General features: G+C 42.8%; 1 protein-coding gene across 2 annotated transcripts; it reads left to right on the plus strand.

The window, feature by feature from the left end:
- Positions 1 to 17,147: 17,147 nt before the first annotated feature.
- On the plus strand, positions 17,148 to 40,382 carry LOC139265132 (uncharacterized). Of its 2 annotated transcripts, none has more exons than XM_070882040.1 (7): positions 17,148 to 17,345; positions 24,909 to 27,366; positions 30,060 to 30,210; positions 33,577 to 33,723; positions 37,354 to 37,496; positions 38,488 to 38,530; positions 39,539 to 40,382. In XM_070882040.1, the coding sequence occupies exons 2-7, from the start codon at positions 24,919 to 24,921 to the stop codon at positions 39,748 to 39,750; spliced, it is 3,144 nt and encodes a 1,047-aa protein (XP_070738141.1). In that variant the 5' UTR covers positions 17,148 to 17,345; positions 24,909 to 24,918; the 3' UTR covers positions 39,751 to 40,382. The 2 variants fall into 2 exon arrangements, with proteins under 2 accessions (XP_070738141.1, XP_070738142.1); XM_070882041.1 differs by lacking the exon at positions 17,148 to 17,345 and adding an exon at positions 17,703 to 17,728.
- The last annotated feature ends 31,707 nt before the right edge of the window (positions 40,383 to 72,089 follow it).

Genomic DNA, 72,089 nt, shown 5'->3' on the forward strand with positions numbered 1-72,089 from the left:
TATATGTTTCGATAAGATCACCTCTCTTTCTTCTGAATTCCAATGAGTAGAGGCCCAACCTACTCAACCTTTCCTCATAAGTCAACCCTCATCCCCGGAATCAACCTTTCTCTGAACTTTCTCTGAACTGCCTCCAAAGCAAGTATATCCTTTCGTAAATATGGAAACCAAAACTGTTATGTATGCAGCCCTAGGCAACCTGTATCATAAAGGAGCTAAGGTCACACTTACTCATTGTCTGCAGTACTCAGTTGCATTACTTTATTATGGGCTTAACAACTGGTGACGAGATGACGAACAATCGCGCGAAAATGCAGAGAACTGTTGGTATCCTGGAGAAATTCTCAGAAGGGGACGATTAGGAGGCCTTCGTGGAGCGACTCGACCAATACTTCGTGGCCAATGAGCATGAAGGGGACGAGAACGCTGTCAAACAAAGGGCGATTCTCCTCACCGTCTGTGGGACAACAACCGATGGCCTCTTGAAGAATCTTTTGGCTCCGGTGAAACCAACAACCAAATCATATGAAGAACTGTGTACGCTAGTGTGGGAGCACCTAAATCCAAAGGAAAGCATTCTGATGGCAAGGTATCGATTCTATACCTGTCAACGGTCTGAAGGCCAGGAAGTGGCGAGCTACGTTGCCGAACGAAGGCACCTTGCAAGACATTCCGAATTTGATGGATTCCTTGAGCATATGCTAAGAGATTTCTTTGTGCTTGGCATTGGCCATGAGGTTATCCTTCGCAAACTATTTGACTGTTGAAACACCGAATCTGAGCAAAGCCATAACGATAGCCCAGGCATTTATGTCCACCAGCGATAACACCAAACAAATTTTGCAGCATAAAGAGGTTACGGCAAGTACTGTACACAAAGTAATGTCGTTTTCAGGCAGGAATGCATATGGCAGAACATACACGCCTGCAGCTGCACGACCTCAGATGACCCAGAGTCCGCCATCAAACGTCAAGCGAGGCAGTTAACACCTTGTTGGCGCTGCGGAGGTGATCATCGAGCCATCAATGCTGCTTCAAAAACTATGTGTGCAAAGGCTGTGGAACAATGTGACACCTCCAGCGAATGTGCAGACGACCTGCAAACCCTGCAAACCACCATATTGCAGAGGAGGATCGATCCATGGCGGATCAAGCCGAACCGAGGAGGCAGAAGTGTACGGGGTGCACACCTTCACCACGAAATGTCCACCGATCATGTTAAAAGTCGAGCTGGATGAAATTCCGGTATCCAAGGAATTGGACATGGGTGCAAGTCAGTCTATCATGAGCAAAAAGGCCTTCGAGAGGCTGTGGTGCAACAAGGCACACAGGCGCAAGTTTAGCCCCATTCATACCAAGCTAAGAACTTACACTAATGAGCTGATCCCTGTTATTGGCAACGCAGCAGTACAAGTATCCTATGATGGAGCAGTGCACGAACTCCCACTATGTATTGTACCAGGAGATGGCCCCACACTGTTCGGCAGAAGCTGGCTAGGAAAAATCCGCTGGATCTGGGATGACATCTGAACGCTTTCGTCCATCGACGATGCCTCATGTGCCCAGGTTCTGAGCAAGTTCCCGTCATTGTTTGAGCCAGGCATCGGAAGTTTCTCGGGGGCAAAGGTGCAGATCCACTTGGTTCCCGGTACACGACCCATCCACCACAAGGCACGGGCGGTGTCATACATCATGCGAGAGAAAGTGGAGCTAGACAGGCTGCAGCGAGAAGGCATCATCGCGCCGGTGGAGTTCAACGAGTGGACCAGTCCGATTGTTCCGGTTCTCAAAGGCGATGGTACGGTCAGAATTTGTAGGGACTATAAAGTAACGATTAACCGTTTTTCACTACAGGACCAGTAACCGCTACCCAAGGCAGACGACCTATTTGTGACCCTGGCTGGAGGAAAGACGTTCACCAAGGTGGACCTGACCTCGGCCTACATGACGCAGGAGCTGGTGGAATCTTCGAAAGGCCTCAGCTGCATCGACACGCACAAAGGTCTGTTCATCTACAATAGATGTCCATTTGGGATTCGATTGGCCGCGGCAATTTTCCAAAGGAACATGGAGAGCCTGCTAAAGTCAGTTCCGCGCACCGTGGTTTACAGGACGAAATACTGGTCACAGGTTGGGACATCATCGAACACTTGAAGAACATGGAAGAGGTGCTAAGTTGGTTAGATCGCGTGGGACTCAGGTTGAAACGCTCGAAGTGTGTTTTTCCTGGCACCAAAGGTTGAATTCTTAGGGAGAAGAATCGCGGCAGACAGCATCAGACCCACCGACGCCAAGACGGAGGCCATCAAGAATGCGCCGAGACCACAGAACGAGACCACGGAGCTGCGGTCGTTCCTGGGACTCCTCAACTATTTTGGTAATTTCCTACCCGGGTTAAGCACCTTGCTAGAACCCCTACATGAGCTGCTATGCAAGGAAGACAACTAGGCATGGGGGAAATCACAAGAGGCTGCTTTTGAGAAAGCCAGAAATCTGTTATGGTCCAACAAACTGCTTGTTCTGTATGACCCATGTAAATGTTTAGTGCTAGCTTGCGATGCATCTTCGTATGGGGTTGGGTGTGTGTTACAACAAGCAAACGAATCAGGAACATTGCAACCGGTCGCCTATACATCCAGGAGTTTGTCCAAGGCCGAAAAGGCCTATAGCAGGATTGAAAAAGAAGTACTGGCATGCGTTTATGGAGTGAAAAATATGCACCAGTATCTGTTTGGTCTGAAGTTTGAGTTAGAAACTGACCATAAGCCGCTCATATTGCTATTCTCAGAGAGCAAAAGGATTAATACCAATGCCTCTGCCCACATCCAAAGATGGGCATTCACGCTGTCTGCATATAACTATGTAATCCGCCACAGACCAGGCACAGAGAACTGCGCTGATGCTCTCAGTCGACTACCATTGCCCACCACCGGGGTAGAAATGGCACAGCCTGCAGACTTGCTCTTGCTGATGGATGCATTTGAAAACGAAAAGTCCCCCGTTACAGCCCTCCAGATTAGGACCTGGACCAGCCAGGATTCTTTACTGTCCCTTGTAAAAAACTGTGTCCTCCATGGGAGCTGGTTCAGCGTCCTAGCGGAGATGCATGAAGACATCAAGCCATTCCAGTGGCGCAAAGACGAAATGTCCATACAGGCGGACTGTCTTTTGTGGGGCAATCATTTGTTTTTGCCTAAGAAAGGCAGGGAAACGTTCATACATGACCTACACAGTACCCACCCAGGCATAGTAATGATGAAAGCCATAGCCAGATCCCATGTGTGGTGGCCCGGCATCGACTCAGATTTGGAGTCATACGTGCGCCAGTGCAACACTTGCTCTCAACTGAGCAATGCACCCAGGGAGGCACCACTAAGTTTGTGGTCATGGCCCTCCAAACCGTGGTCTAGGATCCCGTTGATTTTGCGGGCCTGTTTCTAGGCAAAATGTTTTTGGTTGTTGTGGATGCTTATTCAAAATGGATTAAATGTATAATAATGTCTGTAAGCACGTCCACTGCCACCATCGAAAGCCTACGAGCCATGTTCGTCACGCACGGCCTGCCTGATGTCCTTGTCAGCGACAATGGGCTGTGCTTCACCAGTGCTGAATTCAAGGAATTCATGACCCGCAATGGAATCAAGCACGTCACATCTACCCTGTTCAAGCCCGCATCCAACGGCCAGGCAGAACGGGCAGTCGAAACCATCAAGCAAAGCTTGAAACGTGTGTCGGAAGGCTCCCTGCAGACCTGCCTGTCCCGGGTCCTGCTCAGCCACCGCACCAGACCCCACTTGCTCACCGGGGTTCCCCCAGCCGAGCTGCTCATGAAAAGGGCGCTCAAAACAAGGCTCTCTCTTGTCCACCCTGATCTCCATTATCACGTCGAGGGTAGGCAGCTTCAACAAAGCATGTACCATGATTGCACAAACTTGTCACGCGATATTGAAGTCAATGACCCTGTATTTGTACTCAGCTATGGACATGTTCCCAAATGGTTTGCTGGCACCGTCATAGCCAAAGAAGGGAACAGGGTGTTTCAGGTCAAACTTGCTAATGGACTAACTTGCAGAAAACATTTGGACCAAACCAAACTGCGATTCACAGACAGCCATGAACAACCCGAAGAGGACACCACCAGCTTCGACCCTCCAACACATACGCAAGTGGCAATCGATATCACGGTCGACCACGAAGCTGAACTCACCATCCCCAGCAGCCCGGCAAGGCCAGCTGCCCAGCTGCCCAGCGAAGAACAAACCAACTCACCCACAACAGCATTTGTACCAAGACGATCGACAAGGGAGTGAAAACCCCCAGATCGTCTCACCCTGTAAATAAGTGTACTATTGACTTTGGGAGGGAGCGATGTTATGTATGCAACCCTAGGCAACCTGTATCATACCCCTACCAGAGGGCATACCTGTTGGAGTCCCAGCATCCCTTGGGAGCACTGTATATAAGCAGGCCTCCCATGCTGTACCAACACTCGAGTTTAATTAAAGGAGCTAAGGTCACACTTACTCATTGTCTACAGTACTCAGTTGCATTACTTTATTATGAGCTTAACAAAAACTGCACGTAGTATTCCAGGTGTGGCCTCACCAATACCTTGTATAGCTGTAGTAAGATTTCCTTGATTTTATACTGCATCCTATTTGCAATAAAGGCCAAGATACCATTGGCCTTCCTGATCACTTGCTGTACCTGCATACTAACCTTTTATGTTTCATGCACAAGTGCCCCCAGGTCCCGCTGTACTGCGGCACTTTGCAATCTTTCTCCATTTAAATAATAACTTGCTCTTTGTGATTTTTTTCTGCCAAAGTGCATGACCTCACACTTCCCAACATTATACTCCATCTGCCAAATTTTTGCCCACTCACTTAGCCTGTCTATGTCCTTTTGCAGATTTTTTTGTGTCCTCATCACACATTGCTTTTCCTCCCATCTTTGTATTGTCAGCAAACTTGGCTACGTTACACTCAGTCCCTTCTTCCAAGTCGTTAATATAGATTGTAAATAGTTGGGGCCCGAGCACTGATCCCTGCGGCACCCCACTAGTTACTGGTTGCCAACCAGAGAATGAACCATTTATCTCGAAACTTTGTTCTCTGTTAGTTAGCCAATCCTCTATCCATGCTAATATATTACCCCCAACCCTGTGAATTTTTATCTTTTGCAGTAACCTTTTATGTGACACCTTGTCAAATGCCTTCTGAAAGTCAAAATCCACCACATCCACTGCTTCCCCTTTATCCACCCAGTTTGTTACATCCTCAAAGAACTCCAGCAAATTTGTCAAATATAACTTCCCCTTCATAAATCTCTGCTGACTCTGCCTGACCGAATTTTGCTTTTCCAAATGTCCTGCTATTGCTTCTTTAATAATGGATTCCAACATTTTCCCAACCACAGATGTTTGGCTAACTGGTCTATAGTTTTCTGCTTTTGTCTGCCTCCTTTTTTAAATTGGGGCATTACATTTGCAGTTTTCCAATCTGCTGGGACCTCCCCAGAATCCAGGGAATTTTGGTAAATTACAACCAATGCATCCAAATCCTTGCTGCTACTTCTCTTAAGACCCTAGGATGCAAGCCATCAGGTCCAGGGGATTTATCTGTCTTTTGGCCCATTATCTTACTGAGCACCACCTCCTTAGTGATTGTGATTGTGTTAAGTTGCTCCCCCCCATAGCCCCTAGACTATCCACTGTCGGAATATTGTTAGTGTCCTCTACCGTAAAGATACAAAATATTTATTCAGAGTTTCTGCCATCTCCATGTTCCCCATTACTAGTTCCCCGGTTTCGACCTCTAAGGGACCAATATTTACTTTAGCCACCCTTTCCCTTTTATATACCGATAGAAACTCTTGCTATCTGGTTTTATATTTTGCGCTAGTTTACTTTCATAGTCTATCTTCCCTTTCTTAATCATTTTTTTAGTTGTTCTTTGCTGGCTTTTAAAAGCTTCCTAATCTTCTGTCCTCCTACTAGTTTTGGCCACTTTGTATGCCCTTGTTTTTAATTGGTTACCATCCTTTATTTCTTTAGTTAGCCACGGATGGTTATATTTTCGCTTATACCCTTTCCTCCTCACTGGAATATATTTTTCTTGAGAGTTGTGAAATATCTCCTTTTAAATGTACACCACTGTTCATCAACCATCCTACACTTTAATCTATTTTCCCAGTCCACTTTACCCAACTCTGCCCTCATACCTTCATAGTCTCCTTTATTTAAGCATGGTCTTCCCAATATTTAATTGGAGGCAGTTTCAGCTCATCCAGGACTGGATGCCGGAGAAGCAGTCTCCCAGCACAGAGGCAGTGGAGGAGTTGGGGAAGATGGTTGTGAAGTAGACCTGGATGTCATCAGCGCACATGTGGAACCTGATGTTGCGTTTTTGGATGATATCGCCGAGAGGCAGTATGAAGATATAAATAGAACGGCGGGGGGTCGGGGTGCAGGGGGTGGTGGTGGTGGTGGTGATGGTGGGGGTGGGGTGGGGGGGGGTGGCAGGGATGACAATAAAACCGAAACCTGGCATCACCGAACCACTGCTTGTATATAGCTATTTACAAAATATAGATTGAACCTGTGCATTACAATATAAATGCATCTTAGAACTTTATACAAACGAAAACTGTAAGTATAAAATATAGCTGTGGTATCTCTTAGCATCCTGCCCTTTGAGTTTGTGCCACGGTGAGCGGCTATAGCCGAATACCGAGGCCATGCATCTCTTCTACGGTAACCTTCATGTTTGGATGTCCCTGGAGATGGAGCACGCGGTGTACGCCGTTGTACGCTTGAGGCCTTCTGTGACCAGTGGGCACCGGAGGGACTGGAGTGCTGCATCATCATCATAGGCAGTCCCTCGGGTTCGAGGATGACTTGCTTCCTGTTGTGGGCAAACACACCACTCAAAGTCACTTCTAGTCCACGATACGAGAATTCTTTAATACAAGCATGCAGGGGAGAGCATGCGGCATCCCAAAATGAAGTCCAGAAGTCTCTCAACTTTACAGAGTCGTGGCAATGTATTTATACATAATCAAGCAAACACGAAACTTGACAGTTGACAAGCTAAGAGCTGACGCAATTAGCAACCGAACAACTGTCAATTGTTCATCACGTAAGCGCTCAGCAAATGTATTCTGTTATCTCAACTATCTTCTGTTTGCCCATTGTCTCTAACAGGATTTCATCTTTACCCATTGTCTGTGTAACAAGGTATCATGAAATGTCTTTATATCAACTGTTACGTATTAACTGCTGACACTATAGAAACATAGAAATTTACAGCGCAGATGGAGGCAATTTCAGCCCATCATGTCCACGTCAGCCGACGAAGAGCTTCACGGTCCTTGGTCAGCAGCCCTAAAGGTTACATATAAACCTATGAACAATGACGGAAAGACAAAGAGCACCCAGCCCAAGCAGTCCACCTCACATAACTGCGACACCCCTTATACTGAAACATTCTACACTCCACCCCAACCGGAGCCATGTGATCTCCTGGGAGAGGCAAAACCCAGATAAAAACCCAGACCAATTTAGGGAGAAAATAATCTGGGAAAATTCCTCTCTGACCCATCCAGGTGATCGAAACTAGTTCAGGAGATCATCCTAGTCGTATTCTATTCCCTGCAGTACTTACCCTTATATCTGCGCCGTCCAACAAAAGGTCATCCAGTTTAATCCCACTTACCAGCTCTAGGTCCATAACCCTGCAGGTTACTGCACTTTAAGTGCCCATCCAACCATCTCTTAAAATGGTAAGGGTTTCTGCATCCACCACTCTTCCAAGCAGCGAATTGCAGATTCCCACAACCTCTGCGTAAAGAAGTCTCCCTCAAATCCCCTCTAAACCTTCCACCAACCACCATAAAACTATGCCCCCTCATAATAGACCCCTCCACCAATGGAAATAGGCCCTTAATATCCACTATGTCCAGGCCCCTCAATATTTTGTACACCTCAATAAGGTCTCCTCTCAACCTCCTCTGTTCCAATGATAACAAACCCAGCCTATCCAATCTGTCCTCATAACTAAGATTCTCCATTCCAGGCAGCATCCTAGTATATCTCCTCTGCACCCTCTCCAGTGCAATCACATCCTTCCTATAATACGGCAACCAGAACTGCACGCAGTAGTCCAGCTGTGGCCTAACCAATGTATTATACAATTTAAGCATAACTTCCCTGCTCTTATATTCTATGCTTCTGTCTGTTTTGGCATGTTATGTAACATAGCTGCAGTGTTTCAAAACAACAAGGGGATGCAAGACGACTGGAGACCAGGCTCTGCCGCTTGTGCCAATACATACACACAAACCCAAACATACTCCTACTGTCCTCTTTCCTTCCTCCTTCCCACAGGACCTCGCTCTACATGGAATTCATAGTGCACAATGTGAGCCTCACGACCTCACAGCTATTGGCCAGTGCTGCGCCTTCCCTTGGTCCTAATCCAATTGTTCACAGTATTTTTGTCTAAAGTTGTTTTGTCTTTATTTTCATAACTTGAATATTGTCAATTATATGTGATTCCCCAAATGAGGGCATGTGCTGGTAATGTGTTTGTCTATCACTGGCAGTAGACCAGGAATGGGGGAACAGACATTGTTGAATTTCTCATGAAGTACATGACTTTATTCAGCCCAGGTTATGTCGACTGGGCAGAGTTTAGTAAAGGATGGGTTAAAAATCCTCTAACAAAATAGCTAAGTGATAGTCAAAAGAGGTTTAACATACAAAAGCCTCATTGACTGTAAGCTCTGCTATCCTTACTGCTACAGTACATGTAGGCCAATGAAATGCCTTCGGGACAACTTCCAGAGTACAAAGAAGACACTACTATAGTTTTTTGAAGAGCTATCCACTTAGCCCCACTTGCTTCTCTTTTCCTCATACTCTTTAAAATCTCTTTCTCATGCATTAAACCACTTTCCTTTTAAAAGTTACTACGAGTTACTATGGATTTTGTTTCCACCTTTCATGTCCTAACAACAATCTATAAAAATGTAATTCTCCCAATCTTTCCTTTTGGCAATGATCATAAACTTTTGTTCTCGAGTTGGCAACTCACTGACCAGTGAAAAGAGTTTTCCTTAAATCATCTACTCATTGGAATTCAGAAGAATGAGAGGTGATCTTATCGAAACTTATAAGGTTATGATGGGGCTTGACAAGGTGGATGCAGAGAGGATGTTTCATAGAAACATAGAAACATAGAAAATAGGTGCAGGAGTAGGCCATTCGGCCCTTCGAGCCTGCACCACCATTCAATAAGATCATGGCTGAACGTTCATCTCCGTACCCCTTTCCTGCTTTCTCTCCATATCCCTTGATCCATTTAGCCATAAGGGCCATATTGAGCTCCCTCTTGAATACATCCAATAAATTGGCATCAATAACTCTCTCTAGTAGGGAATTCCAACTCTCTAAGTGAAGAAGTTTCTCCTCATCTCAGTCCTAAATGGCTTACGCCTTATCCTTAGACTGTATTCCCTGGTTCAGGACTTCCCCAACATCAAAGAACATTCTTCCTGCATCTAACCTGTCCAGTCCCGTCAGAATTTTACATGTTTCTATGAGATCCCCTCTCATCCTTCTCAACTCCAGTGAATGCAGGCCCAGTCGATCCAGTCTCTCCTCATATGTCAGTCCTGCCTTTCCGGGAATCAGTCTGGTGAACTTTTGCTACATTCCCTCAATAGCAAAAACGTCCTTCCTAAGGTTAGGAGACCAAAACTGAACACAATATTCGAGGTGAGGCCTCACTAAGGCCCTGTACAACTGCAGTAAAATCTCCAATGTGAGCAGTATTCCGAATAAGGTGGACGAATTAACTGCGCAGATAGCAGTTAACGGGTATAATGTAATTTATCACGGAGACATGGCTCCAGGGTGACCAAGGCTGGGAACTCAACATCCAGGGGTATTCAACATTCAGGAAGGATAGACAGAAAGGAAAAGGAGGCGGGGTAGCATTGCTGGTTAAAGAGGAAATTAATGCAATAGTAAGAAAGGACATGAGCTTGGATGATGTGGAATCGGTATGGGTGGAGCTACGGAACACCAAGGGGCAGAAAACGCTAGTGGGAGTTGTGTACAGACCACCAAACAGTAGTAGTGAGGTTGGGGACAGCATCAAACAAGAAATTAGGGATGCATGCAATAAAGGTACAGCATGCCTATCATGGGTGACTTTAATCTATATATTGATTGGGCTAACCAAACTGGTAGCAATGCGGTGGAGGAGGATTTCCTGGAGTCTATTAGGGATGGTTTTCTAGACCAATATGTCGAGGAACCAAGTAGGGAGCTGGCCATCCTAGACTGGGTGATGTGTAATGAGAAAGGACTAATTAGCAGTCTTGTTGTGCGAAGCCCCTTGGGGAAGAGTGACCATAACATGGTAGAATTCTTTATTAAGATGGAGAGTGACACAGTTAATTCAGAAACTAGGATCCTGAACTTAAGGAAAGGTAACTTCGATGGTTTGGGGCGTGAATTGGCTAGAATAGACTGGCAAATGATACTTAAAGGGTTGACGGTGGATAGACAGTGGCAAACATTTAAAGATCACATGGATGAACTTCAGCAATTGTACATCCCCGTCTGGTGTAAAAATAAAGTGGAGAAGGTGGCTCAACCGTGGCTAACAAGGGAAATTAAGGATAGTGTTAAATCCAAGGAAGAGGCATATGAATTGGCCGGAAAAAGCAACAAACCTGCGGACTGGGTGAAATTTAGAATTCAGCAGAGGAGGACAAAGTGTTTAATTAAGAGGGGGAAAATAGATTACGAGAAGAAGCTTGCCAGGAACATAAAAACTGACTGCAAAAGCTTCTATAGATCTGTGAAGAGAAAAAGATTAGTGAAGACAAACGTAGGTCCCTTGCAGTCGGATTCAGGTGAATTTATAATGGGGAACAAAGAAATGGCAGACCAATTGAACAAATGCTTTGGTTCTGTCTTCACGAAGGAAGACACAAATAACCTTCTGAAAGTACTAGCGGACCGAGTGTCTAGTGAGAAGGAAGAACTGAAGGATATCCTAATTAGGCGGGAAATTGTGTTCGGGAAATTGATGGGATTGAAGACCGATAAATCCCCGGGGCCTGATAGTCTGCATCCCAGAGTACTTAAGGAAGTGGCCCTAGAAATAATGGATGCATTGGTGATCATTTACTAACAGTCTATCGACTCAGGAACAGTTCCTATGGATCGGAGGGTAGCTAATGTAACACCACTTTTTAAAAAGGGAGGGCAAGAGAAAGCGTGTAATTATAGACTGGTTAGCCTGACGTGAGTAGTGGGGAAAATGTTGGAATCAATTATTAAGGATGAAATAGCAGCGCATTTGGAAAGCAGTGACAGGATCGGTCCAAGTCAGCATGGATTTATGAAGGGGAAACCATGCTTGACAAATCTTCTGGAATTTTTTGAGGATGTAACTAGTAGAGTGGACAAGGGAGAACAAGTGGATGTGGTGGATTTGGACTTTCAAAAGGCTTTTGACAAGGTCCCACACAAGAGATTGGTGTGCAAAATCAAAGCACTTGGTATTGGGGGTAATATACTGACGTGGTTAGAGAACTGGTTGGCAGACAGGAAGCAGAGAGTCGGGATAAACGGGTCCTTTTCAAAATGGCAGGCAGTGACTAGTGGAGTGTCGCAGGGCTCAGTGCTGGGACCCCAGCTCTTTACAACATACATCAATAATTTGGATGAAGGAATTGAGTGTAATATCTCCAAGTTTGCAGATGACACTAAACTGGGTGGTGGTGTGAGCTGTGAGGGGGACGCTAAGAGGCTGCAGGGTGACTTAGACAGGTAAGGTGAGTGAGCAAATGCATGGCAGATGCAATATAATGTGGATAAATGTGAGATTATCCACTTTGGGGGCAGAAGTGCGAAGACAGAATATTATCTGAATGGCGGCAGATTACGAAAAGGGGAGGTGCTATGAGACCTGGGAGTCATGGTTCATCAGTCATTGAAGGTTGGCATACTGGTACAGCAGACGGTGAAGGCGGCAAATGGTATGTTGGGTTCATAGCTAGGGGATTTGAGTATAGGAGCAAGGAGGCCTTACTGCAGTTGTACAGGGCCTTGGTGAGGCCTTACCTGGAATATTGTGTTCAGTTTTGGTCTCCTAATCTGAGGAAGGACATTCTTGCTATTGAGGGAGTGCAGCGAAGGTTCACCAGACTGATTCCCGGGATGGCATGACTGACATATGAGGAGAGACTGGATCAACTGGGCCTTTATACATTGGAGTTTAGAAGAATGAGAGGTGATCTCATAGAAACATATAAGATTCTGATGGGACGGGACAGTTTAGATGCGTGTAGAATGTTTCCGATGTTGGGGAAGTCCAGAATCGGGGACTCAGTCTTAGGATAACGGGTAGGCCATTTAGGACTGAGATGAGGAGAAACTTCTTCACTCAGGGAGTCGTTAACCTGTGGAATTCCCTGCCGCAGAGTGTTGTTGATGCCAGTTCATTGGATATATTCAAGAGGGAGTTAGATATGGCCCTTACGGCTAAGGGGATCAAGGGGTATGGAGAGAAAGCAGGAAAGGGATACTGAGGGAGTGATCAGCCATGATCTTATTGAATGGTGGTGCAGGCTCAAAAGGGCCGAATGCCCTACTCCTACACCTATTTTCTATGTTTCCCTACTCCTATACTCAAATCCTCTAGCTATGAAGGCCAACATACCATTTGCCTTCTTCACCGCCTGCTGTACCTGCATGCCAACTTTCAATGACTGATGTACCATGACACCCAGGTCTCGCTGCACCTCCCCTTTTCCTAATCTGCTGCCATTCAGATAATATTCTGCCTTCGTGTTTTTGCCACCAAAGTGGATAACCTCACATTTATCCACATTATACTGCATCTGCCATGCATTTTCCCACTCACCTAACCTGTCCAAGTCACCCTGCAGCCTCTTAGCGTCCTCCTCACAGCTTAGTGTCATCTGCAAACTTGGAGATAATACGCTCAATTCCTTCATCTAAATCATCTAAATCTAATCCACTGATGGGGGAGACTCGAACTGAAGGACATGATCTTAGAATAAGGGGCCGCCCATATAAAACAGAGATGAGGAGAAATTTCTTCACTCAGAGGGTTGTAAATCTGTGGAATTCGCTGCCTCAGAGAGCTGTGGAAGCTGGGACATTGAATAAATTTAAGACAGAAACAGACAGTTTCTTAAACAATAAGGGGATAAGGGGTTATGGAGCGCCGCCAGGGAAGTGGAGTTGAGTCCATGATCAGATCAACCATGCTCTTATTGAATGGCAGAGCAGGCTTGAGGGGCCATATGGCCTACTCCTGTTCCTATTTCTTATGTTCTTATAGAAACATAGAAAATAGGTGCAGGAGTCGGCCATTCGACCCTTCAAGCCTGCACCACCATTCAATAAGATCATGGCTGATCACTCCCTCAGTACCCCTTTCCTGCTTTCTCTCCATACCCCTTGATCCCTTTAGCCGTAAGGGCCATATCTAACTCCCCCTTGAATATATCCAATGAACTGGCATCAACAACTCTCGTGGTCGGGAATTCCATAGGTTAACAACTCTCTGGGTGAAGAAGTTTTTCCTCATCTCAGTCCTAAATGGCCTACCCCTTATCCTAAGACTGTGTTCCCTGGTTCTGGACTTCCCCAACATTGGGAACAATCTACCCGCATCTAACCTGTCCCGTCCCATCAGAATCTTATATGTTTCTATGAGACTCCTCTCATCCTTCTAAACTCCAATGTATAAAGGCCCAGTTGATCCAGTCTCTCCTCATATGTCAGTCCGGCCATCCCGGGAATCAGTCTGGCGAACCTTCGTTGCACTACCTCAATAGCAAGAACGTCCTTCCTCAGATTAGGAGACCAAAGTTGAACACAATATTCCAGGTGAGGCCTCACTAAGGCCCTGTACAACTGCAGTAAGACCTCCCTGCTCCTATACTCAAATCCCCTAGCTATGAAGGCCAACATGCCATTTGCCTTCTTTACCGCCTGCTGCAACTGTATGCCAACTTTCAATGACTGATGTACTATGACACCCAGGTCTCGTTGCACCTCCCCTTTTCCTAATCTGCCACTATTCAGATAATATTCTGTCTTCGCGTTTTTGCCCCCAAAGTGGATAACCTCACATTTATCCACATTATACTGCATCTGCCATGCATTTGCCCACTCACCTAACCTGTCTAAGTCACCCTGCAGCCTCTTAGCGTCCCCCTCAAGCTCACACCACCACCCAGTTTAGTGTCATCTGCAAACTTGGAGATATTACACTCAATTTCTTCATCCAAATCATTGATGTATATTGTAAAGAGCTGGGGTCCCAGCACTGAGCCCTGCGACACTCCACTAGTCACTGCCTGCCATTCTGAAAAGGACCCATTTATGCCGACTCTCTGCTTCCTGTCTGCCAACCAGTTCTCTAACCACGTCAGTATATTACTCCCAATACCATGTGCTTTGATTTTGCACACCAATCTCTTGTGTGGGACCTTGTCAAAAGCATTTGAAAGTCCAAATACACCACATCCACTGGTTCTCCCTTGTCCACTCTACTAGTTACATCCTCAAAAAATTCCAGAAGATTTGTCAAGCATGGTTTCCCCTTCATAAATCCATGCTGACTTGGACCGATCCTGTCACTGCTTTCCAATTGCGCTGCTATTTCATCCTTAATAATTGATTCCAACATTTTCCCCACCACTGATGTCAGGCTAACTGGTCTATAATCACCCGCTTTCTCTCTCCCTCCCTTTTTAAAAAGTGGTGTTACATTAGCTACCCTCCAGTCCATCGGAACTAATCCAGAGTCGATAGACTGTTGGAAAATGATCAGCAATGCATCCACTATTTCTAGGGCCACTTCCTTAAGTACTCTGGGATGCAGACTATCAGGCCTGGGGGATTTATTGGCCTTCAATCCCATCAATTTCCCTAACACAATTTCCTGCCTAATAAGGATATCCTTCAGTTTCTCCTTCTCACTAGACCCTCGATCCCCTAGTACTTTCGGAAGGTTATTTGTGTCTTCCTTTGTGATGACAGAACCAAAGTATTTGTTCAATTGGTCTGCCATTTCTTTGTTCCCCATTATAAATTCATCTGAATCCGACTGCAAGGGACCTACGTTTGTCTTCACTAATCTTTTTCTCTTCACAGATCTATAGAAGCTTTTGTAGTCAGTTTTTATGTTCTCTGCAAGCTTCTTCTCGTACTCTATTTTCCGCCTCTTAATTAAACCCATTGTCCTCCTCAGCTGAATTCTAAATTTCTCCCAGTCCTCAGGTTTGCTGCTTTTTCTGCCCAATTTATATGCCTCTTCCTTGGATTTAACACTATCCTTAATTTCCCTTGTTAGCCACGGTTGAGCCACCTTCTCCATTTTATTTTTACTTCAGACAGGGATGTACAATTGCTGAAGTTCATCCATGTGATTTTGAAATGTTTACCATTGCCTATCCACCGTCAACCCTTTAAGTATCATTTGCCAGTCTACTCTAGCTAATTCACGCCTCAAACCATCGAAGTTACCTTTCCTTAAGTTCAGGACCCTAGTTTCTGAATTAACTGTGTCACTCTCCATCCTAATAAAGAATTCTACCATGTTATGGTCACTCTTCCCCAAGGTGGCTCATACAACAAGATTGCTAATTAGTCCTTTCTCATTACACATCACCCAGTCTAGAATTACCAGCTCCTTGGTTGGTTCCTCGACATATTGTTCTTATATCTCCCAATTTTGAACACAACTAATCTTCTGATTAAAAAGAGACCCACTTTCTCCTCATAACTAAAGCTTCTCATTCCTGGGATCATATTAGTGAATCTTTTCTGCACCCTTTCCACAGATTTGATGGTCTTAATCTCCTTACTAAAGTAAGGCACCCAAAACCAGACAATTTTTTTAACTGTCGCCTAACCAATGATTTGTATATATTTAGCATTACCTCTTCGCTTTTGTATTCTATAATACCAAAGATTCTATGTTTTCTTTTTAAATCAATCAGTTTGTTCTCCCACTACTTTAAGATGTGGTTCCGAACCTCTCCAAGTTTCCCGCCTTTTCTACTCCTTTTTAAAAAATTTTACCATTCAGAGTATGTAGTACATTGAATTGTTCCTTGAATTGGAGGCAGCGCGAGCCTGGAGCAGTTGGAGGGAGATTTAAACATCAGCGTCTCCCTGACAACGGAGGCAGCTCGAGCCTGCAGCTCTTACAGGTCCTGTCAAGAGGACAATATGAGAAATAAAAAGTAAGAAAATTACAAAGATGGAGGACAGTGATTGCTTCTTGCATATTAATTGAATCACTGGACAGGGAATGAACCTGAACGACAGCTAATAATTGATTTAATTTGCTTCAATCACTGATTTTCTCATTTTAACTTAATTTATAGTTATGGTATATATTATTTAATTTTGTTTAATTATAATTAATCTTTATTATACTGATTTTACTAGTGTATACTCTTTATTGTATTATTTACAATGTAATTTGAATTTCTTTTTTTAAAGTTTTTTTCGCCTGTGTCTATCTGTGTGCACATTTTGGCTGCCACTTTGGACCCAAGCCTTTAACCTCTTTTTACACCTCCTTCTCCCACTTTTTCTCTCTTTCCCTCAATGGTCAATATGTAACATTTTGTAAAATTGTTCTGAAGCGCCTTGGGATGTTTTACTACGTTAAAGGTGCTATATAAATGAAACTATATTATTATCATAATTAATCAAATAAATCACCTCACATTTCTCCACATTAAATGTATCCATCAGCCTTCTGTCCCGTTGACTACCAATGTTCTCCTGAAGTTGCTTCACAGTTACATCATGCTCTCTATTATTGGATCATCACTCACCCCCAGAATCATATTTTAATTTGAATGATTCGCTTTCCTTTAAGTTTTATTTATATTAAGTTACAGTTAATTGGGTGTGTCGCTTTAAGAAGGGGGCGCTTGCTGCCTTTTTAATTGGCGGTGGCAATAGCTGTCAATCATCCTTAGTTACCCAATAGGAATACAGACACCATCCCAGAATTTGAAGATGAGCAAGCTGCAATTGGACAAAGTTGCGGCTATGCCTGTTTAAACGCTCAGCCCGCAATGTGGAGCTTGTAATGCGGATCCGGCAGATGTGAAAGGACGGTTCCTGTATTGTTTGTTGCGTGAAGTCCGGAAGAAAGACGGACGCTGAATAACTGCATCTAGCCATTTATAAGGGCCGGGCGGACGTTCCGAAAACTCCGCAGCAACTTACTGGAAACGCCAGGGAGCAGCTCCGGCGGCAATAAAAGGTGAGTTGGTTTTTATTGATGAACAAACCACACTCAGCCATGGAGCTGGGGCTGGGTGTTGGGCGAGGAAGCAGCGGGCGCTTGGTTGCTCGGGGGGGGGGGAATTGTTATCACCGGGGGCTCGGGGCATTTCATCCAAAACAGTCTGGAGCCGGCAACTGGGAGTTTCAGGAAGCGCAGGCAATCTGGATTCCCATTGGATTTAGACACCAGCAATCGGAATGCAGCATTCCTCCAGCTGCTGAGAGCAGCACTGATGTGTGGATAATAGGGGCTAGGCTTGGCAGATGTACCCGACCAATGGGGAGTGAGACGGTGTTTTAAATGTTCTGAGTGCCAGATAAGTCACAATTACACTGGCAACGATTTACTCTTAATTCATGGTAACTTCATTCACTTGATCTGATTTTGTTCATCAAATGATTGTCATTTACATTGTGTTTTTTGTCTTGCGGAGTAGGAGCACAAGGCAGTGTAGAGAGGGGTGTGTCATGCGAATCAGTTGGTAAAGTCACACAGCACATGTACATTTTGAGGAGTGAGCAAAAATCTCGAGCTATGACAATGAACCAAAGCTGTGCGCTGATCCTAGACCAGCGAATCACAGAATGGTTACAGTACAGGAGGCCATTCAGCCCATTGATCCTGTGCTGGCTCTCCAAGAGCACATCAGATAGTCCCACTGTAGCCCTGCATTTTTTTTCCCTTGAGGTACTTATCCAATTCCCTTTTTGGAAAGCCACGATTGAATCTGCCTCCACCACCCTTTCAGGCAGTGCATTCCAGATCCTAACCAGTTGCTGTGTTTAATCACCTTAAATCTGTGTCCTCTGCTTCTTGATTCTGACAATGTGAACAGTTTCTCTCTCTCTCTCTCTCTCTCTCCTCTGTCTAGACTCATGATTTTTGAACACTCAAATCTCCTCTCCACCTTCTCTGTTCTCAGAACAATCCCAGCTTCTCCAGTCTATCTACATAACTGAAGTCTCATTCCTGCAAATCTTTCTACACCCTCTCTAAGGCCTTCACATCCTTCCTAAAAGTGCCATGGGCAGAATTGGACACAATACTCCTGTTGGGGCAAAACCAGTGTTTTTAAAAAAAGTTTTTCATAATTTTATAGAATCATTGAATTTCCTTGCTTTTGTACACACTGCCTCTAAAGCCCAGAATCCCATATGCTTTTGAACTGCTTTTTCAACTTGCCCTGCAATGGTTTGTGCACCCCTTTAGAATTGCACCCTTTAGTTTATATTGCTTCTCCTTGTTCTTCCTATGAAAATGTTTCACTTTGCACTTGTGTTTAAATTTTGTCTGCCCATTCCAACAGCCTGTCTGTCCTCCTTGAAGTCTATCACTATCGTCCTCACTGTTCACTATGAATTCCAAGTTTTGTCATCTGCAAATTTGAAATTATGCCTTGCACACCCAAGTCATTAAGAGATATTAAGAAAAGCAAGGTTGCAGTACCAACCCCTGGGGAACACCACTATACCTTCTTTCAGTCTGAAATACAACTGTTCACCACTACAGTTTCCTGTCACTTAGCCAATTTCATATCCATGCTGCCACTATCCCTTATTCCATGGGCTTCAACTTTGCTGACAAGCCTATTATGTGGCACTTTAACACCTTTTTTTGGAAGTCCATGTACACCACATTCCCTCATCAACCCCCTCTGTTAACTCAGTTAAACACTATTTGCCTTTTACAAATCTGTGCTGGCTTTCCTCAATTAATCTGCATTTGTCCCAGATTATTATTTCTAAAAACTTTCCCATTACTGGGGTTAATCTGACTGGCCTGTAATTGCTGGATCCTTGCATCCTTTTATGAACAAACATGTAACATTTGCATTTCTCCAATCCTCTGCCACCACCCCTATATATAAGGAGGATTGGAAGATTATGGCACATACCTCTGCAATTTCCATCCTTAACTCCCTCAACATTCCTAGGATGCATCCCATTTGGTCCTGGTGACTTACTTACTTTAAGTACAGCTAGCCTTTCTAGTATCTCCTCTATCAATTTTTATCCCATCCAGTATCTCCACTATCTCTTCTCTCTTTGGCTTTGGCAGCATCTTCTTCCTTGAAGACAGATGCAAAGTACTCATTTAATCCTCAGACATGCCCTCTGCCTCTGTTGGTCTCCTCCTTTTGGTCCCTAATTGTCCCACCCCTCCTCTTGCTACCTGTTTACTATTTATATGCTGATAGACTTTTTTGGATTCCTGTTTTATGTTGCTGCCAGTCTATTCTCATACACTCTTTGCCCCTCATTTCCTTTTTCACTTCCCCTCTGAACTTTCTCTTTGGCCTGATTCTTTCTTGTATTCTTAACCTGATATCTGTCATATGCCCCTTTTTCTGGTTCAGTTTACTCTTTCTTTCTTCATCCAGGGACCTCTGGCTTTGGTTGTCCTATTTTTCCCCCCTCGTACCTCGACTGTACCAAACTATCTCCTCTGGCATTGTTTGATTATTGTTTTGCCTGTCTATCTTGGATTCCTGTTTACCCAGACCAGTTCTCCAATTTTAACTCTAGCATGCTCCCTGTCCTTTTCCAAAGCAAATTGAAACCTTATGATACTACTGATATGCTCAGAATAAAGGATGAAACTGAGTACTGTGAGCCATGAGGCAAATGTGACCTTAGCTCCTTTTTTAATAAGACTCGAGTGCAGGTACCGTGTGGGTGGCCTGCTTATATACAGTGCTCCCAAGGGATGCTGGGATCCCTTGGGACTCCAATAGGTAGGCCCTCTGGTGGTGTGATACAGGTTGTCAAGGGTTAAATACATGACAACTGTGATCAATGCTCCCCTACTGAAATTTGCTCCACTTGACCCACCTCATTCCCCAGAACCATATCCAACAATGGCTCTTTCCTCATTTGGGCTGGAAACTTACTGATGAAAAAAGTTCTCCTGGACACACTTCAAAAATTCATCCCCCTCTGCCCTTTACACTTACTATCCCAGTCTATATAGTAGGATAATTGAAGTATCCCATTATCACTACTCTATTCTTGCACTCCTTATTTCCCTTCAAATTTGCTCCCCTATATCCTTCCCACTAGTTGGCAGCCTATATAATACACCTAGTAGTGTAATGGCACCTGTATTGGTTAATTCTAACAAAGTAGATTCTGTCCTTGACCCCACCAGGACATCAGCACTAACATTCTCCTTGACCAATACTGCCACACCACCTCCTTCCTTTTCTTTTCTTCCCTACCTTTCTTGAACAACTTGTATCCAGGAATACTTAATACCCAATCCTGCCCCCTTTTGAGCCAGTTCACCATTATTGCCATGACATCATATTCCCATGTGGCTATTTTTTACCTGCAGTTCACCAAACTTATTTTCCACATTTTGTGTATTTACACACGTGCACTGTAAACATATCTTAGACCACCTTGTGTTTAGTCTGATCCCACCTAATACTGTACTATTTCTTACTCTAGTTTTATGTCTCTCCCAATCCTTTTTGCAGCTTGTCTCCTTTCTAATGCTACATTCTGGTACCCTTCTCTTTCCACCCCCACCCCCTGCCAAATTAGTTGAAACCCTCCCCAACAGCATTAGCAAATCCACCGTGAGGATATTGGTCCCGGCTCTTGTTGAGGTGCAACCTGTCTGGCCTGTACAAGTCCCACATCTCTCAGAACAGATCCTAATGTCCCAGGAATCTAAAGCTCCTCTCTCCAGTCACTCATTCATCTGCTCCATCCTTCTACTTCTATCATCACTAGCTTGTGGCACCAGGAGTGATCTGGAGATTGCCACCTTTTTAATCTCGTTCCTATCCCTTTTTTTATTTGAGAATTAAAAAAAAAAATCTGCCTGCAGGACCTCAACCCTCTTTCCACCTATGTTGATACCGATACAGACCATGACATCTGGCTGTTCATCTCTCCTTTCCCCACCCCCCCTCCCCTCAGACTGTTCTGCAGCTGCTCAGTGACATCCCTAACCCTGGCACCAGGGAGGCAACATAGTATGTAATGAGAATGGTGTCAGTTTCATGGTTAAATCCTTTTCCTTCCCCTACTAATGAGTGATAGACTTAAAGACAGAGACAGGCTGTGGAATGGTGGACACATGGCAGATGCAATTTAATGCAGAAAAGTGCAATGATTCATTTTGGTTTGCACCCAGGAGTAATCTGGAAATATATATTGACATGGTAGCATAGTGGTTGTTATTGGACTAGTCATTCAGAGGCCTGGTCTAATGATCTAGAGATGAGTTCAAATCCCATCATGGCAGCTGGGGCATTTACATTCAAAGAATTAAATAAATCTGGAATTAAAAAAAAAAAATAGTATCAGTAATAAAACTGTTGGATTGTTTTAAAAATCCATCTGGTTTACTAGTGTCTTTTTTTTTAAGGAAATGAAACCTATCCTTGCCTGGTCTGGCTTGTGTGACTCCAGACTTGTAGCAATGTGGTTGACTCTTAACTGCTCTCTGAAATGACCCAACAAGCCAGTCAGTTATACACAACCGCTACAAAAAAAACAATAAAACTGGACGGACCACCTGGCATTGACCTAAGCACTGGTTGCGGACACAACAACCACACACAGCCCATTCGCCCCTCCTCACTAACATCTGGGGATTTGTGCCAAATTTGGGTGAGCTGTCCCACGGACTAGTCTGTGCAACAGCCTGACTGTCTTATTCACAGAATCATACCTTTCAGCCAATGTCCCAGACACCTCCATCGCCATCCCTGTGTATGTGCTGTCCCACCGACAGGGCAGACCCACCAGAGGTGGCGTCGGTGGTATACAGTTGGGAGGGAGTGACCCTGGAAGTCTTCAACATTGACTTGATACCGCATGAAATTTCATGGCTTCAAGTAAAGCCTAGGCAAGGTAACCTCCTGCTGATTTCCACCCACCAATCTCCCTCAGCTGATGAATTAATATTCCCTGTTGAACACCAGTTGGAAGAAGCACTAGGTAGCAAAGGCACAGAATATACTCTGGGTGGGGGACATCAATGTCCAGCACGAAGAGTGGCTCGGTAGCACCGCTACTGGCTGAGCCCTGAAGGACATAGCTGCCAGACTGGACCTGTAGAAAGTGGTGCGCGAACCAACACAAGGGGAAAACCTATTTGACCTCGTCCTCCCCAATCTACCTGTTGCAGATGCATCTGCCAATGACTATCGGTAGCAGTGATCACTGCACAGTCCTTGTGGAGACAAAGTTCTGTCTTCACACTGAGGACAGCCTCCATTGTGTTGTATGGCACTACCACCATGTTAAAGGGGAGATTTTGATCAGATCTGGCAGCTCCAAACTGGGCATCCATGAGATGCTGTGAGCAATCAGCAGAACTGTATTCCACCACAATCTGTAACCTCATGGCCTGGCATATCCCTCACTCTACCATTACCATCAAGCCAGGGGACCAACCCTGGTTCAATGAATTTTTTAAAAAAATCTGGAGACTTTTTGAGGTCCTGTTTAATTTTTCCTAGTTCCTTAAAATCTGCCTGCAGGACCTTATCCCTCTTTTTCTATTTATGTGCAACTGATATGCACCACAACCTCTGGCTGTTCACCATCTTTCCTCTTCTTTCTCTCCCCCTGTACAGTGGAGCCACTTGGTGCCATGGCCTGGACTTGGCTCTGGCTGTACTCCTCCACAGGAACCATTGCCCTTCCCTGTATTCACCTGCTTAGAGAGGCACTCTGGACTCCTGCAGTTCCTGCCTGGTCCTCTGTCTCTAGTGGTTACACATTCTCCCTCTACCTGCACACTCTTGTGCTGCAGGGTGACAACTTCCTGAAACGTGCTATCCAAATAGTTCTCAGCCAACTGGATGCACTGCAGTGACACCATCTGCTCAAGTTCTGAAACCAGGAGCTTGAGCTCCTCCAGCTGATGACATTTCCTGCACATGTGGTTGTCCAGAACATGGGGAAGCATCCTGGTGTTCTCGTGGCACAGGCCTGAGGTTCCCTGCCATGCCTCTTTAATGGACTATTAACTAACTTAACAGAAATAAACTCTAAGCTTGCCAGCTAATCACCAATTTCATTTTTCTTTTCGGCTCCTTCTGTTGTACTGACATTACGTAACTTGCTCCCTCCGGGCTATCTCTGGCTGCTGCTTTCGCTTCAGCACTGCTTAGAAGCATTCTATTTAGGATCACCTTTGTGCAGACCAAAGTCACTTGATTACATGCTACAGAAGTCTGGCAGCCATGCAAAAAGCTGTCTTTACTAAACTACCACAATTTTCACTTAATTACTTGTAAAATTCAATACTTTATCTACTCTGTTGTCTGCATTCTGCAAGGGTATATCAAAAATAATCTGAGCTGGGTAGCTTAAATCAATTGTGTTTTGCAGTGCCCCAAACTGGCCACCTCTGACTTGGCTGTTTAAGCATTTTCAGGATGAAAATGGTTGAGGACTTGGGACAAAGCTGTTCCTTTTTGTGTAGAAGGAGCCTGATTGTAATATGAGATCAGTGCTGAAGGATCTTCAGTTGAGATTAGTTTAGTGTTTCTGAATGTTAAATCATGGTAATTGAATTAATCAATCAGAGAGCCTGCATCACTTTTAATCATCCTTCCCAACTGAGTCTCCAGTTTGAACAAACCATCTCTGAATAGAGCTTCTAAATGGCTCTTGAATGAAATTGATTAAGTTGACAGATCAGATTTTCTTGTTTGAAATCACACACTACTCTTGGATGTTTAGTATATCTCGTGTGACCTTGTACACTATGGAGGAGTTTCTCCTATTCTGCTTAATTGTTTGTTACTGGTTTTACTGTTATTTCTTTGCCTTTTCAACTCTTCTATCTATCTCCTGTCTTTTTGTCCTCTTTCAGATTGTGGATGAAGCTAACTCCTTGAAGGTTGCTTTTGGGATGGTTGTTTGTGGGGAAACATGTTTGTTTTTGGCTTCTTTGCCATCACATTTTTTTAACTTTGAACTCTTCACCTTTTCACTAACCCTGCTCTTCCTACCTTTTCTCCTTTTTGAATTGATCACATCATCCCTATTCCTTCTCTGCCTGTTATTCATCAGCTACCTGCCTCTTCTCTGCTTCTGCACCCCCCCCCCACCCAGCAAGGAGGGATTACTTTTGACTCTAGGCCCACCTCATCCTCGAACTGCTTTCCATCTTTCCTCTTTCCTAACTAATGCCCTCTGAAATTGTTTGCTTTCACAATTCAACTTTATAAAAACCAAATTAGAATGAAGGAAGACTCTCTCTCCTGGTTTATCCTGTCTTGTAGCTGTTGGAAATGATTATCTTACATCAACAAACACAAATCTAATAACTAGATGGCTTAAATTCAATTTTTGTAAACCAATATGTACAACAATGGCATGTTCTTTATCAATACACTTATTTCCTCAAGGAAATGTATTAAATGCTTGAGTAATACTTGTTCTGTGGTCTCAAAAGCCTGAATATACAGTTTAATTTAAAAAAAATTATTGCTGATCAGCTAATGTGCTTTTTCTTTTTCCCTTCCTGCCCCCCCCCCCCCAACTGCTGCAAAATGTCACCATTACCCAGACGGAGTTTAATGAAGTCCTCACTGCCTGTACTCAAGCGACGAACTTCCACAACTGCTAAGGAGGATAGCAAAGAAGCATTGCAATGTAGACTTCCACTGCCGAACAGAAAAAGTGTTCTTCAAGGTTGCTCAAAAAAGCCATCAACTGAATTGCAGAAACCGACTGTTGGGACCAAAGACTTGAAAACTTTTGAGAAACAAGTGCCAAGAGCACCAAGTGCCTTAACTGTCAAAAATAGGCGATTCAGCACAGGCTCATTCAGTCTGAATTCTAATCGAAAGATGGATGCCAAACTCAAAATGGCTGCATTCCCAAAAAAAAGTCCACTAAATACAACATACAGTCTTTCACGTTCTGATGGTAAAAGCACAGGGCAGATTATTCTAAACACAAAGGGTTTAGATGTGGTAATGGTACAACGGTACTTGCCCAACATTGGTGGTGTTGACACTATACCTGAGCAATTGGCCCACTTCCCACTTCACCTTGTGGAACCCAGTAACTTGTCTCCTCTGCTCACCAGTTTTGTTCCAGAAGAATGTTTCAGTATAGCTTCTGAGTTAAGTTCTGAAAGAAAGACAAGTACAGTTGGTGCAATAAATCCAGTTTACATGACCAATGTTTCCCTCATAAATGACAAACCTATACCACCTGACTGTTCAGACACCTCTCCAGCAAAATCTCTGCAATTTGGCTGTACTTCAAAATTGCAAGAAAATGGTTTAAAAGATAGCAGTTGTCAACTAATCCCCACAGAAGCTGCAAGAAAAACTAAAGACTCCTCTGTTGGTGCTGAGATGAATAATAACTATATTGAGAGTGGAACTTTGCCCTATTTCCCTTTAGGAAATTTGCTCCAGCTAAATGAAACCATGATGCTGAGTGACCATGATGAGCACAAAGATGATGCACCAAAACATGAAGCCTATTCTAGAAATATCCCCACTGGATCCAATTGCAATTTGCCTCTATGTGCAGTAGATTCCATCCACTTGGATGGAGCCATAGTGTTGAGTGGTGCATCAAATATGCCATCTTTATGCACAAAGAATGATGACTCTTGCAGAAGTGCCATGCCAGTGAAGACTTTGTCTAATTGCAAGTTGCCTCTATCTAAGAGAGACTTGCTCTTGTGTGAAGGAGCCATGTTAAGCGATAACAAAATTGTTGTTCCAAAGCACAAAGACAGTTTTGGAAATGAGCACCACGAGGCATCTGCTTTGTTTGATTGTATGCCATCTCCATTTACAAAAGAGGTCTTCCAGTTAAATGAAACCATAACTGTGAGAGGTGACAATGCAACATTTGATGCATCAAAGCATGAAAGCAGTGTTGGAAATAACCTCCAGGCATTCACCTTATCCAATTGTAAGTTGTCTCTCTCTACAGGAGATATTGTGCAGATCAATGGAATGCTAACTTTGGATGGCCATAGAAATGCCAGCTTTGATATATCTAAGCATGAAGGCAGTCTTAGAAATGATACCAGCAAAGCGACTGCCTTGTCCAGCTGCAAGTTGTCTTTGTCTACAGGAGATGTAATGCAGTTAAACAGGACCAGGATTGTGACTGACTGTAAAGATGCTACATTTGATGCATTAAAGCATGAAGACCATTTGGAAAATGACCTCCACAAAACAACCAACTTGCCTGATTGCAAGTTGTGTCAATCTTCAGGAGGCTCGAATGAAATCCTCCTACTGAGTACCAAAAATCTTAAACTTGTGAGAAAATGTGAAAAAAGGCTAAGTGAAGTAAAGCAAGGCAGTGATGGTGATCTCAGCTATTCTGCAGAACTACATAAAGGAGCTCCAGCTGTGGTTAAAGATTTGCCTTTGACAGAACCTTCACACAACCAGCAACAAAATGTGTGCGAGAGTGCAGATTTGGTTCAGGATCCATTGGGTTCCGAATGGGCTCCGTTCTGCATGTCTACTCCATTATCAGTTGCATTGAAATGGAGTTATCTGCCATTTGACCATACCTTCCAGACCTCTTCCTCCACCCTTGAGGATGACACTCATGAGTGCCCACATGAACGAGTTGAGACCAAAGATGACTCCAGAAGCTCTGGCACTAATGCAACTGGAACTAAATCCTGCAGTGGAAAAATGGTAAATGCACCAAGACTTAAAGAGGGATTGCAGCAAACCAAAATATCTATTTCCCATCTCAATGGAGCCAGAAGTAAAGTAATTAATTTAAAGCCCAAGTCTGAAGAACATAAATGTGGAGCTGAAAAGAACTCTCTACCTCTTCCTGCTAGAACCTTGAGACCAGATTCTTCCTCTGTGGGAAGAGGAGGAAGACCTCCAGCACACCCATCTAGTTTTTCAAAGCTGTGCCTTCCAAAGCCTAGTCTGGTCTCGGGAAGGCCTTCTAGTCGCTTCGGAACTGGGCAAATTACAGGCAATAATGAGCAGCTTCCATCGTGCCAGACTGGAGTCAATAGCAAAGTAAGTGAATTTTGATAACTGTTCACCCATCGTTGCTTCATTGAGGTGGATTACTTGTGTAGTGGCTGGTATTGGGTACGTACAATGTTTCACTCAATGCAAGGTTGTTTGATAACCTGTGAGCCAGGACTGATGTTGGTTTTCCCTTTGCAAAATTTCCACAGGAAAAAATAAAGATTATTTTGTTTCTTATCCTCATTGGATTTGGAAGTGCTGGTGATTCAATTGCAGCTGAAAGTACTGCAAGTTACTGAGACTTGGGGCAAGACATTATCAGTAGTCTTGATGATTTACTATCCTGTTTGGGATTAACCTGGCAGGAGGGAATTTATCAATGGTATGTGTGTGCCCCCCCCTGCCGGCCCCGGTGTCTCTCGCTCCTGCCTAATGTTTACCAGAATTTTTTCATTTCTGATTTCCAAATTTGGCATATTTTGGTGTTTTCTCATTGCTTATTAATGTAAATCTTTATCATGGGTCATTTATGGCGTGACAAGGTCTTTAGAAATTGCAGATCACTCCTGAAATCACCCCCTTCCCTTCCCATGACACCTTTCTGTGCAAGTGCAGGAGATGCAACACCTGCCCTTTAACCTCCTCCCTTCCCACTGTCCAGGGCCCCATATGCTCCCAGGTGAAACAGCAATTTATTTGTACTTGTAATTTAGTATACTGTGTTCACTTTTCACTATGCAGTCTGCTCTACATTGGGGTGACCGCTTTGCAAAATACCTACGTTCAGTCTGTATGCTTGACTCTGAGCTGGTCACCTGACACTTTAATTTTCTGATCTCTCCTTCCTTGCCCTCTTATTATTCCCATGAAGCTCAACACCAGCTTGGAACAGCACTTCATCTTTTGTTTAGGCACTTTACAGCCTTCTGGACTCTAGTCCAACAATTTCAAACCATCAACTTTGCCCCTATTTTTTTATTCTCTTTTGCACGGCATAAGAACGAGAGGAGTAGGCCATTTGACCCCTCAAGCCTGCTCTGCCATTTAATAAGATCATGGCTGATCTGATCATGGACTCTGCTCCAATTCCCTGCCCGCTCCCCATAACCCTTTTCCCTTATTGCTCAAAATTCTGTCTTGAATGTATTCAATGACCCAGCCTCCACAGCTCTCTGGGGCAGAGAATTCCATAGTTACAACTGAGGAAATTCCTCCTCATCTCTGTTGTAAATGGGTGGTCCTTTATTCTGAGACTATGTCCCCTAGTTTTAGTTTCCCAGAGTGGAAATATTCTCTCTACATCCACCTTGGTGAGCCCTCATTATTTTGGGACAATCTCCTCTCATTCTTAACTCTAATGTGTATAGGCCCAACCTACTCAATCTATATCTTAAGTCAGCTCCCTCATCTCTGGAATCAACCTAGTGAACCTTCTCTGAACAGCCTCCAATGCAAGTATATCCTTCCTTCAATACGGCGACCAAACCTGTACACTGTACGTTGGGTATGACTGCACCAATACTCTATACTATTGTAGCAGGACTTGCCTGCTTTTATTCCCCCTTGCAATAAAGGTCAAGATTCCATTTGCCTTTCTGATTACTTGCTGTACCTGTATACTAACTTTTTGTGTTTCATGCACCAGGACCCCTAGGTTTCTCTGTACTGCAGTACTTCATAATTTAAATGGAGAAAAATTGCAATTTGCTTTTCTATTTTCTGTCAGTTGATAACCTCACTTCCCCACATTATACTCCATCTGCCAATTGTTTTGCCCACTCACTTGGCCTGTCTATATCCCTTTACAGATTTTTTGGCAGCTGTTGATGATTCTATCTCCATTTACACCCTATCTTGACTCATTGTTTTGTTTCTTAACTTGTCTCATTACCATCTCCTTTTACCTTGCACCATCATCCCTTAAATAGGCTGGAATTTCCAATGGCTTACCACCCAGTTTCTGGGCAGTATTGGCCATTGTGGGCAGTAATCAGGTGAGTGAAAATTTCCTTACCTGAGTTATGCCAGTGGTTGAGGTACCGCTGGGGAGCAGACCGCCAGTGTGCACTGTACTCGGATTGTCCTGGCTTGATGGTTTTTAACTAATTATGTTGTGATTTAGTTTTGAAGTGTCTTTGGAATGTTTTGGGTTTTTTGTTGCTGTTTTTCTGGAATTATTTTGTTTTTCTGGTGTTGGGCCTTGGTGTAAATTTTTATTGATTTTATTTTTCGCCCATTTTGTTAACTAACTGCCCAGTCAATCCTAAATTGCACATTTTTGCCCAGAATGGGGTGCAAGGCCCATATGTTACGCTCGGTGGATTTTTTTTATTTTTTGGGTTAAGCTTTTGCTGGCGATAATCTTCCCAGTCTTAGCAGTCCTTTGGGCAGCGATCGGATGCTGGAAGGCTGACGAGATTAAGGGCTAGAATTTCCTATCATAGACATACCGTTTTGTTCTTTCCTCCCCTCCCTTTCTCTGCCCCTACACTTGCTTAAAAAACGGTTACATCTCTAACTTTTTGCAGTTTTGACGAAGGGTCATCAGCCTGAAACATTAATTCTTTCTCTCTCCACAGATGCTGCCTGACCTGCTCAGTATTGTTTTTATTTCAGATTTTCAGTATCCACCTATATATCCTGATAAAATCTGACCGGACCTCCGGACAGTATCCCTGTTCACTAAAGTGATACTCGAATAGAGAAATCTTCAGGTTACAAATACTGTTCTCTTTCAGATGCCTCCTAAAGCAGAACCTCATCAACCTTTGACTAAAGTGATCACAAAGATACCTGGAATAAAGAGGAGGTCTCCACAGACACCATCACTTCCTCCTCCACCTCGAACAAAAACAGCAGAGTCCAAACAAGTTGAACTCTTTAATTTAGGTAAATACAATAGCTGCAAATATTGTGTTCATGCATCATTGCCTGATAAATTAGGGAAGGATGGCAAAAAACTGCCAAGCTGCTTTAACACTTCATACTGTGACTCTTCGTTCTTTGCTACTCATTGTACCTGGAGTGTGCAGCAATATGGATTTTCAGCAATGCCCATTAATGCAGGACTAAATGTCTAAATATAAATGTCAGCTATTTAGTCCTGTACAAGAATGATGTGCTTTATTTTTAAAATTGCATTTTAAATTAATTTGAATCCCATGTTAACCAAATAAAAATTAAACTAAAGCATGCAAAGTAATATTCCTTGATCAAGACTAGTGCATAATTGTGTGTGTGTGTGTGTGTGTGCTGATACGTTAGACTTTAAAATTTGGTAATGTGTTCAAAATAATTAGAATATTTATAAGCCATTTGGCCCATTAGTACATCCATCCAGAAATTCTGAAGTTTTACCCCCCCGCCCCACACCCCCATTGCCCTGCTGTCGCAAATCCAATTATTTCAAAGATTCCAAGACCTTGTCGCCAATATTTTATCTGGGAGTCCAAAGAATAACCCCCTGATATTGGTCCTAAATTTACTTTTTGCTTTTTAATCTGTCGTCTTTATCATACATTTGCAATTTAATTCAAAGTAATTTTCCAGACATTTCCATATATTTACTATCTTGAATATCATCGCCTCTAAAATACATCCTGTTGGGATGAAGAAACTGAAGCTTTACAACCCTATCAAGTCTGGTCTGTAGCACAGGGGACCAGCCTCTTGCCTCTATTTCTGCAATGCCTTCAGTGCTTGACTGTCTTGTGTCTTGAGTATGACTGGAACTGGGTGTGGTCGACAGTTTGATGATGATTTTCCTCTGACTTGTTTGAAGCTTTGTTGAACTTACGAAGATAATGAGATCTCCTTCAATGTCCTCTGCTAATTGCTTGAATTAAAAATAAAGCATTGCTGTTCCAATAATTATCCCACTAAATTTCTATTTTACCTTTCTTCCTCTAGATTCTATAGAACTTTAGAATGCACAGTGAAATTGTGACCAGATAGGGCATATTCTCTGATCATGTGCACAAAGTTGAGGTCTGTCATGCAGTTGGAAGGGGGAATAGAAAATTCTTACTAGAACCCCACAAATGGTCATCTGCTTTGCTATACAAGACTACAAGACACATTGGGCTGGAAGTTGTGGTGGGTAATGACTGCAAAGCGACAGCCCTCGCCATTATTACCCCTTGGAAGCTGACCGCAACTTCAGGATGTATCGCATACACATCCTGACGTGGAAATCCTGAAGTTGCGTTCAGTCATTCCCTGCTCCGACGCTGACTGCACTGTGGCCCTCACCGCCCCCACCCAGCCATCAGTGAAACTGATACACTTGGGCTTTTCCCACAGTAATATCACTGTTCAATACCCCATTAAATGTTGGACCTTGTTGGATTAGGCGTAACTAAGGTTTTAACAGCGTATGGACTGCTAAACCTGTTCTGGTCCTGAAAAAATAGTTCTAATTTTGTGGATGGCAAATTTCTTATGATAAATTACAATTTATTTTTAAGAACCTTAAATTTTTTTTTAATTTTAGGTTTTACCATGCAAGCCTGACTTTGTTTTGCTCTCTAACATTTTTAAAGTTGGATAAAAGTAGGTTCTCATTTCCTGCTACCCTGTCTAAGAATTTTGCAATGTGATTGGTTGCTTAGACAGCTTGTTGACATCACAGCAGGTCGCATTCGGGGATCCCCACTGTACTGCACTGAAATCACTTGTGTCAAAAGGCAGACTTCTATGCACAGGGATTGGAAGAGCTCTGTGGGCAGCTTTCTTTTGCCAGCAACAAATGCCTTTACTTTGCTGCTGATTAATTCCAGGCCAAAATGTTAACTTTCTCACTTCCTCCCTCCCCCCCCCCCCCCCCCACCCCCCCAATCTACTGCCCCCTTAACATTGGTGTCATCTTCTGATTACAAGCAAATGTTCTTCAAAGAAGGAATTAGTTAATAATTTGTGTTAATCATTTTTGAAGCACTTTTTTTTCCAGACTAGTGATGGAGATTTACTTATGAAGATTTACTTTCATAAGAACCTAAGCAATAGGAGTAGGCCATTTGGCCCCTCAAGCCTGCTGTGCCATTCAATAAGATCATGGCTGATCTGATCTTGACAACTCTACTTCCCTGCCCGCTCCCCATAATCCTTGACTTCCTTGTCATTCAAAAATCTGTATCTCTACCTTTTTTAAAATATATTTAATGACCCAGCCTCCACCACTCTTTGGGGCAGAGAATTCCACTGATTTATAACTCTGAAATTCCTTCTCATCTGTTTTAAATGGCCAACCCCTTATTCTGAAACTATGCCCTCTAGTTCCAGATTCCCCCACACGGGCTTCTAAATACAGACTGGTTAATCCATGCATCCTCTTTGCTTTTTGTATAGAAATTGATTGATTGGGAAGCAATTTGAGCTATTTTCTAGTTGAATGTATCCTTAAGTATGAGTCACTATCCTCCTGTCTGGGTTTAAGCACTTCTTGGAGCTCCCTATGCTGCCTGTTTCTTTAAAAATATCCTGGAGCATTGGCTTGCAGTCTTGTGCAATGATTCTATCCTATTTTATTTGTGGGGAGGGGAGCAGGAAAACCAACAGTTTTTGTCATAGATGCTTGATTTAACCCTCCATCTAGTCTTTGCCTCCTTTGGTATATTTTATGCTGCTTTTGTGACTTTTTGTTTCTATGCAAGTTTGCAGGCTTAGTTTGGTTATATGCCAGCTCTCTTTCTGGTAAATAAGTGATCTACACCATCTGGTGTTGGTTTTATATATGATACCGAGATCATTAAGTCCCATTTCTGATCTCTTTTAACCTGTGAACTTTGTTTTAGCATTTAATTTAGCCCAATTAACTAGCATTGAAGATAACTGACAAAAACTTCACAAACTGGCTGTCCTGCAATATCTGACCATGTGAACAGCCCTAATGTGAAGTGAAAGAGTCTAATCCAAATGTTGATGGCACCATATTCATGGATTTCTAAGGTGTCTAGTGCATGATCTGAGAGGGAATTGAATTTTCACATTAAATGATTGATTCTGGTTAATTTTAAGATCCATGGTCCATTTTTAAAATTGTCATGTTTGAATTTTCAGCCCGTTTCCCCAGTAGTTGGTAATGCCCCCCTCCATTCAGACATTCTATTCCCATTGGCAAACATGCACTTTTCTTTCTCAAACCTTCCCAGTTTATACTAGGATGATTCTTGCTCTTATTTCCAATTTAGTTAAGCTGGAAAAGCAAAGCCTGTGGCTACATCTAGTTTTATTGCTTAAAATTTATTTTGCACACAGGTGTGGGTGGTCCTCCAAGTGTCACCAAACATGCCCACAAATCTTTAGCTTTGGCCTCCAACAACCTTGTGACTGGCATAAAACGCCCAAGCAGTGCAATGGAACGGAAGAGACTATGTTCATCCCCGAAGAGATCCAAAGAAGTTGGTATGGTTTTTAAAAAAAAACACACTTTTTTTTTTTCTGTCTGAACTTGCAATTTGACCACTGCTTTATTTTAAGGGAAAGATACCTGTTGGATTAAGTACCAATACCCAAACCATAAATGGATCATTTGCTCCACATTTAGTTCCACAGCTGTTAAAATGGATGTACTATGAGAAGTTTAAATATTGTCAAATTTGTTTTGGAAAAGTGGGACTTCTTGCTGAGCATTCATCCAATCTGTTTGGGCATGATTTATTTCCAGCACACTTGTATTCTCGTGTATATTCAAAATTCTCATGTTTGCCTTTATTACAAATGAGCTGCAAATCAAATGAGGAAGTGGAGTATATGTCCATCAAAAGGACCACTGTGATTACCGGGATCAGTCAAACACAATTGCATATTCCATAACCAAACTTGCTGCATTGAGTGGTTTTACATGAAAGCTTGTTTTGTGATGTCTGGGCAATAGTTTGAGCTGATCCTCCAGCTGCCTATTTTCCATTTGTAGTATAACTATTGAATCTGCATGGTCACCAATTGCATGGTCTGTGCAAGTGAGTGCACTGACTTATTTGGGGGCAACTTGCAGTTTAATAATAAAAAAAAAAAAAAAATTCTGGAACTGTAAGTGTCTGTGCATGTAGTGTCAGCGATCTCATTTATTGTAATACACTGTCAATTGGTTGTCTCTCTCTCTCTCTCTCTCTCCTCGTTTTTGCATTAATTGAAGGGTGAAGGTTTTCCTGCTGCTTGGGGGATTTTTTTTTTTTAATATACTGGGTGTGGTTACAGACCCAGAGGTCCATGATTGGCTTTGAATCTTTTTGTGGGGCCTTGTTTCCTGTTCAAGTTGGTGGCTTTTCCAGTTTGGTTTTATGGTTGAACCTGTGCTTAGTGGCCAGTTTATCAATTGGTTTGTCTCCACTGTATAGAAACATAGAAACATAGAAAATAGGTGCAGGTGCAGGCCATTCAGCCCTTCTAGCCTGCACCGCCATTCAATGAGTTCATGGCTGAACATGAAACTTCAGTACCCCCTTCCTGCTTTCTCGCCATACCCCTTGATCCCCTGAGTAGTAAGGACTTCATCTAACTCCCTTTTGAATATATTTAGTGAATTGGCCTCAACTACTTTCTGTGGTAGAGAATTCCACAGGTTCACCACTCTGGGTGAAGAAGTTTCTCCTCATCTCAGTCCTAAATGGCTTACCCCTTATCCTTAGACTGTGACCCCTGGTTCTGGACTTCCCCAACATTGGGTACATTCTTCCTGCATCCAACCTGTCCAAACCCGTCAGAATTTTAAAAGTTTCTATGAGGTCCCCTCTCACTCTTCTGAACTCCAGTGAATACAAGCCCAGTTGATCCAGTCTTTCTTGATAGGTCAGTCCCACCATCCTGGGAATCAGTCTGGTGAATCTTCGCTGCACTTCCTCAAGTTAGGAGACAAAAACTGTACACAATACTCCAGGTGTGGCCTCACCAAGGCCCTATACAACTGTAGCAACACCTCCCTGCCCCTGTACTCAAATCCTCTCGCTATGAAGGCCAACATGCCATTTGCTTTCTTAACCGCCTGCTGTACCTGCATGCCAACCTTCAATGACTGATGTACCATGACACCCAGGTCTCGTTGCACCTCCCCTTTTCCTAATCTGTCACCATTCAGATAATAGTCTGTCTCTCTGTTTTTACCACCAAAGTGGATAACCTCACATTTATCCACATTATACTTCATCTGCCATTCATTTGCCCACTCACCTAACCTATCCAAGTCACTCTGCAGCCTCATAGCATCCTCCTCGCAGCTCTCACTGCCACCCAACTTAGTGTCATCCGCAAATTTGGAGATACTACATTTAATCCCCTCGTCTAAATCATTAATGTACAATGTAAACAGCTGGGGCCCCAGCACAGAACCTTGTGGTACCCCACTAGTCACTGCCTGCCATTCTGAAAAGTCCCCATTTACTCCTACTCTTTGCTTCCTGTCTGCCAACTAGTTCTCAATCCATGTCAGCACACTACCCCCAATCCCATGTGCTTTAACTTTGCACATTAATCTCCTGTGTGGGACCTTGTCGAAAGCCTTCTGAAAGTCCAAATATACCACATCAACTGGTTCTCCTTTGTCCACTTTACTGGAAATATCCTCAAAAAATTCCAGAAGATTTGTCAAGCATGATCTCCCTTTCACAAATCCATGCTGACTTGGACCTATCATGTCACCATTTTCCAAATGTGCTGCTATGACATCCTTAATAATTGATTCCATCATTTTACCCACTACTGAAGTCAGGCTGACTGGTCTATAATTCCCTGCTTTCTCTCTCCCTCCTTTTTTTTAAAAAGTGGGGTTACATTGGCTACCCTTCACTCGATAGGAACTGATCCAGAGTCAATGGAATGTTGGAAAATGACTGTCAATACATCTGCTATTTCCAAGGCCACCTCAAGTACTCTGGGATGCAGTCCATCAGGCCCTGGGGATTTATCGGCCTTCAATCCAATCAATTTCCCCAACACAATTTCCCGACTAATAAAGATTTCGCTCAGTTCCTCCTCCTTACTAGACCCTCTGACCCCTTTTTGTATCCGGAAGGTTGTTTGTGTCCTCCTTAGTGAATACTGAACCAAAGTACTTGTTCAATTGGTCTGCCATTTCTTTGTTCCCTGTTATGATGTCCCCTGATTCTGACTGCAGGGGACCTACGTTTGTCTTTACTAACCTTTTTCTCTTTACATATCTATAGAAACTTTTGCAATCTGCCTTAATGTTCCCTGCAAGCTTCTTCTTGTACTCTATTTTCCCTGCCCTAATCAAACCCTTTGTCCCCCTCTACTGAGTTCTAAATTTCTCCGTCCCCAGGTTCGCTGCTATTTCTGGCCAATTTGTATGCCACTTCCTTGGCTTTAATACTATCCCTGATTTCCCTAGATAGCCACGGTTGAGCCACCTTCCCTTTTTTATTTTTACGCCAGACAGGAATGTACAATTGTTGTAATTCATCCATGCGGTCTCTAAATGTCTGCCATTGCCCATCCACAGTCAACCCCTTAAGTATCATTAGCCAATCTATCTTAGCCAATTCATGCCTCATACCTTCAAAGTTACCCTTCTTTAAGTTCTGGACCATGGTCTCTGAATTAACTGTTTCATTCTCCATCCTAATGCAGAATTCCACCATATTATGGTCACTCTTCCCCAAGGGGCCTCGCACAATGAGATTGTTAATTAATCCTCTCGCATTACACAACACCCAGTCTAAGATGGCCTCCCCCCTAGTTGGTTCCTTGACATATTGGTCTAGAAAACCATCCCTTATGCACTCCAGGAAATCCTTCTCCACCGTATTGCTTCCAGTTTGGCTAGCCCAATCTATGTGCATATTAAAGTCACCTTATGTGCATATTAAAGTATCTTAGATCAGGGTGAAGATTTTTTTTGCATTGTCAGGGACTGTTTTTCTAGGGACTGTAATTAAAAACTTGGGGTGGGTGGGCAAAGTTTATATAAAAAATGATTCCCATGGCACTTCATGCTCTTGTATTGAATATTATGCCCTACTTTTTGTTTACTCCACTAAAATGCCATCTGTTGCAGCCTACTAGTTTATTTTGTTGCAGGAGGGGGTACTGCCAAATTGCCAAAGAAAAGTGGAACAAAACCAGCATTGCCACTGGGATCCAAGCCGAAGGGGCCACTGGGATTGAAGCTGAAGATGGAAGTGAAGGGAGAAAGTCCAACTTCAGAACCAAAAGTTAATCGGGTATGAAACTCATTGTTCACTCGTTTGATTGCTTTTTACCCACAGCCAGCAACCACATAAAACTAAAACTGATGGATTGGGACATATGGCTGGAAAACCATTTTTCTCTAGGCCTTGATGATTAAATACTACAATACCAATTTTATTTTTTTTAAAAAAGCATCCCCTCTTAACCTAATCCCATTCAGTCCTTGTTTATTTGAAGTAACTAGTCTATCTTGACTCCATTATGTTGCACAGTGGATTGGTCATGGCCAATGTTCCCTGAAGCTGTGTGGCCGCAGTGCCCTGGAGGTTCCAGAGCCGGTTTGCCAGTTTTAAATGGAAACACGCTTGTGTGAAATTTTGAATAGTCCATGTGGCTCGCCCTAAAAATTGGAGGGAACATTGTTCATGGCTACTTTGTGCAGGCACTTACTCTTGTGCACATTCAAAAGGCAAGGAAAACTTGCATTTATAGAGCACCTTTCACAACCTTGATGTCCCAAAGCACTTTACAGCCAATGGCACACTAAGTGCAGTCGCAGTTGCAATGTAGGAAATGAGGCAGGCAATTTGCACACAGCAAGCTCCTGCAAACAGCAATGTGATAATGACTAGATCATTTGTCTTTAAGGAAATTGTGATTTAAGTTAAATTTGACCTTTTTTTAATGTAAAAGACCCTTAAATCTCACCTGATGCTTCATTATCTACTTGTTCTCTTCCTATTTAACTATCTTCCCACCACCCAATCCTTACTTCTGCCTCAAAGATTAACATCTGGGCAGATAAACCAGACCCTATTGGTTGGGTAGCATGTGATGGTTCTCATTGCTAATGGCATCTTTTCTGTGTCCCTTTCCAAGAATCATCTGCAAGATTATTTTGTTGGCTCCCTAATTTCCAGTAACATTTCTACACACTAAATTTAATGAAGTTTGTTGTTTTTTTTTCCAGTGCTTTAAAAAGTATAATCTGAAATAAGTGCTACTTGTTTGTTTTTTTTACAGAATAAAACTGCAGTAGAGGAATCCAAACAGGAACTGAAAGTAGGTAAGAGTTTTTTTTTTTAATTTCTCGTCACAATGGACCATGTCTCCCCAACAACCTCCGTTAACAGGGAAAAGGAGATCAAGCTGTGATTTATTTTCTAGTTGGAGTATGGCTCATCAATCAGATTAGGTGTACAACATCAACTTCTCCCATCTGAAGGGGAACTCGTGCTTTGGCAAAAACGATTTTGGGGTAGCTTTTTTATTCTTGGGAGTACCAGAGTGCAGTGGTTGCTGTCAAATTCTTTGACCCGACCAGAAACTCTGTTCAGTTGCTTGAGCATCAGACATAGAATGAGTACAGTATTTGATTTCACTGCATGGCCGCTCCATCTAGAAGCAGATTTGGGACTTTGTTCTGTTCACCACTCACTAGAAGAAAATGTGACCATCAATTTGTCTCCATAAGGTGCACAGGTACTATAATGTAAAAAGTGAAGTTGTTGGGCTGGCATACAGACAACTGATGTTTGTAGAAACATGCTTTCACTTTGGGATTGGTGAGCAGAGCCCAGTCTGACCATGTGCACCTGTTTGGTTGTCACCAGTTTTTAATTTTGGTATGTTGAGCTGTATATGATATATTGGGAATATGAAGCTCCACTAGCTAATCTCTTCCCTTATTGGGAGTCTTCATGGTCTGCACTGTTCTGTGGGCAGGTGACACAGGTTTATATCAATGTTGCTATGGAGCTGACACTTGGGTGATGAGAAGTGAGACCTCTTGCCTCACTGTGCTAAATGCCTGGTCTCCTTTTTGATGTCCAGATCTAGGAAGGAAACTAGCACTGGAATAAAGGGCCTTTCTAAATCATAATTAAAACACTAATCATTGAGATGTTCAGCAAAAGACCTAGCCATTGGTGATCATAAATGCATAGGGATTTCTTTCTCCAGCTCCACCCATACTACTTTTGTGGTATGGAAGTCAATGGGACAAGAGGAGAAATTTGCATAACTTGTGTGACGGGTTTGGACCTGATTGCTAAAGCTAAGCCTCTCATTTCAGCAAAGCTTCAAGAGTTGGCAATGGAAGTTGCTGCACTGGAGTTGCGAAATGCTGCTCTTCGGCAGGAGATGGAGAATCCCATACCTGCCCCAGAAGAAACCACCAGTATTGATACAATAATCAAAGAGTTGGAGGAGAAATTTGCTGTTCTGAAGCTTCAAAATGCTGCTCTTTTGCAGAAGAAAGCGAATCCCACACATATCCCAGAATAAGAATCTAATTAATTTTTAGTGCCTTGTTTGATGCAAAGGGAGTGCTTCTGTTAAGTGTTGTCCATACACTATCTTGTAACATAGGAGTTTAGAATGCAAGTGTAATAAATTTGAGTGTTGAATGATTGGGTAATAACTCAAATTAGTCAAAATTAAGTGGAGGCTGGGTTGCATTGTTTGCTTAATAGCAGCAGATACAATTTTGAAATGCCCAATGTGGATTGGTTTACAGTTGCATCTTAAACCAGCACAATTTTGCTTGTATTATCACCTGTTTCTAAAGTGCCTTAATGCAAGATATTTTGAATGTGTTAATCTTGTGGAAGCTGGATAGATTCTCACTATATAGTGATGTCCATTAGCTTATTTAAACCCTTGTAATTACTCATCTCACCTTAAATTTACCCACAATGTGTGTCTGGACAAACCTCTGAATTGTCAGCTAATTCCTAGATAACTTTGTACCTGTATTCGGGTTGAATTGTGACCCCCAGGGTTGCAGACTCTGTCAAATGTTGAGTAACACTGCTATACTCAAGTGTGAAGTCTCAACGTGCTCAGTTTACCTTGTCTGTGGTAATTGTGTATATGTGAGCTGTGCATCTGTAGTTGCAATGATATTTTAAGTTTCTTGTGTCTAAATTACTCTTTCTCTTCAATTTTTGTAAACTCTAATAAAGTTTGTTAACATCTAGTCAATGCTGTCTGTATATAATTTCTAAAGTTTGGTTTCATCACGAACATAAATGGGAGCAAGAGTAGGCCATATGGCCCTCGAGCCTGCTCCGCCATTTAATACAATCATGGCTGATCTGATCATGGACTCTGATCTGTTTTCCTGCCCACTTCCCATAGCCCCTTATTCCCTTATTGGTTAAGAAACTATCTGTCTTAAATTTAAGACCGAATGTCCCAGCTCCACAGCTGAGGCAGCGAGATCCACAATCCTCGAAGAAAAGACACTATATTATTTTGGCCCGTCTCTCCCAGTAACTGCTGGTGAGGGTGGTATGTAATACCTCATGGTATTTTCTTTCTTTTCATACGTTTGTAGTATTGTCAAAGCTGTACTGCATCCATCTTAATCAGACTAGTCTCTGAATAGTTTGAAACTAGGTTAGTTCAGTCCTTTTGGCTCAATGGATTTGAATTCAGCTCCATGTTTAGTGCTGTGGCTCAGTGGGTAGCTCCTTTGCCTCAGCATCAGAAGGTTGTGGGTTCAAGTCCCACTCCAGGGACTAGTGCACAAATCCAGGCTGACCTTCCCAGCGCAGTGCCGAGTGCCATCTGAGACGTTAAACCGAGGCCCTGTTTACACTCAGGTTGGCGTAAAAGATCCCATGGCACTATTTTGAAGAGCAGGGCAGTTAACCCCAGTGACCTGACCCATACTATCCCTTAATCAACATAACAAACACATTATCTGGTGATTATCACATTGTGGGAGCTTGCTGTGTGCAAATTGGCTGCTGTTTCCCACATTACAATGGTGACTACACTCCAAAAGGTACTTCATTGGGTAAAGCATTTGGAGATGTCCAATAGTTGTGAAAGGTGCTTGTATAAATCCAAGTCTTGGGCGTTGGAACAACATCTTGTATTTATATATCGCCTTTAATGTATTAAAAGGAAACTGTCGGCAGTTGTAAATGAAGGATTGTTGGTAGGCCTCAACCAAATCCCTACTGACTGGACCACAAGCACCAAGAACTGTCCATAACAATGTCCTTTCACAGTCAAGTTACCCCCTGTGGGATGTGTGAGTGACTGGTCGGGAGTAGTGATCGACACATGTTACAGGCTTGCCATGGGGATGTGCTCTGTTCTACCATTGACTTTCTTTCAACCCTCTTCCCTTCACCCCCAGAAAGCTGAAGGGTGGGTGAAAAGGAAAATAAAGCTGGTTTTAATTTTAATAAGATTTCTGGAGGATTGCATCCAAGGCCATAGGTTCAAATTATCTGGTTCTGACTCAGAGTGGATCATTTTCAACCTACCCCTAGAGCATAAATCTACATCAGGGGCCCATTATACAAACCATGGAATTTTCTTTTTCATTGAAACCAATGGAAGGAAAGTTTTTTTTTTTATCTTGCATTTAATAGTTTTGTTAGCATTTTTAGTATGCAGTCAATTGACACTTGAGTAATATTTTGAAAATAGATCTTGCACAAACACTGAATGCTCACAGCAGTATAAAAATATAAAATCCAAGAATTTGAATAGTGATCTATATTGGCAAATACAATTATTCATCTTTACCTGGTTTGCAGTTGGTCTAAAGCTGAGTGATTCAATGTCTGTATAGTTTGCACTTTATTGTGCAAGATTGGATTATGTCCCATTGATCAGACCTGGAGTTTTAACCAATAACTTTTATTTATATTGCACCTTTTAACAAGGCACTTCAAGTGTTATAGACAAACAGATTTATAGGATTTGGTTGGTGCCAACATCAGTGTGTGTATGGGCCAGAAGGATTTTTGGACTTTTAAAATGGATATGTGCCCTTTTAAATTGGAGATGCACATGGCCTGTGTTTCAAAATGGAGTTTGAACATTTGGACTTTTAAAAAGGACTGATAGCAGCAGCTGTCTGTCTTTTGGGTTGCCATGGTCCCAGTCTCAACACTGACATCAAAGGCAAAGGCCTTTTCATTTCGAACTTTGATTTGTGGAAAAACACCTTTTTTCCATGGGGCTGGGATGTCTGGATGGACAATGAGGTTTACAGGCCAAATGTAACACCTGGACTCTTTCAATGAAGGAGCAGTCAAGAACTCAAACAGTAAGCACTTTGAGAATTGCTCATTTTACTGAAGTGGCCTACTATTGTTTATCAAGTTGACCAATCCAGGTCTGAGACATCAGGAAGACCAACAAGCATCTCTGGGTGATTTTTGGTTACCATGGTTGCAGCCAGTTTTTTGTATCATACAGGGTATAAGTATGCTGAACTTTGGGGGATTTAGTGTTTACTTTTCCTCTACCATCTGGGACAGGGTTCCCCACATGGCTGTCTGTCATATCTCCAGGAACACCTGAAGTGAGTGCCTTGCCACACCGCCTGAACGTAACACACTCTGCCGCAACGCATGCCTCTGTTAGGCATGGTTTTGTCTTGAGTTGAACAGACCTAGGGCCGTGCGAATCAATGACAAGGGCTGGTAATTATATCTAGTATACACCTCTGGAGATCACCAGTGTGTTTAGCTGCTGAGGAACTGCATGCGTGTGTGTGTGAGAGGAGGCTTCCAAGTGTGGGTTCTGACCAAACCGGGAGAGGGGTTTAGTTAGAAGGGTTTCCATTATCTAGGCTTAGATTCTGGGAAGTGGGTTGGTTCGGTGTAACTGACAGGGTGGGTATTTAATCTACGGTTTTAAGCTAGTGTCCAGTCACCCACTCTTTAAGCCATATGCGAAGGGAGTAGGGGGGTTGTGGTTTTGAGTAATAAAAAGAATCTATCTTTGACCAACCTGAACCATTTTGTTTTGTCTGAGTCAATTTATAATCTATCCATAGTAACTCCTTGTGTCTGAACTTGGGGGTTATGGGGCTTGTGGTTCGTGGTATAATTCCGAAGACCAAGCAGGTGGCATCCGCTCACGGCCGGGTTACACACTAATCCCACTGGGGACACTGCGCATCAGGCATATAGAAGACCTATCTGACCTGTGTGTGTGTGTCTGGTTGTCAGACAGGAAGCAGAGAGTAGGAGTAAATGGGGACTTTTCAGAACGGCAGGCAGTGACTAGTGGGGTACCGCAAGGTTCTGTGCTGGGGCCCCAGCTGTTTACACTGTACATTAATGATTTAGATGAGGGGATTAAATGTAGTATCTCCAAATTTGCAGATGACAAAGTTGGGTGGCAGTGTGAGCTGCGAGGAGGATGCTGTGAGGCTGCAGAGCGACTTGGATAGGTTAGGTGAGTGGGCAAATGAATGGCAGATGAAGTATAATGTGGATAAATGTGAGGTTATCCACTTTGGTGGTAAAAACAGAGAGACAGACTATTATCTGAATGGTGACAGATTAGGAAAAGGGGAGGTGCAAAGAGACCTGGGTGTCATGGTACATCAGTCATTGAAGGTTGGCATGCAGGTGCAGCAGGCGGTTAAGAAAGCAAATGGCATGTTGGCCTTCATAGCAAGGGGATTTGAGTACAGGGGCAGGGAGGTGTTGCTACAGTTGTACAGGGCCTTGGTGAGGCCACACCTGGAGTATTGTGTACAGTTTTGGTCTCCTAACCTGAGGAAGGACATTCTTGCTATTGAGGGAGTGCAGCAAAGGTTCACCAGACTGATTCCCGGGATGGCGGGACTGACCTATCTAGAAAGACTGGATCAACTGGGCTTGTATTCACTGGAGTTCAGAAGAATGAGAGGGGACCTCATAGAAACATTTAAAATTCTGACGGGGTTAGACAGGTTAGATGCAGGAAGAATGTTCCCAATGTTGGGGAAGTCCAGAACCAGAGGTCACAGTCTAAGGATAAGGGGTAAGCCATTTAGGACCGAGATGTGGAGGAACTTCTTCACCCAGAGAGTGGTGAACCTGTGGAATTCTCTACCACAGAAAGTTGTTGAGGCCAATTCACTAAATATATTCAAAAAGGAGTTAGATAAGGTCCTTACTACTAGGGGGATCAAGGGGTACGGCGAGAAAGCAGGAATGGGGTACTGAAGTTGAATGTTCAGCCATGAACTCATTGAATGGCGGTGCAGGCTAGAAGGGCCGAATGGCCTACTCCGTATCTATGTATCTATGTATCTATGTATCTATGTATCTATGTATCTATGTATCTATGTATCACGCCCTACAGAAATGTGACACCGAGCCACAGAAGAAATTAAGGCAGATTATCAAAAGCTTGTTTAAAGAGGTAGATTTTACCGAGCACCTTCAAGGAGGAGAGAGAGGTTTAGGGAGGCAGTTCCAGAGCTTAGGGCCCAGGCAGCTGAAGGTACGTCCATCGATGGTTGAGCAGTTATAATGAGGGATTTTCAAGAGGGCAGAATTTGAGGAGCGCTGACATCTTATGGAATTGTGAGGCTGAAAAAGAGGGGGGGGAAAGTCCATGGAGTAGTTTGTAAACCAGGATAAGAATTTTGAAATTGACGTGTTTAACTGGGAGCCAATGTAGGTCAGAAAGCACAAGGGTGATGGGTGATCTTGACTTGGTGTGGGTTAGTACACGGGCTACTGAGTTTTGGATGATCTAGTTTATGTAGGGTAGAACATGGGAGGCCAGCTAGGAGTGAGTTGGAGTAGTCAAGTCTAGAGGTAACAAAAGCATAGATGAGGCTTTCAGCAGCAGAAGGGCTGAAGCAGGGGTGGGCAATATTAGAGGTGGAAAAAGGCGATTTTATTTATGCTGTGGATGTGGCTGGAAACTCAATTCAGGGTCAAATATGACACCTAGGTTGTGAACAGTCTTGTTCACCCTCAGATTGATGCTAGGGAGAGGGATGGAGTCAGTGGTTCAAGAATGCAGTTTGTGGCGGGGACCAAAGATAATGGCTTTGGTTTTCTCCAATATTTAATTGGAGAACATTTCTGCTCATCTAGTATTGGATGTTGGACAAGCAATCTGACAATTTAGAGACCATGGAGGGGTTGACAGAAGTGGTGGAGAGGTAGAGCTGGGTGTCATCTGCCTACATGTGGAAACTGACTCCGTGTTTTCGGATGATCGCCTAGGGGCAGCATGTAGATGAGAAATAAGAGGGGACTAAGGACAGATCCTTGGGGGACACCAGAGGTAACTATGCAGGAGTGGGAAGAGAATCTATTGGAGATTTTCTGGCTATGATTAGATAGATAATGGAACTAGGTGAGTGCAGTCCCACATAGCTGGACTTTGGTAGAGAGGCGTTGGAGGATGGCGTGGTCAACTGTGTCAAAGACTGCAGACCGGTCCAGACGGACAAGGAGGGATAGTTTACCTTTGAGAGTGTGACAAAGTATGTCATTTGTGACTTTGATGAGAGCTGTTTCGGTACTGTGGCAGGAGTGAAAGCCAAATCGAAGGGATTCAAACATTGAATTCATGGAAAGATGATCATGGATTTGGGAGGCAACAACACGTTCAAGTACTTGGGATAGGAAAGGGAGGTTGGAGATGGTGTGATAGCTAGCAAGCAAAGTGGGGTCAAGGGTTGGCTTTTTGAGGAGAGGAGAACAGTACCTGAGGACAGAGAACCGTTAACAATGTCGGCTATCATGGGACCCAAAAAAGGAAGTTATGTGGTCAGCAGTTTAGTGGGTCTCATGGACAAGATGAGCTTGGAGAGATCAAAAAGAAACTAGAGAAAGATGTGAGTTTAGGGCTAGGGCAGGTCGGAGCCTCAGATGAAGTTTGGCCCAGTGAGTTAGATGAAGGAAGGGAACTCTGAGGCAGCTGATCAGATGGTCTCAATCTTTGATACAAATAAGTCCATGAGCTCCTCACATGTTGAAGGTGAGTGTGGTGGAGACAGGGGACAGGGGAGAGGGGTTTAGGGAGATGGTTAGCAGTAGGGAATAGTAGCTTGGGGTTATTTTTTCAATCCAGAATAATCCTGGAATAGTGAGCAGTTTTTGTAGACAAGAGTAAGAACAGATAGTGTTTTGTGTTTGAGCCTGATCTAGCGGTCAATGGCTAAATCAGTTGTCCGCAACATCCGTTCCAAATCTATACCCTTTTAACTTGGAGTAAAAATGAGGGCTGTACCAGGGGGAATGGTAAGTGTGGGAGAGTAATCATTTTAATAGGGGCTAGGGCATCAAATAAAACGATAACTGTGGAAATTTTTTATTTTTTATTGCAAATGCTCTTTCGGGCTTAGTAAATATATTGGTTAAGTGCTGAGTTATGACTCTCAGCCACACTGAAGAAAGTGCCGTCTGTCAGGTGCCATATAACAAAGCCTCAAACGAGAGCCGGAGTCGTTAAGATTTGGCGAAAACTCGACAGCAAAACTTAAACTTTTGGACATTGCTTGGAGTCATTTTCTGTTACTGCAGAGAGCAGACAGCACTGACCTGGGACAGGTCCAAACCTGTTTAACTTGAATACACATCAGCTGGGCAGGAATGAGAATGGCTGAATGCAGGAATATCATGGTTGATGGGTGCCTTTTGTCATGGAATGGGAACCCATCAGTGAGACATTAAGTAAAGTGGCTGAGGTTTCAGGCCAGCAAAAGACAAAGGAAAGCTATTTGACCACAGACTTGTTGGAGCCACATATTGAGGTACAGCCCAGTTGACAAAGGAACAGGCACAGACTTGAGCTTGCTTTTCAGTTGGACAGCCTCAGGGGGAAGTACAGTTGGACTTATAGCACGAGAATATGCATTTTTGCAAGTATATGAGGCGCAGTTTTGGCTGCTATCTCTCTCGCTCCCCTCTTTTACGCCTGCTTGGAACGCACAAGGACTGAGCACTCCGTTTAGGACGGAGAGAAGAAACCACCAACTACTAACCAAGGGAGCCTTGCTACTTCGACTAGGAAGCTGACCTGGAGATTGGACTTGGACGCAGAAGATATGCCTCATTGGAAGAAGCAGCAAGTAAGCCAAAGGGGTAATTGGTGAGCATTTATCCCAATCCACGCATCTTTAAGACCACCGTATAGTATAAAAGAGTGTTGTGTGTCCCAACCAAGCCTTAGGGGTTTTAGTGGGAAGGTTTTTGCAAGGATCATAAGCATACACACATTCTATTGGACAGATCCAGTGGTGCAATTTTCAATCCAAGCAGGGGTAGTTTAGACGTGGGTACTTTGCGTTAGGGGCCTGTTTAGACAGGCTAGATTGTGTTTGTATTACATTACCAGAGTGTGTTTTTAACTAGGTGCAGGTGTGGTTTAACTTGAATAAAAGCATTGTGATGGTGGAGATCAAAAAGATCCATCTATGACTGTACATTACTGTTCATGACTATAATTCCAGTGTCTAGAACTATTGGTTCGAAACCACCAGGGACAAAACCACTTACAATGGCTGGGGAGAAGATCATGGGGCCGAAATTCAGGGTCCCGATACCATCTGAATGCGGTGACCAGGCGGCAGAAACCAGTAGCCGCCAATTTCTGGCCAAATTGAGCAGGTGGGGTGGGGATGGTTTCTGGCGGTCCCCACTTCCACCCCGCCACTACTGAGCGGCCGCAAGTGCGTGCACTACTGGGAACTCTCCCCCACCTCCGTTGATATGCGGGCCGAAAAACCTAATGCCCACCTGAGCGGTGCCCACGACAGCATTCTCTGTTGGTGCACCTGTCATCACAGTGGCCATTAATGGCAAGGGCCCAATGCTGCTGCCGCCACCATTTTAATTTTCTTTGCTGGCTGACTTCCATGTCAGCTGAACTATTGTTCGGTCAGGCCGCCAACAGACAGCTGGTCACCTCCTCTTGGGTGCCAGGCCATTGGCTCGGCCGAAACCCTCCCTGGTGGCCGATCCTAAAGATTGGCCAATTCTCTCCACTTTAAGGGAGGGGTGGGGAAGAGATGTGGCAATGCAGACTTGTAATGACATCACTACCGTGCCACTGCTGAGTGACAGCGATGGAAAATACATCCCGCCTCCATTTCCGCCCCTCACCAGTACTTACCGGCGCACTTCTGCCCCCATTATGACAGACTTCCGGTTTGCTGGGGGAAAAAAAAAGACAAAGACCTGAATATCGAGCAAGAGTCAACTTCCAAGACAGCGGTAAAAAAAGCACTAAAAAAAAAAGTGCGCCAGATTTCTCGTATGGCAGAGGACAGACAGCACCTCCTTCACTGAGGCCCCGAGTCAAAAATGGGAGTGCTACCAACTGAGCCAAGGCTGCCACCAATGTAACTGTATTCTAGAGGTTTAGGATCATTTCTTTGGAGTGTTGTTGACTGTGCTAGTTATCTACATTGCCATGTACGGGCGAGTGTGAGGGAAGAGGGCTCATTGAGCCTGTTGCCCACCTACAGCAGTTCCATCAGTTCACACTTCCACAGGCACTATTCCTCTCTGGCTTTTAAGCAGTACAGCATTTGGCATATCCTGCAGTATAGCCACTTCTACAGTTTGGATGAGATATAATAGATTCTATTCCAACAAATGCACTGAAGTCAAAAATTAAAATGTCCTTGGAGATAATCGACCCCTATAGTCACTGCACCACCGAGTGTGGCAGAGTCTAACTCAGCACGTAACCATTAAATATGTTTACTAAGCCCAAAAGATTAATAAAAATTTTCCAGATATCATTTTATTGTTTAAACTCCAGGTCTGATCAATGGGACACAATCCAATCTTGCACAATAAAGTGCAAACTGTAGATATTGAATCACTCCACTTCAAACCAGGGTAATGATGATTATATTTGCTGATCGATTACACTTTCAAATTCTTGGATTTAATATTTTTGGACTCCTGTAAGCATTCAGTGCTTGTGCACATTCTATTTTCAAAGTATTACTCAAGTGTTAACTGACTGCACACTAAAAATGCGAACAAAACAATAAATGCAAGATTTGAAAAAAAAAATCTTTCCTTCCATTGGTTTCAATGAAAAAGATTTGGTGGTTTCCATAATGGGCCCCTGACCCACAGATTTATGCACCAGGGGTATGTTGAAAATGATCCACAAGGAGTCATAACCAGATACAGTTCAAATGGCCGTGGATGCAATCCTCCAGAAATCTTATTAAAAAGCACTGACTGCTGATTTTAAAACCAGCTTTATTATCCCTCTTTCACCCACACTTCACCTTTCTGGGGGTGAGGGGGAAAGAGGGCTGAATGAAGGTCAATGGTAGAGTAGAGCCCATCTCCATGGCAAGCCTGTAACATCCATGTCAATCACTACTCCCGACCAGTTGCTCACACATCCCACAGGGGGTAACTTGACTGTGAAAGGACATTGTTATGGATGGTTCTTGGTGCTGGTGGTCCAGTCGTTAAGGATTTGGTTGAGGCCTACAAACAATCCTTTATTTACAGCTGGTGACAGCTTCCTTTTAATACATTAAAGGCAATATATAAATACAAGATATTATTCCAAAACACAAGACTTGGATTTATCTAGTGCCTTTCATGACCACTGGACATCTCAAAGTGCTTTACACCCAATGAAGTACCTTTTGGAGTGCAGTCACCATTGTAATGTGATATACACAGCAGCCAATTTGCACACAGCAAGCTCCCACACAAACAGCAATGTGATAATCTGTTTTTGTTATCTGGTCATTATATTGACTGAGGGATAAATATTTGTCAGCTCACTGGGGATAACTCCCCTGTTCTTAAATAGTGCCATGGGATCTTTTACATCCACTTGAGAAAGCAGACGGAACCTCAGTTTAACGTCTCAGACGGTACTCCCTCAGCACTGCACTGGGAAGGTCAGCCTGGATTTGTGTGCTCAAGTCCCTAGAGTGGGACTTAAGCCCACAACCTTATGACAGAGGCAAGGGAGCTACCCACTGAGCCACAGCTGGCACGAAACATGGATCGAATTCAAATCCATTAAGCCAAAAAAGGACTGAACTAACCCACTGTTTACAAACTAATCAGAGGCTACAATCTGGTTAAGATGGATGCAGTACAGCTTTGACAATACTACAAACATACAAAAAAGAAAATACCACAATTACATATCACCCTCACCAGCAGTTACTGTGGGAGACGGGCAACAACGTGTCAAGTGATGAAACCAAACTTTAGAAAGTACACAGACAGCATTGACTAGATGTTGACAAACTTTATTTTCAATTTTTGTAAACATTTTAATAGAGCAAGTTAGACAGAAGAAACCTAAAACATCATGACAACTACAGATGCACAGCTCACATATACACAATTACCACAGACAAGGTAAACTGAGCATGTTAAGGCTTCACACTCGATTGTCAAATGTTGAGTAACACTGCTAGAAAGAGAGTGTCTGCAACCTTGGGGGTCACAATTCAAGCCGAATACAGGTACAAGGTTATCTAGGAATTAGCTGACAATTCAGGAGGTTTGTCCACAGATGCACATTGTGTGTACATTTAAGGAGAGGCGAGTAATTACAAAAAGGTATAAATAAGTTAATACACTTCACTAAATAGTGAGAATCTATCCAGCTGCCACAAGATTAACACATTAGAAATATCTTGCATTAAGGCACTTTAGAAACAGGTGATAAATACAAGCAAAATTGTGCTGGTTTGAAAGTTTGCTGATTTAAGATGCAAGTGTAAACCAATCCACATTGGGCATTTCAAAGTTGTATCTGCTGCTATCAAGTGAACAATGCAACCAGCCTCCATTTAATTTTGACTAATTTGAATTATTTGATCATTCAAAACTCAGGCAAATGTATTACACTATCTTGTAACATAGGCATTTAGAACGCAAGTGTATGGACAACACTTCACGAAGGAAGCATTAACTTTGCGTCAAACAAGGCACTAAAAAAAAAATGATTTTTATTCTGGAATATGTGTGGGATTCTCTTTCTTCTGCAAAAGATCAGCATTTTGAAGCTTCAGCACAGCAAATTTTTCCTCCAACTCTTTGATTATTGCATTAATACTGGTTGTTTCTTCTGGGGCAGGTATGGGATTCTCCATCTCCTGCCGAAGAGCAGCATTTCGCAACTCCAGCACAGCCACTTCCACCTCCAACTCTTTCATTTTATGAAGCTTTGCTGAAATGAGGGGTTTAACTTTAGCAATCAGGTCCAAAATCCTTCACGCAACAAGTTATGCAAATTTCTCCCACTGATTTCCATATCACAAAAGTAGCATGGGTAGAGCTGGAGAGAAAATCCCTATGCATTTATGATCACCAAAGGCTAGGTCATTTGCTGAACATCTTAAATGATTATAGTGTCTTAATTATGGTTTAGAAAGGCCCTTTATTACAGTGCTAGTTTCCTTCCTAGATCTGGACATCAAAAGGAGACCAGGCATTTACCACAGCAAGGAAGATGTCTCACTTCTCATCGCCCAAGTGTCAGTTCCATAGCAACATTGATATAAACCTGCGTCACCTGCCCACAGAACGTTGCAGACCATGAAGACTCCCAATAAGGGAAGAGACTGGCTAGTAGAGCTTCACATTCCCAATACATCATATACAGCTCAACATACCAATTAAAAACTGGGGGTGATCAAACAGGTGCACATGGTCAGACTGGGCTCTGCTCACCAATCCCAAAGTGAAAGCATGTTTCTATAAACACCAGTTGTCTGTATGCCAGCCCAACAACTTCACTTTCTACATTATAGTACCTGTGCACCTTATGGCGACAAATTGATGGTCACATTTTCTTCTAGTGAGTTGTGAACAGAACAAAGTCCTGAATCTGCTTCTAGATGGAGCGGCCATGCAGTGAAATCAAATACTGTACTCATTCTATGTCTGATGCTCAAGCAACTGAACAGAGTTTCTGGTCGGGTCAAAGAATTTGACAGCAACCACTGCACTCAAGAATAAAAAAGGTATATCAAAAACGTTTTTGCCAAAGCACGAGCGTTCCCCTTCAGATGGGAGAAGTTGATGTTGTACACCTAATCTGATTGATGAGCCATACTCCAACTAGAAAATAAATCACAGCTTGATCTCCTTTTCCCTGTTAACGGAGGTTGTTGGGGAGACATGGTCCATTGTGACGAGAAATAAAAATCAAAACTCTTACCCACTTGAAGTTCCCGTTTGGATTTGGATTCCTCTACTGCAGTTTTATTCTGCAAATACAAAACCCATTCTGAACAAGTATCGCTGATCATTTCAGGTGATAAATACGTTTTAAAGCACTGGTTAAAAAAAATTTCATTAAATTTGGTGTGCAGTATGTTACTGGAGATTAGAGAGCCAATAAAGATGCTTGCAGATGATTCTTGGAAAGAGACAACACAGAAAAGATGCCGTTAGCAATGAGAACTATCAAATGCTACCCAACCAATGGTATATCTGTCCAGATGTCAATCTTCTTTTGAGGCAGAAGGATTGGGTGGTGGGAAGATAGTGAAGGAGGAAGAAAAAAAGTAAATATTGAAGCATCAGGTGACACCCTATAGATTTAAAGGGCCTTTTACATTAAAAGCAAAATTTAACTTATCACACAATCTCTTTAAAGACAAATTATCTAGTCATTATCACATTGCTGTTTGCAAATTGCCTGCCTCATTTCATAGAAACATAGAAAATAGCTGCAGGAGTAGGCCATTCGAGCCTGCACCACCATTCAATATCGATCATGGCTGATCATGCAACTTCAGTACCCCATTCCTGCTTTCTCTCCATACCCCTTGACCCCCTTGGCAGTAAGGGCCACATCCAACTCCCTTTTGAATATATCTAATGAACTAACCTCAACAACTTTGTGTAGAGAATTCCACATGTTCACAACTGAGTGAAGCAGTTTCTCCTCATCTCGGTCCTAAATGGCTTACCCCTTATCCTTAGACTGTGACCCCTCATTCTGGACTTCCCAACATCGGGAACATTCTTCCTGCATCTAACCTGTCCAATTCCGTCAGAATGTTATATGTTTCTATGAAATCCCCTCTCATTCTTCTAAATTCCAGTGAATATAAGCCTAGTCGATGCAGTCTCAGTCCTGCCATCCCAGGAATCAGTCTGGTGAACCTTTGCTGCACTCCCTAAATAGCAAGAATGTCCTTCCTCAGATTAGGCGGCCAAAACTGTACACAATATTCAAGGTGTGGCCTCACCAAGGCCCTGTACAACTGCAGTAAAGCCTCCCTGCTCCTATACTCAAAACCCTTAACTATGAAGGCCAACATGCCATTTGCCTTCACCATCTGCTGTACCTGCATGCCAACTTTCAATGACTGATGTACCATAACACCCAAGTCTCATTGCACCTCCCCTTTTCCTAATCTGTCACCATTCAGGTAATATTCTGCCTTCCTGTTTTTGCCACCAAAGTTGATAACCTCACATTTATATGGCATCTGCCATATATTTGCCCACTCACCTAACCTGTCCAAATCACCTGCAGCCTCTTAACATCCTCCTCCTCAGTTCACACTACCACCCAGCTTAGTGTCATCTACAAACTTGGAGATATTACATTCAATTCCTTCACTTAAAATCACTAATGTATATTGTAAATAGCTGGAGTCCCAGCACTGGACCTTGCAGTACCCCACTAGTCACTGCCTGCCATTCGGAAAAGGACCCGTTTATTCCTACTCTGCTTCCTGTCTGCCAACCACGTCAGTACATTACCCGCAATACCATGTGCTTTAATTTTGCACACTAATCTCGTGTGGGATCTTGTCAAAAGCCTTTTGAAAGTCTAAATCCACCACATCCACTGGCTCCCCCTTGTCCACTCGACAAGTTACATCCTCAAAAAATTCTAGAAGATTTGTCAAGCATGTTTCCCTTTCATAAATCCATGCTGACTTGGACCGATCCTGTCACTGCTTTCCAAATGCGCTGCTATTACATCTTTAATAATGGATTCCAACATTTTCCCCACCACCGATGTCAGGCTGACCGGTCTATAACTCAGTTTTCTCTCCCTCCTTTTTAAAAAAAAAGTGGGGTTACATTAGCTACCCTCCAATCCAAAAGGAACTGATCCAGAGTCTATAGAATGTTGGAAAATGACCACCAATGCATCCAGTATTTCTAGGGTCACTTCCTTAAGTACTCTGGGATGCAGACTATCAGGCCCTGGGGATTTATCAGCCTTCAATCCCATCAATTTCCCCAACACAATTTGCTGACTAAAGGATTTCATTTAGTTCCTCCTTCTCGCTAGACCCTCGGTCCCCTAGTATTTCCAGAATGTTATTTGTGTCTTCCTTAGTGAAGACAGAACCAAAGTATTGGCTCAATTGGTCTGTCATTTCTTTGTTCCCCATTATAAATTCACCTGATTCTGACTGTAAGGGACCTACATTTGTCTTCACTAATCTTTCGCTTCATGTATCTGTAGAAGCTTTAGCAGTCAGTTTTTATGTTCCCTGCAAGCTTACTCATTCTATTTTTCCCCCTCCTTTAAACCCTTTGTCCTCCTCTGCTGAATTCAAAATTTCTCAGTCTTCAGGTTTGCTGTTTTTTTGGCCAATTGATATTCCTCTTCCTTGGATTTAACACTATCCCTAATTTCCCTTGTAAGTCACAGTTGACTCACCTACCCAGTTTTATTTTTACACCAGACAGGATATTAAATTGTTGAAGTTCATCCATGTGATCTTTAAATGTCTGCCATTGCCTATCCACCGTCAACCCTTTAAGTATCATTCACCAGTCTATCCTAGCCAATTCACGTCTCATACCATCGAAGTTACCTTTCAGTTCAGACCCTCGTCTCTGAATTAACTGTCACTCTCCATCTTAAATGATGAAGAATTCTACCATGTTATGGTCACTCTTCCCCAAGGGGCCTCGCACAACAAGATTGCTAATTAATCCTCATTACACAACACCTGGTCTAGGATGGCCAGCTCTAGTTGGTTCCTTGACATATTGGTCTAGAAAACCATCCCTTATACACTCCAAGAAATCCTCCACCGTATTGCTACCAGTTTGCTTAGCGCAATCTATATGTAGATTAAAGTCACTCATGATAACTACTGTACCTTTATTGCACACATCCCTAATTTCCTGTTTGAGGCCATCCCCAACCTCACTGACTGTTTGGTCATCTATACATTTCAACTGTGACTGCACTTCAAAAGTATGCCATTGGCTGTAAAGCGCTTTGGGACATAGAGGTTGTGAAAGGTGCTATATAAACGCAAGTCTTTCTTTCCTTTTGAACTTTCACAAGAGAAAGTGCCTGCACAAAGTAGCCATGAGCAATGTTCCCTCTAATATTTAGGGGGGCCACATGGCCCATTCAAAATTTCATGTATAGTGTTTCCATTTAAAACCTGGCAAGCCAGCTCTGGGACCTCCAGGGCACTGTGCAGCCATGCAGCTTAACAGGAACATTGACCATGACCAATCCACTGTACAGCATAATGGAGTCAAGATAGACTAGTTACTTCATACAAGGACTGAATGGGATTAGGTTAAGAGGGCATGCTTTAAAAAAAAAAAATTGGTATTGTATTATTTAATTAACAAGACCTAGGGAAAATGGTCTTCCAGCCACATGTCCCAATCCATCAGTTTTAGTTTCATGTGGTTGCTGGCTGTGGGTAAAAAATAAATAAAAAAATGAGTGAACAATTACAGTTTCATACCAGATTAACTTTTGGTTCTGAAGTTAGACTTTTTCCCTTCAATGCCATCTTCAGCTTTGATCCCAGCAGCAAAGCTGGTTTTGTTCCACTTTGCTTTGGCAATTTGGCAGCCCCTGCTCCTGCAACAAAATAAACCAGTAGGCTGTGACAGATGGCATTTTAGTGGAGTAAACAAAAGTAGGGCACAATATTCAATACAAAAGCATGAAATGCCATTGAAATCATTTCTTTTTTATATAAACTTTGCATTTCCTCCCTCCCAAGGCGAGCTAAAAGCAGCCATAAAACTAGAGCACTGGGATGTTTTTAATTACAGTCCCTGATAAGGCAAAAAAAAGTCTTCACCTTGATACAAGACACAATGGAGACAAAAAAAGACAAACCAATTGATAAACTGGCCACATTGGTTTCATATGGTTGAACCTGTGCTCAAACTGGAAAAGACACCAACTTGAAAAACAGGAAACAAGGTCCCACAAAAAGATTCAAATCCAAATCATTGACCTCTGGGTCAGTAACCACACCCAGTATATAAAAAAAACCCAAGCAGCAGGAAAACCTTCACCCTTTGATTAAAGCAAAGAGAGAGAGAGAGAGAGAGAGACTGCCAACCAATTGGCACCCTAGTACAATAAATGAGATTGCTGACACCATGTGCAGACACTACAGCTCTAGAATCTTTAAAAACTGCAAGTTGCCCCCAAATAAGTCAGTACACTCACTTGCACAGACCATGCAATTGGTGGCCATGCAAATGCAATAGTTATACTACAAATGGAAAATAAAAGGCTAGAGGATCAGCCTCAAACTATTGCCCAGACATCACAAAACAAGCTTTCAAGTAAAACCACTTAATACAGCAAGTTTGGTCATGGAATATGCAATTGTGTTTGTCTGATCCTGGTAATCACAGTGGTCCTTTTGATGGACATATACTCCACTTCCTCATTTATAATAAAAGGAAAATCAACATGAGAATTTTGAATATACATGAGAATACTAAGTACGCTGGAAACAAAAAAGTATCAGACCCAAACAGATTGGATGAATGCTCACCGAGAAGTCCCACTTACTTTTCCAAAAAAATATTTGTTAATATTTAACTTCTCATAGTACCTGCATTTCAACAGCTGTGGAACTAAATGTGGAGCAAATTATCCACATTGTTTGGGTGGAACAGGTCTCCGTATTGGTGCTTAACCCAACAGATATCCTTTCCTTAAAATAAACTGGTGGGCAAATTGCAAGTTAAGACAGAAAAAAAAAAAGTTTTTTTCCAAAACCATACCAACTTCCTTCGATCTCTTCGGGGATGGACATAGTCTCTTCCGTTCCATTGCACTGCTTGGGCGTTTTATGCCAGTCACAACGTTGTTGGAGGCCAAAGCTAAAGCTTTGTGGGCACGTTTGGTAGCATGTGAAGGACCACCCACACCTGTGTGCAAAATAAATTTAAAGTGGTAAAACCAGATGTAGCCACAGACTTCCTTGCTTTTCCAGCTTAACTAAATTGGAGATAAAGAGCAAGAATCATACTAGTATAAACTGGGAAGGTTTGAGGAAGAAAAGTGCATGTTTGCCAATGGGAAGAGATTGTCTGAATGGGGGTGAGTTACTGTCTACTTGGGGAAATGGGCTGAAAATTCTATTACAAAATTAAAAATGGACCGTGGATCTTAAAATTAATCAGAATCATTTAATGTGAAAATTCAACTCCCTCTCCACAATCATGCCCTAGCCACCTTAGAAATGCATGAATTTTGTGCCAACATTTGGATTAGACTCATTCACTTCACATTAGGGTTGTTCACATGGTCAGATATCAGATTATTTGAAGCTTTTGTTCGTTATCTTGGATGCTACAGTTAATTGGGCTAAGTAAAATGCTAAAAACAAAGTTCACATGTAAAAAAAAAAGATACTTAATGATCTAGGTACCATATTCAAACACCAGATGGTGTAGATCACTTACTTACCAGAAAGAGAGCTGGCATATAACCAAAATAAGCCTACAAACTTGCATAGAAACAAACAAATGTCACAAAAGCAGCATAAAATATACCAAAAAGAGACCAAGACTAGACCAAGAGTTGAATCAAGCATCTACAATAAATCTCAATGACAAAAACTGTTGGTTTTCCTGCTCCCCTCCCCACAAATAAAATAGGATAGAATCAATGCACAAGACTGCATGCCAATGCTCCAGGATATTTTTAAAGAAACAGGCAGCATATAAAATGCAGTGAAGGTATATAAGGAGTGCTCAAACCCAGACAGGAGGATAATGACTCCTACTTAAAAAAGGAAACATTCATCCAGAAAGTAGCTCAAATTGCTTCCCAATCAATTTCTATCTGAAAAGCAGAGGATGCATGGATTAACCAGTCTGTATTGAGAAGCACTTATGGGGGAACCTAGAACTGGGAGGGGCATAGTTTCAAAATAAGGGGTCGCCCATTTAAACAGATGAGGAGGAATTTCCAGAGGTTTGTGGAATTCTCTGCCCCAGAGAGCTGTAGAGGCTGGGTCATTGACTATATTTAAGGCAGAGAGACAGACAGATCTTTGAGTGAAAAGTTATTGGGAGTGGGTAGGGAAGTGGAGGTGAGCCCAAGGTCAAATCAGCCATGATCTTATTCAATGGCAGAGCAGGCTTGAGGGGCCAAATGGCCAACTTCTGGTGCTATTTCTTATGTTTGTATGTAAGCCAACTTCATGAATTTGGGGCATCACATTTACTGGATGACAGGAATCCAGAAAGGTAAAATTGCTTGGATTTTCAGAAAGCATAAAATGTTTCATCTACACCTTTAAATTAAAGGATCAAGAAAAAAAAAAGAGAAAAAAAACACTAGAGCACCTTTCAAAACTGGCTGTTAACTGCTTTTGACCTGTACTCACTGTTGCATAGTAGGGAAGTTGAAGAGAAAAGGCTCTAGTAGGTGTGGGGATGCAAGAGAGGTGGGGAGGGGAGGGGCAGGGGAGAAAAAGTGGGAGAAAAAGTGGGAGAGGGCAATAACCAGAGGGGTCCCAGATGAGTCAGTTGCAATCCATTGCTGTTTCTGTTATTCATGAATGGTGAGGATTGTTTTTTGCATTGAAGTCAGATAGCAAATTCCATTAACTAGTACACTGGAGATTGATAGTAATTTAGACAAGTGGAGGAGTCAGAATGGCAGGCTTTAATACAGGTTAACTCTTCTAGTCAGACCTGTAAATTTGAAAGTCTCAGTAAAGTTGGATTTGCCTAGTCCAAAGCATCTCCTTTAGCTGGGAGATAAATAACGCCTGGTGCCAACTGAAGACTTCTAGCAAGTCAGACACAACTAGAGGTCACCCATACGCAGCGTCAAACATACAATCACTGGCCTAATCAGGAAAGATGACAGGGTAGATGCAGAGATGATGTTTCCCTTTGTGTGGGAATCTAGAATTAGGGGGCATTGTTTCAGAATAAGGAGATGCCCATTTAAAACAGAAATGAGAACCCAAAAAGGCACTTTGTCCAACAATTTTCTTTTCCCCCTTCCAATTGCACAGCAGACCTCAACTTTGTTGTGTGTGTGATCAGAGAACATGCCCTATCTGGTTAATTTTACTGTGCATTCTAAAGAATCTAGAGGAAGAAAGGGAAAATAGAAATTCAGTGGGATAAGTATTGGAACAGCAATGCTTTATTTATTTTTTTTAAATTCAAGCAATTAGAGGAAGTTGATTGCGATCTCATTATCTTTGTAAACTCCAACTAATTTCAACAAAGCTTCAAACAAGTCAGAGGAAATCATGATCAAACTGTGTCGACCACTCCCATTTCCAGTCCTACTCAAGACAAGACATTCAAGCACTGAAGGCATTGCAGAAATAGAGGCAAGAGGATGGTCCCCAGTGCTACAGACCTGACTTGGTAGGAAGAAGAAACTGAAGCTTTACAATCCTAACAGATGTGTTTTAGAGGCGGAGATATATTCAAGATAGTAAGTATACGGAAATATCTGGAAAATTACTTTGAATTAAATTGCAAGTATATGATAATATGACAGATTCAAAACTAGCAAAAAGTACATTTAGGACCAATATTCAGGGGCTCTTTTTTGGACACTGTAGATGGGATGGACTCCCAGATAAAATAGTGGAGACAAAGGTCTTGGAATCATTTGAAATAATTGTATTTGCAACAGCAGGGCGATGGGGGGGTGTGGTACTTTAGAATCTTTCTGGATGGATGTCCTAATGGGCCAAATGGCTTATAAATATTCTAATTATCTTGATGCGATCGCAATACCAAATTTAAAAGTCTAATGTACCATCAGCACACACACACCATTATGCAATAGTCTTGATCAAGGAATGTTACATTGCATGCTTAGTTTAGCTTTTATTTAATCAACGTGGGATTGAAAGGGATATAAAATACAATTTTAAAAATAAAGCACATCATTGCTGTGCAAATACCTGACATTTATATTTATAGGCATTTAGTCCTGCATTAATGGGCATTGCTGAAAATCCATATTGCTGCACACTCCAGGTTCAATGAGTAGCAAAGAGTGAAGAGTTAAAGCAGCTCAGCTGTTTTTTTTGGGGCATCTTTCCTGAGTTTATCAGGCAATGATGCATGAACACACTACAATATTTACAACTTACTGTATTTACCAAAATTAAAGAGTTCAACTTGTTTCAACTCTCTTGATTTTGTTCCAGGTGCAGGAGGAAGTGATGGTGTCTGTGGAGACCTCCTTTTTATTCCAGGTATCTTTATGATCGGTTTAGTCAAAAGTTGATGAGGTTTTGCTTTAGGAGGAATCTGAAAGAGAACCGTATTTGTAACGTGAAGATTTCTCTATTCAAAGTATTGCTCTAGCGAACAGGGATACTGACCAGAGGTCCAGTCAGTAGATCATATCAAGATATATGGGTGGATAATAGAAATCTGAAATAAAAACAGAAAATGCTGGAAATACACAGGTAAGGCAGCATCTGTGGAGAGGGAGACAGAGAGACAATGTTTCAGGTTGTTAACTGCAAAAAGTTAGAAATGTAACCGGCATTTAAGCAAGTGTAGGGGCAGGGAAAGGGATGGGAGGAAAGAACAAAAGGGAATGTCTATGATTAGGATGGAAGGCAGAAGAGATTAAGGGCTAGAATTTCCTATCAGCCCAACAGCGCCCGATCGTCGCCCAAAAAACCGCTAAGACTGGGAAGATTATCGCCGGCATAAACGTCACCCAAAAATTTTTTTTAAATCAGCCGAGCGAAAAACATGGGCCTTGCACCCCCATTCTGGGCGAAAATGTGCAATTTTGGGTCAACTGGGCAGTTTGTAAACAAAATGGGCAAATAAAATAATAAAAATTTACCCCAAGGCTGCAGGTTGGGCCTAGCACCAAAAAACAAATAATTTTCCAAAAAACATCAACTAAAAAAAACCAAATCAAAATACATTCCCAAGACACTTTAAAACAAAACCACCACAACACATTAAACTAATTAGTAAAAAAACAATTACTAACGTTTTTTTTTTTTGCAGAGGTATTCACCGACCACCTAGCTCCACTGATCCTCCTGGGCAGTTTAAAAAAATTATATAAAAACTTACCTACAGGTCACCGCTCAGCCAATTATCGCACCATGGCGATCTAAGGACTGTGCATGCTGGCAGCCCGCTTCCCAGCAGTACCTCGAAACTACCGGCGTAACTCCGGTAAGGACATTTTCGCTCACCTGATTACCACCCACAATGGCCAATACTGCCCAGAAACCAGGCGGTAAGCCATTGGAAATTTCAGTCTTTTGAAGGGATGATTTTGCAAGGCAAAAGGAGATGGTAATGACAAGTGAAAAAACAAAAGATGAGTAGATAGGGTGGAAATGAAGATGGCAGAATCAACAGCTGCCAATCTGCAAAGGGATATCTCAAATCTCACTCAGGCTAAGTGAGTAGGTAAAAATTTGGCATATGGATTCTAATGTGGGGAAAAGTGAGGTTATCAACTGGCAGAAGAAAAAAAAAAATAGAAGGATGTTATGTATGTAAACATCGTAACTAAGACTTGCCACCAGAGGGCGCAACTGTTAGAGGCTCAAGGGTCACCTGCACACCTTGTGCAAGGGAGTATAAAAGTCGTTTGCCATGCTGCTTAGGCACTCTGGAGTTGTATTAGAGACTAAGGTCACATCAGTTTTAGCTCAGTTCTCAATCTTGAGAGTTCTTCCATACTTAAAGAGCAAATTATAATTTAAATGGAGAAAAATTGCAAATTGCTGCAGTACAGAGGGATCTGAGGGTCCTTGTGCATGAAACACAAAAAAGTTAGTATGCAGGTACAGCAAGTGATCAGGAAGGCTAATGGAATGTTGGCCTTTATTGCAAGGGGGATAGAGTATAAAAGCAGAGAAATCCTGCAGTGAATTGGTGAGGCCACAACTGGAGTATTGTGTACAGTTTTGGTCTCCATATTTAAGGATATACAGGGTACTTGCATTGGAGACTTTTCAAAGAAGGTTCACTAGGTTGATTCCAGAGATGAGGGGGTTGACTTGAGGATAGGTTGAGTAGGTTGGGCCTCTACTCAGTGGAGTTCAGAAGAATGAGGTGATCTTAGCGAAACATACAAGATAATGAAGGGGCTTGACAAGGTGGATGCAGAGAGGATATTTCCACTCAGGGGGAACTAGAACTACAGGACAGTCTCAGAATAAGGGGTCACCCATTTACAACTGAGATGAGGAGGAATTTCCTCTCGGGGTTGTAAATCTATGGAATTCCGAGAGCTGTGGAGGCTGGGTCATTAAAGGCGGGGAGAGAGAGAGAGAGAGAGAGAGAGAGAGAGAGAGAGAGAGAGAGAGAGAGAGAGAGAGAGAGAGAGAGAGATTTGAGTGTGATAAGGGAATAAAGGGTTATGGGAAGCAGGTAGGGAAGTGGAGCCGAGTCCATGATCAGATCACGCACAATCTTATTAAATGGCCTGCTATTTCTCATGTTCTTATGCCGTGGGAAAGAAAAAAAAAAAAATAGGGGCAGAGGTTATGGTTTGATATTGTTGAACTCTATATGGAATCCAGAAGGCTGCAAAGTGCCTAAACGAAAGATGAAGTGCTGTTCTGAGCTGGTGTTGAGCTTCATGGGAATAATAAGCGGGCAAGGAAAGAGATCAGAGTGAGAGTAGAGTGGAAAATTAAAGTGTCAGGTGACCAGAAGCTCAGGGTCGTGTACAGACTGAACGCAGGTATTCTGCAAAGCGGTCACCCAATCTGCATTCGGTCTCGCTAATGTAGAGCAGACTGTATAGTGAGACGTGAACACAGTATACTAAATTGCAAGTACAAGTAGTAAATCACCGTTTCAACTGGGAGGAGTGTATGGGGCCCTGGACAGTGGGAAGGGAGGAGGTAAAAGGGCAGCTGTTGCACCTCCTACGTTTGCACAGAAAGGTGCCGTGGGAAGGGAGTGATTTCAGGAGTGGCCCACGGGGTCACGGAGGGAGCAGGCCCTGCAGAATGCTGAAAATGGAGGGGAGAGGAGGGGAAGACATGCTTGTTGATGGGATCAAGCTGGAGCTGGCATAAAGTGATCCATTGAACGTGGAGGCTGATAGGAGGAAGGTGAAGACAAGGGGCTAAATACAGTCTTCTTCCTTAAGCATGCAACACAAGACCATCTGTGATTAGGCAATAATACAGGCATAAAGTGATCCGCAATTTCTAAACACCTTGTCATGCCATAAATGACCCATGATAAAGATTTACATTACGAAGCAACGAGAAAAACACCAAACTGAGGACAGGCACACAATACTGCCGAATCAGGAAATAAAAAAAGTGCTGGAGATCATCAGGCAGTATTGGGGGAGAGGAAACGAGAGCGAGTTAATGTTTCAGCTTCTACTGAAAGATCATTGAGCTGAACTGTTAACTGTCTCTCCCCACAGATGCTGCCAAGATGCGTTTTGCAGCATTTTCTGCAGGGAGACAGGAAAAAAAAGCCAGATGACCATTAGTCACGAGAAGAGAGTTTGCCTGGAGAACTTTGATAAATTCCCTCCTGCCAGTTATTAAGCCCAAACAGGATAGTAAATCATCAAGACTACTGATAACCAGTTGATGTGGTATATTTGGACTTTCAGAAGGCTTTCGACAAGGTCCCACACAAGAGATTAATGTGCAAAGTTAAAGCACATGGGATTGGGGGTAGTGTGCTGACATGGATTGAGAACTGGTTGGCAGACAGGAAGCAAAGAGTAGGAGTAAATGGATACTTTTCAGAATGGCAGGCAGTGACTAGTGGGGTACCGCAAGGTTCTGTGCTGGGGCCCCAGCTGTTTACGTTGTACATTAATGATTTAGACGAGGGGATTAAATGTAGTATCTCCAAATTTGCGGATGACACTATGTTAGGTGGCAGTGTGAGCTGCGAGGAGGATGCTATGAGGCTGCAGAGTGACTTGGATAGGTTAGGTGAGTGGGCAAATGCATGGCAGATGAAGTATAATGTGGATAAATGTGAGGTTATCCACTTTGGTGGTAAAAAGAGAGAGACAAACTATTATCTGAATGTGACAGATTAGGAAAAGGGGAGGAGCAACGAGACCTGGGTGTCATGGTACATCAGTCATTGAAGGTTGGCATGCAAGTACAGCAGGCGGTTAAGAAAACAAATGGCATGTTGGCCTTCATAGCGAGGGGATTTGAGTACAGGGGCAGGGAGGTGTTGCTACAGTTGTACAGGGCCTTGGTGAGGCCACACCTGGGGTATAGTGTACAGTTTTGGTCTCCTAACTTGAGGAAGGACATTCTTGCTATTGAGGGAGTGCAGCGGAGGTTCACCAGACTGATTCCCAGGATGGCGGGACTGACCTATCAAGAAAGACTGGATCAACTGGGCTTGTATTCACTGGAGTTCAGAAGAATGAGAGGGGACCTCATAGAAACGTTTAAAATTCTGATGGGTTCAGAAAGGTTAGATGCAGGAAGAATGTTCCCAATGTTGGGGGAAGTCCAGAACCAGGGGTCACAGTCTAAGGATAAGGGGTAAGCCATTTAGGGCCGAGATGAGGAGAAATTTCTTCACCCAGAGAGTGGTGAACCTGTGGAATTCTCTACCACAGAAAGTTGTTGAGGCCAATTCACTAAATGTTAAAAAAGGAGTTAGATGTAGTCCTTACTACTAGGGGGATCAAGGGGTATGGCGAGAAAGCAGGAATGGGGTACTGAAGTTGCATGTTCAGCCATGAACTCATTGAATGGTGGTGCAGGCTCGAAGGGCCGAATGGCCTAATCCTGCAGCTATTTTCTATGTTTCTATGATAATGTCTTGCCCCAAGTCTCAGTAACTTGCAGTACTTTCAACTGCAATTGAATCACCAGCACTTCCAAATCCAATGAGGAAAAGAAACAAAAATAATCTTTATTTTTTCCTGTGGAAATTTTGCAAAGGGAAAACCAACATCAGTCCTGGCTCACAGGTTAACAAACAACCTTGCATTGAGTGAAACATTGTACGTACCCAATACCAGCCACTACACAAGTAATCCACCTCAATGAAGCAACGGTGGGTGAACAGTTATCAAAATTCACTTACTTTGCTATTGACTCCAGTCTGGCACGATGGAAGCTGCTCATTATTGCCTGTAATTTGCCCAGTTCCGAAGCGACTAGAAGGCCTTCCCGAGACCAGACTAGGCTTTGGAAGGCACAGCTTTGAAAAACTAGATGGGTGTGCTGGAGGTCTTCCTCCTCTTCCCACAGAGGAAGAACCTGGTCTCGAGGTTCTCGCAGGAAGAGGTAGAGAGTTCTTTTCAGCTCCACATTTATGTTCTTCAGACTTGGACTTTAAATTAATTACTTTACTTCTAGCTCCAGCGAGATGGGAAATAGATATTTTGGTTTGCTGCAATCCCTCTTTAAGTCTTGGTGCATTTACCATTTTTCCACTGCAGGATTTAGTTCCAGTCGCATCAGTGCCAGAGCTTCTGGAGTCATCTTTGGTCTCAACTCGTTCATGTGGGCACTCATGAGTGTCATCCTCAAGGGTGGAGGAAGAGGTCTGGAAGGTATGGTCAAATGGCAGATGACTCCATTTCAAGGCAAATGATAATGGAGTAGACATGCAGAACGGAGCCCATTCGGAACCCAATGGATCATGAACCAAATCTGCACTCTCGCACACATTTTGTTGCTGGTTGTGTGAAGGTTCTCTCAAAGGCAAATCTTTAACCACAGCTGGAGCTCCTTTATGCAGTTCTACAGAACAGCTGAGATCACCATCACTGCCTTGCTTTACTTCACTTATCCTTTTTTCACATTTTCTCACAAGTTTAAGATTTTTGGTACTCAGTAGGAGGATTTCATTCGAGCCTCCTGAAGATTGAGATAGCTTGCAATCGGGCAAGTCGATTGTTTTGTGGAGGTCATTTTCCAAATGGTCTTCATGCTTTAATGCATCAAATGTAGCATCTTTACAGTCAGTCACAATCCTGGTCCTGTTTAACTGCATTACATCTCTTGTAGACAAAGACAACTTGTAGCTGGACAAGGCAGTTGCTTTGCTGGTATCATTTCGAAGACTGTCTTCATGCTTAGATCGATCAAAGGTGGCATTTTTATGGTCATCCAAATTCATGGTACCATTTAACTGTGCTTGGTCTCCTGTAGATAGAGACAACTTGCAGTTAGGCAAAGCAATCTCTTTGCTGGTATCATTTCTAAGACTGCCTTCATGCTTAGATATATCAAAGGTGGCATTTCTATGGCCATCCAAAGTTAGCATTCCATTGAACTGCACAATGTCTCCTGTAGAGAGAGACAACTTACAATTGGATAAGGTGAATGCCTGGAGGTTATTTCCAACACTGCTTTCATGCTTTGATGCATCAAGTGTTGCATTATCACCTCTCGCAGTTATGGTTTCATTTAACTGGATTAAGTCTTTTGTAAATGGAGATGGCATACAATCGAACAAATCAGATGCCCCGTGGTGCTCATTTCCAAAACTGTCTTTGTGCTTTGACACAACAATTTTGTTATCGCTGAACATGGCTCCTTCACACAAGAGCAAGTCTCTCTTAGATAGAGGCAACTTGCAATTAGACAAAGTCTTCACTGGCATGGCACTTCCACAACAGTCATCATTCTTTGTGCATAAAGATGGCATATTTGATGTACCACTCAGCACTATGGCTCCATCCAAGTGGATGGAATCTATTGTACATAGAGGCAAATTGCAATTGGATACAGTGGGGATATTTCTAGAATAGGCTTCATGTTTTGGTGCACCATCTTTGTGCTCATCAGGGTCACTCAGCATAATGGTTTCATTTAGCTGGAGCAAATTTCCTAAAGGGGAACAGGGCAAAGTTCCACTCTCAATATAGTTATTATTCATCCCAGCACCAACAGAGGCGTCTTTAGTTTTTCTTGTCGCTTCTGTGGGGATTAGTTGACAACTGGTATCTTTTAAACCATTTTCTTGCAATTTTGAAGTATGGCCTAATTGTGGAGATTTTGCTAGAGAGGTGTCTGAACAGAAGGAATATTGTAAACAATCGGGTGGTATAGGTTCGTCATTTATTAGGGAAACATTGGTCATGTAAACTGGACTTATTGCACCAACTGTACTTATCTTGCTTTCAGTGCTTAACTCAGAAGCTATACTGAAACATTCTTCTGCAATAAAACTGGTGAGCAGAGGAGACAAGTTACTGGGTTCCACAAGGTGAAGTGGGAAGTGGGCCAATTGCTCAGGTATAGTGTCAGCAACACCGATGTTGGGCAAGTACCGTTGTACCATTACCACATCTAAACCCTTTGTGTTTAGAATAATCTCCCCTGTGCATTTACCATCAGAATGTGAAAGACAATATGTTGCATTTAGTGGATTTTCTTTTGGGAACGCAGCCATTTTGAGTTTGGTATCCATCTTTCGGTTAGAATTCAGACTGAATGAGCCTGTGCTGAATCGCCTATTTTTGACAGTTAAGGCACTTGGTGCTCTTGGCACTTGTTTCTCAAAAGTTTTCAAGTCTTTGGTCCCAGTCGGTTTCTGCAATTCAGTTGATGGCTTTTTTGAGCAACCTTGAAGAACATTTTTTCTGTTCGGCAGTGGAAGTCTACATTGCAATGGTTCTTTGCTATCCTCCTTAGCAGTTGTGGAAGTTCGTCGCTTGAGTACAGGCAGTGAGGACTTCATTAAACTCCGTCTGGGTAATGGTGACATTTTGCAGCAGTTGGGGGGGGGGGGGGGGGGGGAAAAAGAGAGGAGGGGGGGAAAAAGGGGGAAAAAGAAAAAAAAGCACATTAGCTGATCAGCAATAATTTTTTTTTTATTAAAAAGAACTGTATATTCAGGCTTTTGAGACCACAGAACAAGTATTACTCAAGCATTGAATACATTTCCTTGAGGAAGTGTGTATTGATAAAGAACATGCCATTGTTGTACATATTGGTTTACAAAAATTGAATTTAAGCCAACTAGTTATTAGATTTGTGTTTGTTGATGTAAGATCATCATTTCCAACAGCTGCAAGACAGGACAAACGAGGAGAGTCTTCCCTCATTCTAATTTTGTTTTTATTAAGTTGAATTGTGAAAACAAAACACATTTTCTGAGGCTATTACTTAGGAAAGAGGAAAAATGGAATGCAGGTCGAGGGCGAGGTGGACCTCGAATGAAAAGTAACCTCGCCTTGCTGACCTGGGGTGGGGGAGGGAGAAAAGAGGCAGGTAGCTGGTGAATGGCAGGCAGAGAGAAGGTTGTGTGGTCAATTCAAAAAGGAGAAAAGGTAGCGTAATAGGAAGGGCAAGGTTAGTGAAAAGGTGAAGAGTTTGAGGTTTTAAAAAAAAAAAGTGATGGCAAAAGAGCCAAAAAACAAACATGTTTTCCCACAAACATCCAGTCCAAAATCAGTCTTCAAGGAGTTAGCTTCATCCACAATCTGAAAAAAAAGCCAAAAAGACAGAAGAGGGCAGAGAAAGAGTTGCGGAGGCAAAGAAATAACAGTAACACAATAAAACCAGTAACAGACAATCAAGCAGAATAGGAGAGAAACTCCTCCAGTGTGCAAGGACACACAAGATATACTAGCAAAACACTAAACATCCAAGAGTATTTTGTGTGATTTCAAACAAGAAATTCTGATCTGTCAACTTAAATCAATCAATTTCATTCAAGAGACATTTAGAAGCTCTATTCAAAGATGGTTTGTTCGAACAGGAGAAGGACGTTTAAAAAAAAGTGATGCAAGCTCTATTTAATTCAATTACCGTGATTTAACGTAATCATTCAGAGATACTATAAACTAATCTCAACTGGAGATCCTTCAGCACCGATCTCAGATTACAATCAGGTTCCTTCTGGACAAAAGAACAGTTGTGTCCCAAGTCCTCAACCATTTTCACCAGTTTGTCCTGAAAATGCTTAAACAGCCAAGTCAGATGTGGCCCGTTTAGGGCACTGCAAAACACATCCCTGCAGAATGCAGACAGTAGATAAAGTATTGAATTTTACAAGTAATAGTGAAAATTGTGGTAGTTTAGTAAAGACAGCTTTTTGCATGGCTCCCAGACTTCTGTAGTGTGTAATGAAGTGACTTTGGTCTGCACAAAGGTGATCCTAAATAGAATGCTTCTAAACAGAGTGCTGAAGTTGGGAATTTGGAGCCAGGGTGGGGGGGGTGCGGGAAGAGGAAGGAAAAAGAAAAAAAAAAAGAGAAGGATGTCATGTATATACTTTTGGGATCACTAGCCACTAGATGGCATCACTGTTGGAGGGCATTGGGCTGCACGCATGTGTGTGTAGCCCAAGTAGAACAGCCGAGCCATTTTGTATATTAGTCAATTTGGGCCTTAATAAAAGCAGAGCCAAGGTCATACACCTTGGAGTTAAACAGCACTCTGTCTAACAGTTATTGCATTAACAGGGACAGAGCGAGAGCAGCGGCCGGAGATAAAGGTAGGCTACGAGCCTAGAGGGAGCAAGTTAAGTAATGTCAGCACAAGGGAAGGAACTGAAAAGAAAAATGAAATTGGTAAGTAGCTGGCAAGCCTGGAGTTTATTTCTGTTAAGTTAGTTAATAATCCATTAAGTAGAGGCATAGCAGGGAACCGCAAGCCTGTGGAATGCACATCGTGTGCCATGGGAACTCTAGGGTGCTTCCCATGTCCTGGACAACCACATATGCAGGAAGTATCATCAGCTGGATGAGCTCAAGCTCCTGGTTTCAGAGCTTCAGCGGTGCATCAGTGAGGCAGAGAGCTATGTGGATAGTACGTTTCAGGAAGTTATCACCCTGCAGTACACGAGTGTGCAGGCAGAGAGGGAATGTGTGATTGCCAGAAAGACAAGGAAGGTAGTGCAGGAGGCTAGAGTGCCTCCCACCCTCCAACCAGGTGAATACATGCAAGGGTGATGGTTCCTGTGGAGAGTACAGCCAGAGCCAAGTCTAGGCCATGGCACTATGAGTGGCTGCACTGTACCGCGCGGGGGCTGGGGGTGGGGGGCAGTGGTGGAAAGGAAGAGATTGAGAAAGCACGAGTGATCAGAGACTCAATAGTTCAGGGAACAGACAGGCGATTCTGCAGCCGCAGACGTGACTTCCAGATGGTATGTTGCCTCCCTGGTGCCAAGAATGTTATGGAGTGGCTGTAGGACATTCTTTTGGAAAGGTTGGGGAGGAAAGGAGAAGAGAAGAGGACAGAGGACAAGAGATAGAGCACAAGATGAACCCTAAAAAAGGGGGTGTATGACCAATGTCAGGTTAAAAATATAATTGAGAATCAGGCCAAAGAGAAAGTTCAGAAGAGAAGTGAAAAAGGAAATAAGAGGGGCAAAGAGTGTATGAGAATAGACTGGCAGCAACATAAAAGGGAATCCACAATCTATCAACATATAAATAGTAAGGGGGTGGGGCCAAATAGGGACCAAAAGGAGACCTACGCATGGAGGCAGAGGGCATGTCGGAGGACTAAATGAGTACTTTGCATTGGTCTTCACCAAGGAAGAGGATGCCAAAGCCAATGAAAGGGGAGATAGTGGACATACTGGATGGGATAAAAGTTGATAGAGATACACTAGAAAGGCTGGTTGTACTTAAAGTAGGTAAGTCACCAGGACCGAATGGGATGCATCCTAGGATTCTGAGGGAGTTAAGGATGGAAATCACAGAGGTATGTGCCATTATCTTCCAATCCTCCTTATATAGGGGTGGTGGCAGAGGATTGGAGAATTGCAAATGTTACATCCTTGTTCAAAAAAAAAGTGCCAGGATAAACCCAGCAACTACAGGCCAGTCAGATTAACCTCTAATGGGAACGTTTTTAGAAACGATAATCTGGGACAAATTTAATAACTCGGCCAAGTGCAGATTAATTAAGGAAAGCCAGCACAGATTTGTTAAAGGCAAATAGTGTTTAACTGAGTTTTAAGAGAGAGAGAGAGAGAGAGAGAGAGAGAGAGAGAGAGAGAGAGAGAGAGAGAGAGAGAGAGAGAGAGGGTTGATGAGGGAATGTGATGTACATGGACTTCCAAAAAAGGTGTTAAAGTGCCACATAATAGGCTTGCCAGCAAAGTTGAAGCCCATGGAATAAAAGGGACAGTGGCAGTATGGATATGAAATTGGCAAATTGACAGGAAACTGTAGTGGTGAACAGTTGTTTTTCAGACTGAAAGAAGGTATACAGTGGTGTTCCCCAGGGGTTGGTACTACAACCCTGCTTTTCTTGAAATCTATTAATGACTTGGACTTGGGTGTACAGGGCACAATTTCAAAATTTGCAGATGACAAAACCTGGAAGTATAGTGAACAGTGAGGAGGATAGTGAGACTTCAAGGAGGACATAGACATGCTGTTGGAATGGGCAGACACATGGCAGATAAAATTTAAACACAGAAGTGCAAAGTGAAACATTTTCATAGGAAAAACAAGGAGAAGCAATATAAACTAAAGGGTGTAATTCTAAAGGGGGTGTGCAAACCATTGTAAGGTGGCAGGGCAAGTTGAAAAAGCAGTTAAAAAGCATATGGGATCCTGGTACTTTAGAGGCAGAGTGTACAAAAGCAAGGAAATTCAATGATTCTATAAAATTATGAACTTTTTAAAACACTGGTTTGGCCCCAACTGGAGTATTATGTCCAATTCTGGGCACCATACTTTAAGGATGTGAA

The sequence above is a fragment of the Pristiophorus japonicus genome, chromosome 6 (assembly GCF_044704955.1).
Source record: "Pristiophorus japonicus isolate sPriJap1 chromosome 6, sPriJap1.hap1, whole genome shotgun sequence".
Taxonomy (NCBI): Eukaryota; Metazoa; Chordata; class Chondrichthyes; family Pristiophoridae; genus Pristiophorus; species Pristiophorus japonicus.

Bases quoted from the DNA above. Each gene is read 5' to 3' on its own strand.
- LOC139265132 (XM_070882040.1), top strand. From the start codon at position 24,919: ATGAAGTCCTCACTGCCTGTACTCAAGCGACGAACTTCCACAACTGCT. The intron at 37,497-38,487 runs GTATGAAACTCA...TTTTTTTTACAG, and splicing joins CAGAACCAAAAGTTAATCGG to AATAAAACTGCAGTAGAGGA. The intron at 38,531-39,538 runs GTAAGAGTTTTT...CTCTCATTTCAG, and splicing joins CAAACAGGAACTGAAAGTAG to CAAAGCTTCAAGAGTTGGCA.